The sequence below is a fragment of the Monodelphis domestica genome, chromosome 3 (assembly GCF_027887165.1).
Source record: "Monodelphis domestica isolate mMonDom1 chromosome 3, mMonDom1.pri, whole genome shotgun sequence".
NCBI classification, from domain to species: domain Eukaryota; kingdom Metazoa; phylum Chordata; class Mammalia; order Didelphimorphia; family Didelphidae; genus Monodelphis; species Monodelphis domestica.
In genome coordinates this window covers 301,070,365-301,142,453 of record NC_077229.1, presented here as the reverse complement: position 1 = coordinate 301,142,453, position 72,089 = coordinate 301,070,365, and the positions used below count along the sequence as shown (strand labels likewise).

Sequence of the window (72,089 nt, the reverse complement as noted above, 5' to 3'; positions counted from 1 at the left end):
AGAACCCCCTGCTTCTAACGAACTCACCCCTCCCCCTGCCCCCTCAGCCTCAGAAAACCCACCCACTCCTCCCACTGCTCATGCTTCCTACCCAACACAATCAACTCTAAGTTCACACCCCACCCATACTTCTGATACTGATTCCTCCAATCCAAACACCTCTGTATCCTTTCACACTTCTTCCTTGGCTCCTTCTTCTCATCCTACACAATCCACTTTAAGTTCACATTCCAACCTAAATTCACACCATACCCCTGATTTTTTTGGCACTATGGGACAACAACAAACCCTTCCTTTTAATGTGCCCAACTCTTCTATTTCTCAGACTTACCCAATTGAAAATGGAGCAAGAAGCCTAGAAACGGGAATACCAAATAAGTTAGATAGCTTATTTCCTTTAAGGGAAGTACCCACTTTTAATAAGAATGGAAACTTGGTATCTGTAAGACATCATACACCTTTTACCCCTGAGGATTTAAAAAAATTGAAGGAAGATATGCTATCATTTGAGGACGAACCAATATTAATTATAAAAAAATTAGAGAACATATTCAGAACTTTTGACCCCACTTGGTTGGATGTTGAGAATTTATTAGAAGCATTATTGACAAAGAGAGAAAAATAATATCATCTCTCCGGCTAATCAAAAACGAGGTAGAAGAGGACATTATTGGCCAACTGAAGATCCACATTGGAACCCCAATGTTGAACTAGATTACACAAAACTAAATCAGGCCAGAGAAGCATCATTGACAGCCATGAGAACTTGCTCTGATAAACCTGAAAAATGGTCAAAATTTGGAAAAACCCGACAACATATTGATGAAACACCCTCCCAGTTTATGGACAGACTTATTGACGTAGGGAATACATATATGGACCTTGATTTATCCAGAGAAAGAAACATTAGACAAATATGTAGGCAATTTGTTAAGAATTATTGTTCAGTGGTAAAAGACTACTTTAGAACTAGCTGTCCTAATTGGGACTCTATGGACCTCGATGAACTAAGGAGAGTAGCAACCTATGTTTATAAAGGTCGTGTAAAAAGACCTGAGGAAGACAATATATCAGTGGAAGATTTAAAGAAAGAAATTGAAATGTTAAAGAGACAATTGAAAAATAAGGGAGAGACTATAGCCCCTTTGCGGGAATTCACAAATAAATCAATAACTTGCCACTTCTGTGAGAAGAAGGACCACAAAATGATGGAATGTAGAACCTTTCTTAAGATGATTGGAAGGAATATACACAGTTTAATAATAGCTTTAGAAATAACTATAGAAATGATGATAATGGTCATAGAAACCAGAATTTTAGAAATTCTAGAAATTATAATGATGATTATGGAAATAATTATAATGAACATAGAAATAAGAACTTTAGAAACCAGAATTATAGAAATAGGAACTGGGAAAATAATGACAATGCTCCAAATGAAGAAAATGATAATACCCAACAACAAAATATAAGAAATGGAGCTTGTCCAAAAAATAGTCGAGGTGCCCTTCAGGGGGGTGCCCAAGGAATATCCCAAACACAATGATGGCGTCTGGGGGGGGGGCTGGGGCACAGGAATCAGAGGATACAACCTTTGATTTCCCAGACCCTGATGTCCTACTACCTGTTGTCCCTATCCACTGCCCTCCCCATACTAATGAACCCCATGTTACCTTAAAGGTGGGTAACACTTATTATGATTGTCAATTAGACACTGGAGCAACCAGGTCTGTACTGAAGAATATACCAGATTTAAATTGTTATTCCATTGATTCACAAAGTGTAATGGGAGTATCAGGAATACCCCAAAGAGTTGAAAAACTTGCCCCTAAAATGGTGTCTGTAGGACCCCTAGAGGTACAACATTTTTTTCTTTTAATGCCTGACTCCCCTTTAAATTTGCTGGGGAGAGACCTTCTATGCAAACTCAGAGCCACAATAACTTGTTCACCAGATGGTTCTTTATCATTGGAAGTACTAGAGGAATTTTTAAATTTACTCCCTGTACTTCTCTCGGAAAACCAGGAGGCAAAAGAGCCTTCCACTTTTGAAATACCTAAGGATATATCAGAGTCTCTTTGGGCCACATCTTCTTCCGATGTAGGCTTACTTAAATCTGCTGTTCCTGTGCAGATAAAAACTAAATCTAGCCCACCTCCTTCCATCCCTCAGTATCCCCTCTCAAAGGAGGCAATTGAGGGTATTACACCAGTTATTAACTCTTTAATAGAACAGGGAATAATAATCCCTTGAAAATCTGAATACAACACACCCATCCTGCCAGTTAAAAAACCAAAAAGAGGGCCCGATGGCAAGCACCTCTATAGATTCGTAGAGGATCTGAGGGCAGTGAATAATCACGTTATAAAGAGACACTCCGTAGTTTCTAACATAAATACTATTATTTTCTCTATTCCTAGCACAGCTACATACTTTACAGTAGTAGACTTGTGTTCAGCTTTCTTTTCCATACCTATACATGAGAACTCCAGGCATATTTTTGCTTTTACCTGGAAGGGCTCACAATATTCATGGAGTCGGCTGCCACAGGGTTATGTGGAAAGTCTGAGTTTATTTGAGCAAATTTTGCACCAAGACACAGACAATATAACATTTAAAAATAGTAAATTAATCAAATATGTAGATGATCTACTCTTGGCTTCAACAGACGCAAAAACATGTCAAGAAGATAGCAAACACCTTCTTTTGGAATTATACAAATGAGGACATAAAATCTCGAAGGATAAAGTTCAGTGGTATCTCCCTAAAGTAGAATGTTTGGGATTCATCTTGTCTGTGGGTGCTCGTTATATTTCTCCAAAACGAATTGAGAATATTCAAAATTTAAGTGCTCCTACTACTAAGAAACAGTTGAGAGCAATTTTAGGAGCAACAGGGTTTTTCAGACAATGGATTCCTTGCTATGGGGAAATTACTAAACCCCTTATAGCATTAACAAAGGATTTGGTTCCTGAACCCCTCAAATTAGAGCCTGAACACTTGTCAGCTCTAACAGATCTAAAAAAGGCTATCATGTCTGCCCCTGCTCTAGGCATCCCAGATTACAACAAGCCATTTACTGTGTATGTGCATGAGCGAAGAGGAGTAGCCTCTGGTGTGTTAACTCAGACTTTGGGACCTTCTCAGCGCCCAATTGCTTATTATTCTGCCCAACTAGACCCAGTAGCAGCAGGAGCACCACCATGCCTTAGAGGAGTAGCTGCTACAGCCTTACTAGTAACAAAAACCGTTGATTTAGTATTGGGATGTCCATTAACAATAATGTGCCCACATGAGATAGAAGCATTATTGATAAAACATAGAACACAGGCATTCTCGGATCAGAGAATTACAAGGTATGAAATAACCTTATTAAATAGTGAAAATATTACCTTGAAACGCTGTTCAACTCTTAACCCTGCCACCTTGCTTCCATATTTACCTACTTCAGGAGAACCATTACATAACTGTGAAACATTAGTGTCCATGGCAGAAAAGCCTCGAGATAATCTCTTGGACACTCCCTTAGACAATGCAGATCTGATTTTATTTACCGATGGTTCCTCTTTTATGAGGGATGGCATACGTTACACTGGAGCTGCCATAGTCTCAGAATTTGCCACTGAATGGTCAGCTTCACTACCTTCTAACATTAGCTCTCAAGGAGCAGAACTCATAGCTCTGAAGCAAGCTTGTATAATTGCCAAGGATAAAAAGGCAACAATTTATACGGATTCTAGATATGCTTTTGGTATTTGTCACTCAGTCGGAATGCTATGGCTCCAGAGAGGATTCTTAACCTCAGCTGGAAAATCTATAGCTAATGCAGAAATTATTAATGAAGTTCTTTCTGCTCTCCAGCTTCCTGAAGCCCTAGCTATAGTTCATTGTTCTGCCCATACAGGTGGCACTGACCCTGTCTCTAGAGGACATGATCAAGCAGATGCTGCTGCAAAGCTAGCAGCCATAGAAGGGCCTGAATTAATTTTAACATTAACAACTACTAATGATTTAAATTTACCACTTTCCTATAAGGAAAAGGAAGTGGAAAAATGGAAACAAAAATTCAAAGCAAAACAGATTAATGGAGTGTGGGTGTCATCTGAAGGATGTAAACCTCAAAATTTCTTAGACTTATAAATGTTGGAAATTTCACCATTGGGAAATTTCATACTTGAAAAATTTCCTATTGATAGTGGGTCTTGACTATTGGAATGTGAACCCCATTGGCATGGGAGGTTCCTTCTCCTCCCTTCTTAAGATTACTTTAGGACAGAAACCTTTTGCTGAACAATGGAAAGGACTTTGACCTATGCTTAAGCATAGAACAGGAATTTCTTTGAGTCATGATTGATTTTATAATTGATACAATGGAGATACTTGGAATCAATCTCCACCCTATTCAGTCCTAACAGGATTGAGTAAGGGCTGCAGCCTAGATCAAAATTTAATTATTCCAATCTCTACCCTACTCAGGTTAAACAGGATTTAGAAAGGGCTGTAGCAAAGGATCAAAGATTTAATTATTTGAAAATATGACCTTCAACAGACATGTGCCAAGCCAGAGACCTCTGGGCGGTCCTGGGTTAAGCTAGAGCCTCCATTGGCACAGGGAAATTGATGGACAGGTGATTGGTAGATGTGAGGACTGAGGGGAGGGAACTTGGATGGTTTCCTTAAGGATAGGGGGGTCTGAAGACTCGAGGGGGTTGAGGAGTTTGCCGGAGTGGTTGCAGTGTGCTCTGAGAAGCTTGCGCTGAAGGAAGCTGAAGGTGGGGGCCCCGGGGACTGTTTCTCCATTTTTGGTCACGTGAGTAATAGGGACTGATCTCCTTTCATTGCCCCAGCTATCTAAGGGCTTGGGCCTTTTGGCCCAGCCTAAACAGAAGGGGTATTTAAGCCCTATTCCCTTCTCTCCCTTTTCTCTCTCTCTATCTCTAATTCCTTTCTTCCTCCTATTGTAATTAAACTCCATAAAAGATTGACTGCTGACTTGAGTTTTCATTTAGGAATTACATAGCTGAATTCCTTGGCGACCTTAAATTAATATATATCAGTCTTTTAAAGTGATTTCCTTGTCACAAGGAAAACCCCTGCTCCCTAGAAGTTTCTATAACCAAATTTGCCAATCTATTCATAAAAATGGTCATTTTGGCACCCAGGGCATTGTGGACTCTGTTAAGAGAGTATGGATAGCCCCTGGTATAACTACCATAGCCTCTAAAGTGTGTTCAGCCTGTTCTACCTGCGAGGCATATAACCAACATGCATTTCGTGGAAAAGCCTTTGGTGGACATCCTCTGGCTTACACACCTTTTGAACATCTACAGATAGATTTCATAACGATGCCAAAGGCTGGACGTTATAAATTTTGTCTAGTAATTGTAGATCAACTAACCAGATGGCCGGAAGCATTTTCTGCAACCCGAGCCATGGCAGAATTTTTTAAAAAGATACTTTTAAAGGAAATTATTCCTCGTTTTGGCTTGCCAGCATGTATTGATTCCGATAGGGGGAGTCATTTTACTGATTCTGTTCTAAATCAGATATATTCTTGCTTGGGAATAACTCCCAAATTTCATGTTCCATATCATCCCCAGAGCTCAGGCCAAGTAGAGAGGATGAACAAAGAACTTAAAACTATGATTGGCAAATTATGCACTGAGACCCATTTAAAATGGCCTGAAATTCTCTCTGGCCCTATTTTATCTTAGAAGCAGGCCTAGAGGAGACTTACATATTTCACCATTTGAGATATTTTTTGGACATCCGCCTATACAGGCTAAGCCTTTCTCCCCAGCATATACCTCACTATTAGGGGAAGATATTACTATTGCTTCCTATATACAGGAGTTACAGCACAAACTACGTGAACTTCATGAATCTGGAGCTGCAGTACAAGTTGGACCACTAGACTTTTCTCTGCATGACCTGAATCCAGGAGATAAAGTTTATATTAAGAATTTCAAGCAAACTGGAGCAACTCAACCTTCATGGGAAGGACCATTCCAAATATTGTTAACTACTCCAACATCTATAAAGATTGGAGAAAAGGACTCTTGGATTCACTGCTCACATGTGAAGAAAGCATCTTCTGTTGAGACTGATTGACTGTATCCTATCATATGAATTGGAGATAATAATCCATAGACAAATGGATGCTGTTTTTTGAGAACACATTGAATTACTGATTTTTTCCTTATTTTTATTATTGCTTTTCTTTTATTTTTAATTAGAATATTTGATTTTTTTCATTTCTTGTACTAAAGGTACACATAAATAATATTATTTTTTCTGCAGTAATACAAGTTAATATATATATTCTTGATATAATATCAATATATACCTAAGAGCTTTAAACTATGGGAACCTGCCATTTATTGATAAAATATTATCGGACTATGATTAATGTTTGCATCTGATTCCAGAAAATGGAATAAAAAACAAGGAGCACAGACTTAACCTGAATAGTGCCAAAAAGAGCACACATGAAATACTAATGTGAGACTCGAGGTTGCGATGCTTGACATATGTTAAGTCGTAGGACTTCCTTGCATCTACACTCTTTACGAAGTACTCATACAAGTACAAATTTTGACTATCATTCTGGCTCCCTATATCCCTGAGAATGACAAAAAAATCAGACGAGGGAATGACGCTTCCCTATCAAAATAGAATTCTAATTCTTTTCTTCTCATATTATGGCAACTTCCTGTAGTCTTGGCTGCAAATGGCTAAATGACATATTACTGCATTCTGTCCTACAGACTTGTGGGATAGAAATTACTTTATATTGGACCTATACAAGGGCCTATTTTGAATTTTTCCTTATGTTTTTGATTATTTTTCTCTTCTTTTGATAATTGACTCATACACTCCCATAACTCAACATTGCATTCTGAGTTGAACTGAATGTTTTTTAACACCTACTTCAGGGAGGATTGTATTTTAATTTAAAATCTATGAATTTTCGAATTTTGAATTTTTTGTTTGAGATTGTATTTTTATAAAAATCCAAGAATTTTGATTTTTTGTTTAAGATTGTACTTTTATAAAAATTCAAGATTTTGATTTTGTTCAAGAAAAGATCTTCAAGAAAGAAGCTTGAAACTTTTATATCCAGAGAATGAACTGTTGCAGAAAAGATGCCGGAAAACCTACACTTCATCAAGATCAAGAATGAACTTTGGATATGATTGACTGAACTGAACTTTGATTGAACATTTATTGTAAATGTACACATTTATGCCAAAAGGGACTGCCCCTAATTTGGCTTTCTGCCAATGTGCCTAACAAAACATTGGTTTTGCTTTCTTTTCTTTTCTTTTTCCTCCCTCACTATTCTAATTCCTCTTAGAAATTTGAATATTGTGTATATCTATAGTTAGAAGTGCATTTAGGATTACAAATTGATTATGTTAAATGATCAATGGGGAGACTAGTCTCCCAATGATCATCAGGTAGGATTGTAAATCTTGAAATTTCTCAGACTTGTGAATGTTAAAAATTTCCACATTGAGGAATCCTTCATTGGAACAAATTTCCTACTGGGAAACATTCCCCATTTTGATGTGAGAACTCACCAGGATCAGAAATGGGAGGACCTCTACTCCACCCGTACTTAAGACTACTTTAGGGGAGAAAACTCCTTGCTAAACAATGAAAGTACTTGGACCCATGCTTATAATAAGGTAAGGAGTTCTTTGAGCCATGCCTGTTTTTTCGAATTGATACAATGAGATGCTAGGTACCTAAAAGGGTCGGGCAAGTTTTCTCTTAATGAGATTAGTTGACTCAGCTGTGTTTTCACTGGTTCAGACTTACTGAGGAGCTTAGTCGACACAGCAGCATTTTTTCTGGTTCAGACTTACTGAGGAGATTTATCGACTTAGCAGGAATTCAGATGGGCAGTCCTTTGGAAAACATCTACAGTGATTGGTAGATGTAAGGACTTAGGGGAGGTGACATAGGAGAAAAACCCCTATATAAGAAAAAGCAGAATCTTTTGAGAAAAAAATCCTTTTGGAGGATCTCTGATGAGGATCGCTTGGGAAGAATCTCTTGAGAGAGGCTCTGGAGAAGGGAAGCTCTTGGAGGACAATCTCTAAGGAGGTCTCGCTGGAGCTCCTCTGAGGGGACTCTGTCCCTCTGGAGGCTCTGGAGAGAGGCCCTTTGGAACAGTCTCTGGCTGGAACTCTCTCTAGTGAAGTCAGCTGAGATGGAACTGGCCTGGTGTTACTAGAATCCTTGCTTAGACAGACCTTGTGGTGAATGTTAAAAGACTGACTGACTGATCTCTCTCTCTGAAGACTCAGGTCTAGGCCATGTTGGCTTAAGGCCCTTCATACTTATTTCCTTTTTCTCTCTTTTTCTCTTTTCTTTAATTCCACATTTGTATTAATTAAAATCTCTATAAAACCCAGTTGACTTGGGTATTTGAATAATTGGGAATATTTCCCTGGTGACCACCTTATATTTGATTTAAAAACCAAGACGCTGTAGTGAAACATATTTTCTGGGGTCAAATTTACTCACCCTCTCTTATATCTATCACAATTTATATCTTCCACCATTATAACTTACTACAGTTTACAACATCACTCTTTTAACTGTTACAGTTAATCTACAGCCTTCAACCATTTTAAATCTAACAGATTTCACCAGAGTTCCGGGTAACAGCTGTCCCACCTCGTCCCCAAAGGTTAAATCAGCTCTCATTCAGGCTCTTTTTTCTCAACAAATCAAGAGTAATCTGGAAAGGAAATGCACTGAGTGAGAAGAAGGAGTGCTGATTTGGCGAATGCTATCTATTTCTGACAGTTTAAAACACAAGTTGCCTTGAAGAAAGAAAGCCCCATAAGGAATGTGTGGAGGAAAATTCTGCAGTTTAATGCAGAGATCTTGTGACTCTGATAGCTGTGGTTAACAATTTTATGTATGTATCTAGGTTGATATGGAAGCCAGAGATTTTTCTCCGAATAATAGGGTGGTGGTGTTTTTTTTTTAATTGTGGGAGGATTTATCGCAGTTTACAAATATAAATTAATTTTGTTGGTGAGAACTTCCTTTTCTCTGTTTTCAGTAACTGTGATCCTAGCTCCCTCTGAAGCAGTTGCCAGGCCATATCTCCAAATGTGTTGCTTCCTGGGATGATAGTTATTGGGACTTACTGCAATCAGGACCAGTGTATTGCCACTGGAGCAGTTGCCACTTCTGGAGACTTCAAGCTTTATTGCTGGTATTTGGTTAGAAGTTTGTATTGGTGGTCGTGAACAAGTGATTGCTCCCTTCAGTAATATCTATGGGCTTCAGCATGGAGGCAGAGCTAGTGAGGAGCTTTGCTACTTCAAGTACCCCTTTATTCAGGGTCCCAAAGCTATTTCCATATGGGATCTGAGAGTAGGTGATGGGAAAAGTATTTTCGGTTTGACTTTCTTGGCACATGCTATTTCTCTCCCTCAGGGTATCTTGCTGTTTCAGTTTGTGTGGCTTGTTTGCCCCATAAATGGCAGTTTGTTGGCAGCCCTTTCCTAGACTAGTTTCTCTGAATCAGAGTACATTTGAGTACAAATACATTTGACTATTTAAGAACAAACACATAACCAAGTAGTCAATATGTATATAGACTCAGATATTTTCTTAGAAATAAGTCATTAATTCATTTTATGATTTTGGGGAAAATTTCAAAATCATTTTATATTAGTGTAAAATAGTCAATGTTCAATTTACAAATTTATAAAATGGATCTGTAGAACATTTTACAAATTTTGAATTAACCTGTTTTGGTTTTGAATATTTGTTTCCTTTTTTAAAGATAATTTTTATTATGAACTTGACAATCATCAGCAGACAGGAAGTATAAGTATAGAAACAATATTTTATATGAAACGAAGTCTATTTTATAGTTTTTGTAATAGGTTATAAAATTTAGTGTTGTAGTACCATCTCTGCCTTTGTGTCCTCTTATCAACTTCCTTCTGTCCTTTTGTATTTAAAAAAAATTACACTGATACTTTTAAATCTTTTATTTTTATGTCACTATCAGTACCTTTCACTCTGCAAATAAAAACTCACTTGTTTAATAACAAATATAGTCAAGTAAAGCAGATTTGTGCTGTACTGTTTATACTGGACAATATATAACTTATTTTGCAACTTCCTGTCAATCAGTGGGAAGCATGTGCCTCATCAGTCTTTTGAAACTATGATTTGTCATTTAATTGATCATAGTTTTTAAGTTTTTCAAAAGTGATGACTTTTAGTCATTGTGTTAATCCTTTCTATAGAACGTTGTATATGTGGTACACTCTCATTGGAAGATTAGAGAGTGGAGCAAAAAACTTCTCCCAAAGACTACCTTTAAAGACTCAGAACTTCCAACTGATGCATTTCCCACCAGCTGCTCTATTTAATTTACACTCCATGGGTCAGATATCCTCTGGCATCCATTTCTACCTCATTTTTGGCTTCCTTTTATGTACAGTCTTCCCCCATTAGATTTTAAGCTACTTGAGGAACAGATACTGTCTTTTTTTCCTATTTTTAACCCTAGCACTTAGCACAATGCTTGGCACATAGTAGATACTTAATGTTTATCAATTATTGACTAATAGATGAATGTTTATTGAATATTACCTATAATGTGGCCAAGACTGTGCTGAGTGTTTTAAAAGGTGATTTTAAAAAGTATAAGCAGTGATTCCCATTCTCATGAACTTATTGTCTGGTTAAGGCAATAAGACATAAAATGAAGAAAAAAGTGCCAAAAATCATGGTAGTGATTATGAATTTAAATAAGTTTAAGAGGAAGAGATTACTTGAGGTATTAAAGTCAGGGAATTCTTGCTTATAGGACTTGAAGTGGGTGTTGAAGGATGGGTAAGAGGAGGGAGGAATGCATTTCAGACAGGGCATATATAATATGCACAAAGTCAGGGAAGAAAAAATGAACATAGATAGCAAAAACAGTAATGTAAGTCAGCAAAGAATGGGTGAGGTAGATCATCCACATGTAGTATGACTATGTCTTATAGTCCAGACCTGAATCGGGCTGTTTCAGTGGTTTATGTTTAGGATTATAATGAATGAAGCCCCATTTTAGTTTTCCCATTTATTACCTGTGGGTTGTGTGTGATAAATTAATCTTTTTGATCCTCAATTTCCTCATTTATAAAACAAGGGAACTGGATTAAACGGATTTCATGGTCTCTTCTAGGAGAGAGTAGGTGAGTCAGAGCTGAACACTAGCATCGGTATGATAGTCACTAGCATCATTCTGCTCCATTCCCCACAAATGGGGTTAATTTTATATTAATTATATCCATTTTCTCATTTTACAGATGAGGAAACAAGAGCCAGCCAGAAAGAAAATGACACTTGCTCAAGACAAATAGTAAGTGGAAGGGCAGGGACACAAAACAAGGACCCCTATCTAAATCAATCTAAATCTAAAATCTAATCTAAAAATAAAAAAATCTAAATCAATCAACAGGAATTTATTGAGTTCTTACTATATGTCAGAGTTTGTGATAGACTTTGGGGAAACTTGGAAAAATGAAAACAGACCCTGCTCTCAACAACACATTCAGATGGAGGGAGATAAAACATATAGAAGATAAATGTCAATTTATTTTGGGGGGTAGGGAGATTTTCTAGCAGTTAGGGGAAATCAGGAAAAATTTCATACAGGAGGTGGAGTTCTAAATAAGCTTCAAAGAAAAGTAGTGATTTAAAGGGACTGAAGTAAGAAGGGAGGCTCCAAATGTTCTCTAAAAACTCAATATCAATTAGCATTTATTGAAAAGGGATCAACAACGGAAAGGAGGAAAAAAGCTCTGTTTTGAAGCACTGTGACATTTTGAACAGTTAGATGAAAGATGAAAAAGTTAAATGAACTTAGTTCTAAGCATTTATATGCTGCTTTGTATTTTGTATTTTATATATGCTTTATCAATTCATTATCTACGAATGTTGATAGTTATCACCTTAGAGAACTTATAAAGGAATGTTGACTTTCAACTTCTATTCCATTGCAACTTGTAATATTTAAATTAGTTGTGGGGCTTAAATTGTTATAGATAAAAGAGTGGGAGCCATAAACTGTGAGATTTAAAATGGTTGAGGTCTTAAACTGTAGTGGTTAAAATAGTGGAAGATATAAATTGTGATAGATATAAGAGAGGGTGAGTAAGTTTGACCGCAGAAATATGTTTCACTACAGTGTCTTGAGTTTAAAATCAAATATAAGGTGGTCGCCAGGGAAATATTCCCAATTATTCAAATACCCAAGTCAATTGGGTTTTATAGAGATTTTAATTAACAATACAATGAGTAATCAAAGAAAGAGAGAGAGAGAGTAAGAAAGGAATAAGTATGAAGGGCCTCAAGCCAATATGGCCTAGACCTGAGTCTTAAAAGAGAAATCAGTCAGTTTTTTTACACTCACCACAAGGTCTGACTAAACAAGGATTCTAGTAACACCAGGCCAGCGTCCTTCCTCAAAGAGTCTTCCAGCCAGAGATTGTTTCAAAGGGCCTCTCTCAAGAGCCTCCAGAGCTCCTACCCCAGAGGGACAGAGCCCCCAGAGGAGCTCCTCAAGGAGCTCTTCTCCAGAATGAGAGTCAGAAATGGAGATCCCTTGCTCTTCTCCGAGCCCTTATTTTTAAGGGCAAAATCTCCTCTGTCACCTCCCCTAAGTCCTTACATCTACCAATCACTGTAGATGTTTCTAAAGGACCGCCCATTTTGAATTCACAGCTGAGTAGTTTTAATCTCTTTAGTAAGTCAGGAAAAAAATGCTGCTGTGTCACAAATTTCATTAAGAAAAAACCTCTGAATAAGTTATCACCCTTTTAGGTTTAAGTAGTTTACAAGTTGCCCCACCTTTATAGGTACTTAGTATCCCATTGTATCAATTCTAAAACAGTCATGACTCAAAGAACTTCCTGTCCCTTCCATAAGCATGGATCAAAGTACTTTTCATTGTTCTCAAGGAGCTCTCTGTCCTAAAGCAGTCCTAAGTAGGGTGGAGTAGGGATATTCCCAAGGCAAGGAGCCCCCACACTCAAGTAGAGTTCTCACCATCTGCTAGGGAATTTTTTAAAGTAGAAGATTCCCCAATGGGGGAAATCCCTAACATTCATAAGTCTGAGAAATTTTGAGGTTTACAAACTCTAACAAAAATCTGTCTTCCTTTCTTCTTGGAGTATCAGCTCCTAGAAGATTGTCCAAATGTGTTTACCAGCTACACTTGACCTACCCTGTGGAAACTGGATAAATACTCGGTCACTGAACCTCTTCCATTACTTCCCAAGTTTCTTCATTAAAGGTACTTAGATGTCTGACTCATAAGGGGCAGAAAACAATCTGGCTTTAAAGTCAGTCAATAAACAGTAAGGACCTCTATGCCAGGCATATAAATAAAGACAAAATACAGTCATTGCCTTCTAGGAGCTCACAATCTAATGAAGGTTGAGAACAAACAACTATATACAAATATGGCATAGAGAAATAGAAGATACTCAACAAAGAGGGAAGGCACTAGAATTAAGAGGTATTAGGAAAGACTTCCTGTAGCAGGTAGGATTTTAGGATATGAAGGAAAACATAGAAGCCAGGGCATAGAGTTGAGCAGGAAGAGCATTCCATGGGCAGCAAGGTGGCTCAGTGGATTGAGAGCCAGGCAAATTTAGTCCCAGACACTTCCTAGCTGTGTGACACTGAGCAAGTCCCTTAACCACCACTGCCTAGCCCTTACAGCTCTTTTGCCTTAGTACCAACACACAGTATTGATTCTAAGACAGAAGGTAAGGTTTTTGTTTGTTTGTTTGTTTTTTAAAGGAAGATCATTCCAGATATGAGCGACAGTCAAATGAAAATGCTTGTCTTGAGATGAGTATCTTGAGGAACAGCAAAGAAGGCATGTATCACTGGGTCACTGGAAAGCAGAGTATGTGGGGAAGAGGGGAGAACTCTAAGATGACTAGAAAGGAGTGTGTTTGTTTATGAAGGGCTTTGAATACCAAACAGAAGATTTTATTTTTGATGGTTGTCATAGGGAACTACTGGAGTTTATTGGGTGGGGGGAGGCCCCTAAAGGTGACATGGTCAGAGTGCTTGAGAAAGATCACTTTGACAGCTTTGAATTGAGGATGATAAGATGCTTAGATTGTGAGTGGAGGATGGACTGGAGTAGAGAGAGACTTGAGACAGTCAGACCAACAGCAAGTTTTTGTAATAATCTAGGCATGAAGTGATGAGGGCTTGCACCAAGGTGGTGACAGTGTTGGAGGAAAGAAGGGGGGCATATTTTGAGGGTAAAATTGAGAGACTTATAGGGGTGAAAATAAGGATGACATCTAGATTTCAAATTGGGGGGTTGAGAAAATGGTGGTATCACAACAATAATAAGGAAGTTTGGAAGGGGGTAGGAAAGGAAAGAATGAGTTTAGTTTTGGAAATGTTGAAATTAAGATGTCTGCAGGACTTTCAGTTCAAGATGTCTAATAGGAAGGTAGAGATAAAAGATTAAAGGTCAGCAGGGAGTTTAGGACTAGATAAGTTGATCTGAATACTGAATTCGTAGCATAGTGTAAACCTTAAAATTTCTTAGACTTATAAATGTTGGAAATTTCACCATTGGGAAATTTCATGCTTGTAGGGAATTTCATACTGATAGTGGGAACTCTATTGGAATGTGAACCCCATTGGCAAGGGAGGTTCCTCCTCCTCCCTTCTTAAGATTACTTTAGGACAGAAACCTTTTGCTGAACAATGGAAAGGGCTGCAGCATAGATCAAAATTTAATTATTCCAATCTCCACCCTACTCAGGGTAACAGGATTTAGGAAGGGCTGCAGCAAAGGATCAAGATTTAATTATTTGAGAATATGACCTTCAACAGACATGTGCAAAGCCACAGACCTCTGGGCGGTCCTGGGTTAAGGTAGAGCCACCATTGGCACAGGGAAGACATGGACAGTGATTGGTAGATGTGAGAACTGAGGGGAGGGAACTTGGATGGTGTCCTTAAAGATAGTGGGGTCTGAGGACTAGAGGGTGGTTGGTTGGAGAGGTTGTGCTCTGAGAAGCTTGCTCTGAAGGAAGCTGGAGGTGGAGGCCCCTGAGACTGTTTCTCCATTTTGGTCACGTGAGTGATAGGGACTGATCTCTTTTCTTTGCCTCAACTATCTAAGGGCTTGGGCCTTTTGGCCCAGCCTAAACAGAAGGGGTATTTAAGCCCTATTCCCTTCTCTCCCCTTTCTCTCTCTCTCTCTCTATCTCTAATACCTTTCTTCCTCCTGTTTGTAATTAAACTCCATAAAAGGTTGACTGCTGACTTGAGTTTTCATTTAGGAATTACATAGCTGAATTCCTTGGCGACCTTAAATTAATATATATCAGTCTTTTAAAGTGATTTCCTTGTCACAATAGAGATAATAATTGAATTCACAAGACCTGATGAGATCATCAAATAAAATAGTGCTCTAGAGGGAGAAGAGAAGAGAGCCCTAACCAAGCCTTTGTGGAATACATATCCACGATTAGCAGGCATTAACTGGATGAAGATTCAGCAAAAGAAATGGAAAAGGACACAGATGACCAAGCTGGGGAAAGGAAGAGAGTGTAGCTTGTGCTAGTGTAGTCATAGGAGAGAACTGAGGAGTCAAGGTCAAAAGGGAATGTGACTAGATGGTAACAGAAAAGGGAATTTCAGAATTTATGAATGAAAGGTGTTCATTTGTGGATGATGACCGTTTTTGTGTGTGGTAAGGTGTTATAGACGAGTAAATCATGGGAACTGAGGAAGTTGAGACTGGGATATCTAAGGGAAACTCAGTATATATATTGAAGCCCCCTAGTATGACAGCAAGAGCTTCGAGAATTTGAAAGATTCTTGAACCAGGTACTGAATTGATTGAGATATAGGAATGTCCTGGAGGTCTGAGGACAACAGCTGTCAGAATTTTGATTAGGTGGATGAATCAAGTGGATTTCTAAGAAGAAAAGGTTCTTCTTAGACTCATGGTGGTAGAGGAGAGAACTTGGAAGTGTCAAGTATTACAAACTCCTCCACTAGAACCAGTGAGAGAATGGGGGCAAAATGACTGAAAGGGAGGTCCGGGAGGCTGTCATCCGGAGGGAGCCAAATCTCAATAACCAGATGGAAGGAGTGAGAAAGGAAATGATTTAAGGTGAAAGGAAGCTCTTAGTGTGGGGGCTTTAGTTGCACGTTCTCCCTATTATCATATCTCAAAACTATCCTGTCTCATGACAATAATATCGTACCTCAAAACACCAAAACGAAGGGTGAGGCTCATGATCCGGGCAACCACCTTTCAGTTGAACACAATCATTCAGGTATAGCTCCTGACTCAGGTCGGAGAATCAACCCAGGGCAACACCTATTACCCCTTCTCCTCCCAACGACCTGTTTCCTTTGTAATTCCGGGGTCCCTGGTCCCAATCAAAAGGACTGTTCTCAAGGCGTCCCCCCACCCCCCGCGTCCCTCACCCCTACCCCAACCCTGGCATTCAGTTTTCTACCCTATAGAAGGCCCTCAGCGTCAACAGGCTTCCATGGAGACAGGGAGAGGGATACACTAGTGCAGTGGAGGTCAGTACAATAGAAGAGGTGTCCCTAAGTACCCTGTCAGACGTGGCTTACTTACTCCTAGCTACAGCAACACCTTTACAGCCAGCCTTTAAGAACCATACCTCCGCCACACTAGTGCCCGTCTTTGCGCTCTCCCATAGAGCATGCGCGCGGGTCTTGGACGCCCTGGTTTTTCAGGGTATGGGGGTGGGGGGTGAGCGCGGGGAGGAGGTCTTGGAACTGAGAGGGTGTACGCGCGGGCACTGCCGCCCGCTCTTGGCCTCAGTTGTCCTCAGCCAATCAGGGGACAAGAAAGGAGAGGGAGCTATTATGACCTGAGAGGTGGGATAGTCTGACAGAGGGGGATGAAGGCGGGGTGTAGGAGGGAAATGGGCGTCCCTCACTACCTCAGAGCGCGCGCGATGGACCTGCCGGAAGGGGGGGCTACCGCCACCGCCCCTGTCCCTGCCGCCGCGGCCGCCGGCGCCGCGCGCTCTCGATCCTGGGCGCGCGCGCCTGGTCGAGGGAGGGTCCGGGAAACGATCCTTGCATGCCCTCTGTAACAAGGCCGCCCTCCCCCTTTCCCTTCCGGTTCCGAAGCTGGTTGTCGGTTGAACCCGGTGTATGTGTGGTAACAACATGTCGGCGCCGCTCCCTGCCATAGTCCCTGCAGCTAGGAAGGCAACTGCAGCAGTAAGCGTCTGGGGGGCGGGGAGGAGGGATAGGGGAGAAGTGGGGGGAGTGAGGTGTGCGGCGCCAGGGCGGCGGCGAGGAATTGGGAGCTACCGATCCGGGGTCCCATCCTTGGCCAGGTCTTGGGGAGACGCTTCTCCTGGGGCGCCCCGGCCGCCGGACTCGGCCCCTTCGGACGGAGGCTGGCTCCAACCCCTGGTGTCTTCTGCATTGCGGAGGCAGGAGGGACTCGGCCCCCCCCCCCCCCCCCTTCCAACTAGCTTTGCTGCCCCATCCACCCCGCTCTTATTTTCTCGGGTTCTCTAGGCGTGGGTGGCGGGGAAAGGGATTTTATTGATTTCTCATTTAATTGAACTCCCGTGGGCTTCTTCGAGTGGACTCTGGAGTGCAGTTTGTTCCCAGAACAAAGTCTCCCTCCCCTCTCCTCTGAGATTTCACCAAAGTTCCGGGTAATAGCTGTCCCACCTTGTCCCCAAAGGATAAATCAGCCCTCATTCAGGCTCTTCTTTCTCAACAAATCAAGAGTAATCTGGAAAGGAAATGCACTGAGTGAGACGAAGGAGCGCCGATTTGGCGAATGCTATCTTTCTGAGAGTTTAAAACGCAACTTGCCTTGAAGAAAGAAAGCCCCATAAGGAATGTGTGGAGGAAAATTCTGCAGTTTAATGCAGAGGTCTTGTGACTCTGATAACTGTGGTTAATATTTTATGTATGTATCTAGGTTGATATGGAAGCCAGAGATTTTTCTCCGAATAATAGGGTGGTGGTGTTTTTTTTTTATTGTGGGAGGATTTATCGCAGTTTACAAACATAAATTAATTCTTAGTACTCCAGGGAATGAAGTAGACAGGAAGTATTAAGGGCATTTTAGAATGAGGCCCATGGAGCTTAATTAATTTGCTGAAGATAATACAGAAAATTTTCACGGGAGCTGGGAATAGGATTTGCAAGTCCTGGTTTTTTATTCTAATCTTTAAAACAAAAAGAAAATGTGTTGTAACGATTCTTTGTAGTTTATTTAGGTGGTGCTTAATTTTAATTTTTGCTGTTTTGGTCTAGGTTATTTTTCTTCATGGATTAGGAGACACGGGGTAAGTACTAAGGAATTAAATAATGAATGTATAGGAAGTCTCAATATTCAGTGATTGTGATATCATATAGAATTTGTTGCAGACCTTTTAAATGAGTAAAATAACACAAAAATATTTCTTTGAAGCTGTTGGTGGTGGAGTGGATAGTGCTGAACCTGGAATCAGCGAGACCAGTTCAAATGTGGCCCCAGACACTAACTAGATGTGTGACCCTGTCACTTAAACTATGTTTGCCTGAGTTTCCTCACCCCTGAAATGAAGAGAATAATGGCACCTATCTGGGGTTCTGAGGATAAAATGGGATAGAGTTTGTAAAGCTCTTTGCACTGTGCTTGGAACATTGAAAGCATTTAATAAATGCTTATTTCCTTCCTGTCCCTTTCCTTTGTTAGTAATCATTCAATTCAGCAAACATTCATTAAATCCTTGAGGTAAAAGCACATAGGAGCCGTTCAGACACTTGTCTCCAGAAGTTTGTAATTTAGTGTAAAGAAGGGGCAAGCACATAAAATAAGCCATGGAGAAGAGGGATGGAAGTACAGGATAAAAGTTCTATTAGAAATTTGATTAGGGAGCAATCCCTTGAAAGAAAGCATTATTGAGATTTGAAGGAAGAGACATTAAAGGATTGGTGGTGGTAGTTTCGTGCCTTTTGCTTGCATGAGAACTTGTGCTTAGAAGAAAAAAGGACAGAAGCTAGTCCAGTTAGGCTGGAATGTAGTTTATGTAAAGGGAAGATGAGATAAGACTGAACCAGATTGAGGAATGTCTTAAATGCTAAAATCAGGAGTTCATTAGGAAAATGGGAAAGCTTCTTAACATTTCTAGTAGAGAAGTGGCATGGTGTTGATACATTTAACAAGGTTACTAAGGTTATTTTAGTGTGTATGGTGAAAGGGAAAGACTTAGAGGTAAGGAGACCAACTAGGAGACAATAAAAATTTTAAGTGAAAGTTGAGAGCATTAACTACAGTGGTTACAGTGGGTAGGGAGAAAGGGGGCTGAACATGTGAGTTCACAAAGGTCGAAAGGAATGAATTTGCAACTAACTGGATCTTTAGGATGAGAGAGATAGAAAAGGGTAAGATGAATCTAAGGTTACCAACTGAGTAAGCATGAAAGTGCCATTAAAAGAAATGGGGGGAGAGGAGAATGTGGCCAGATAGTAGTTTACTTTTAGACATTTGAGGTACCTGTGGGAAATCCATGTAGAAATATATAGCAGCTAGTTGGAAATGGGGGGTATTCAAATTCTGGGGAAGAGGTTGGGATTTGGGAGTCATCTCTACCAGAGGTGGTGATTAAAACCAGGATAATAATTTATAAACTCAATAAAAAGAAGTGTAAAAGATATACAAGTAGGGGCCTAGGATAGAACCTTGGTGATATTTCTATACATAAAAAGCAGGATAAAGAGTAGTCAGAAAAAAACCTTGAGACTACAGTGTCATGGAAGCCAAGGGAAGAGAGTATTAAAAAAGGAGAGGGGTGGTTTACTGTTAGTACTTCAGACAGATTAAGAGACTAGAAAAGAGTCTCTTGGATTTCATGATACAAGGTTATAAGTGACTTCTAAGATAATTTTTTCAGTAGACAGATATGGAGAGAAGACAGGTTGGAGCATTTATTCTCCAGCTGCATGTTTAACTTTTCATTCTTTTTTTCTATGAGGCATTCAGACTTTGAAAAAATTATTTTCCTGAAAGGAAAGACTTTCGAAGTAGTATTTAGAAGAAAAGGCAGCTCTGATCCTGCATAGTTGAATTTCTGAGCAGATAAGAATGAAGGTAGTTACTATAATGGTATGGGTTGAAGAAGATAAAGGTTAGTAGGTTTGGAGAAGGAAAGGTTAGAGACTATGTGTGACCCAGGATGATCTAGAGATATTAGAAATAATGTTCTGATCTCAGGAAACAAAGTAAATAGGGTTGTTTCGTTTTAAAGAGTAGGAGAGGCAAACTCCAAATGTTATAAAGCTTTAACATTATTGAGACAAAATTTCAGAGGTAGGAAGGATAAGACTACCTGTGTATTGTAGTACAATCTTATTTTACAAATCAGGAAACACTATGAAAATAACTTACTTGAGGCCCACACAATCCATTGAGTCTTAACTAACTACTACTTTTGTCATTATTTGGATTTTCTGTTGTTGCTTAATTTATAACAGGTAGCAGTTATGCATAACCATTAACAATTGCAGAAGAATTAACATTATTTTATTAGATCCTTCTTACATCAGCTCTGTGGAAATATGTGATTATTATATCCATTTTACAGATGAGGAAACTGAGGCTGTGAGAGGTTAAGAGCTAGTACATGGAACCACATGAAGAATAAACCAAGGATAAGACTAACAAAATTGCAATTATAGAACAAAACCATAGAAGAAGAAAAAATTAATAAAATTTGAAACAAAACAACTCCTTAATCTTAATAATTAATAACTAAAGTGAATGGATTGAACTTTGTAACCTTTAAGGACCTTTCCAGGTTGAAAAACTTGAGAGTTTCCAAATATTTTGATGTAGCTACCAGAGTTAGGATTTACATAACCTTTAAATTTTCCTTTGCTTTGTTTTAGTAAAAGGGCTGCCAGCTTTCTCCCAGGAGCCAAGGTACTGTTGTGAAAGTGACAGGCTGCTTTTGCCAGAGAAGACCTCATGAAAAAAACTAGCATAACTAAACTTCTATAATCAAAACCACAGGGTTTTTTTTTTTAAACCCTTACCTTCCATCTTAGAATCAGTACTGTGTATTGGTTCCAAGGCAGAAGAGTGGTAAGGGCTAGGCAATGGGGGTTAATTGACTTTCCCAGGGCTACACAGTGAAGAAGTGTCTGAGACCAGATTTTGAATCTAGGACCTCCCATCTCTAGGCTTGGCTCTCAATCCACTGAGCCACCCAGCTGCCCCTGAAACCACAGGGGTTTTAAAAAATGGAAGAAATTTGTGATGAAAGAACAAGATTTGGTAACTAATCAGATTTGTTGGATAAAGGGGGAGAGTCAAAGATGATTCCAAGGTTATAGTCCGAGGTAAGGATGATGGTGTTATTAATAGAACTAGGGGGAATTCAAATTTTTAGACCTTATGCATTGCTTTAAAGCAACTTTAAGACCAATCTTAGTGAACAGGAGAAGCAAGAACCCCTTCTAAACTGCTAACAATTGATTGAACAAGATTTAGTTAGTGGCATATACAAGTTGGAAAAATAAGATTAGTTTACCTTTGGATAAAACTAGTTTGTTTCAGTGTCATGTGGTAAGACAGGATCCTGCCAACCCCCTTTCTTTGCTATTACTAGAGCAAAGCAGAGGGCAGAGGAAAGTGTATGTAGCCAGATACTGAAAAGGAAATAGTGAACTGTTAGTGTTTTTTTTTAAGTCTCTCACTAATTCTATAATCTAAATATAACCTAGTGATTTTGGAAGAGGCATCAGGTGTTCAAATTAGAAAAGGCCAGGCCCAGCAATTTTGTTAAGTCTGAAACAAAATATTCATGTTGACTTAATATACTATAACTTCATTTATTAGACTAAGTGGTACTGGTGGACCTATTCTTGCTTATATTTAATGTAAGATTTTAGGGAATTCATAGTTTAAAATGTTAAATATATGTAGTATATCTTATTATATCAAATCTTTAAAATGAGGCATATTTTTAAAGATAACAATTAACTTCACATGGACTTTATATGTACCTGATTATTCGTACATGTAAAAAGGAGGATAATTATAGCACTCTACCTTCCAAGGTTATTTTGAGAATGAAATTAGATAATTGAAAGGCGCTTTGAAAACTTTAAAGTGCTGTATAAAATACTATTATTATTAAGCCTAGAGACATTTTCAGAAACTAAAGCTTATCCATGGAATCGATTAGAATTAAATCTTAACAAAAATCCTAGTATCATCACAGTCTGTTATCAATAAAGCAAACTTTTCTGGAGGTCATAAGAGACCAGGCTTAGTTGATGGTAATGCTAAATAAAAATAATACTAGCCAGCATTTGTATAGTTCTGTAAGGTTTGAACATAACTTTACAAATGTCTTGTTTTATCTTATAATGACCCTGGGAGTTATATGTAATCCTCACTTTTTATAGATGAGGAAACTTAAGGTTTAGGTAAACATGTTAAGTGACTTGCCCAGGGACAAAGGGGAAGTGTGTATGAGCTGGGATTTGCATTTGGGTCTTAACTCTGAATCTAGACTGCTCCCTAATAATACACATATAGTTAATGCTGTACCAGCTCTTGTTTATTTTGTTTATTTTGAAAAAAAAATATTTTCCAAGCTAAATCTTCAGTACTGTGCCAGATACACAATTTCTATTTTCAGGAGTTATGCAATGTGTTATGAATGGTGAAATTGTTAGTTATGTTTGATCAGCAGGGTAAGGCAAAATATTTGAAGGAAAAAGGCAGCAGATAGTTCAGTATTTAAGTATAGTAATTAAAGTACAGTTAACTGAGCTAAAAAAATTAACTCATTTAGAATATTTTTCCATGGTTCCATGATTCATGCATAATCTTTCCAACTCCTTTTCCCTTTCCTCCTCCTGGAGCTAACAAGCAATTCCACTGGGTTGTACATGTATCATTGTTTAAAACCTACTTAACATATTATTCATATTTGCAGTAAAGTGCTCATTTAAAGCCAAAACCCCAATCATATCCCTATTGAACTATGTGATCAACCATATGTTTTTCTTCTTCGTATCTATTCCCACAGTTCAAATGTTGAATGTAGATTTGAATCTCATAAATTCCTCTGGATTGTCCTGGATAATTGCATTGCTGCTAGTAGAGAAGTTTGTTACATTTGATTATGCCAAAATGTTTCATTTTCTGTATATAATGTTCTCCTGGTTCTGCTTCTTTTGCTCTGCATCAATTTGTGGAGGTCTTTCCTGGAGTTCACATAGAAATCCTCCAGTTCATCTTTCTTTTCAGCATAATAATATTCCATCACCATTAGATTCCACAATTTATTCAGCTATTCCCCAATTGAGGGACACTCCCTCATTTTCCAGTTTTTTGCCACTACAAAGAGCATGGCTATAAATATTTTTGTACAACCGTTGTTTTTTTTTTAATCTCTTTGGGGCACAAACCCAGCAGTAGTATTGCTGGATCAAAGGCAGGCATTCTTTTAAAACCCTTTAGGCATAATTCCAAATTGCCTTTCAGAATGTTTGAATCAATTGACAAATCTACCAGCATTAATGTCCTAATTTTGCCACATTCCCTCCAACATTTATTACTTTCCTTTGCTGTCATATTGGCCAGTCTGCTAGAGGTGAAGTATCTCAGTTGTTGTTGTTTTTTATTTATTTTTTTAATTTGGTCAATTTCAAACATTATTCTTTGGTTACAAAAATCATATTCTATTCTTCCCTCCCCTCCCCTCCCCCTTCCCATAACAACGTGTAATTCCACTGGGTATTACTTGTGTCCTTGATCAGAACCCATTTAAGTGTTGTTGGTGTTTGCACTAGGATGTTCATTTAGAGTCTACATCCCCAATCATATCCCCCTCGACCCATGTAATCAAGTAGTTTTTCTTCTGTGTTTTTACTCCCACGGTTTCTCCTCTGAATGTGGATAGCGTTCTTTCTCATAGATCCCTCCAAGTTGTTCAGGATCACTGCATTGCCACTAATAGAGAAGTCCATTACATTCGGTTGTACCACAGTGTATCAGTCTCTTGTGTACAGTGTTCTCCTGGTTCTGCTCCTCTCACTCTGCATCACTTCCTGGAGGTCGTTCCAGTTCACATGGAATTCCTCCACTTTATTATTCCTTTGAGCACAATAGTATTCCATCACCAACATATACCACAATTTGTTCAGCCATTCCCCAATTGAAGAGCATCCCTCCATTTTCCAGTTTTTGGCCACCACAAAGAGCGCAGCTATGAATATTCTTGTACAAGTCTTTTTCCTTTTTATCTCTTTGGGGTATAAGCCCAGCAGTGCTGTGGCTGGATCAAAGGGCAGACAGTCTTTTATGGCCCTTTGGGCATAGTTCCAGATTTCCCTCCAGAATGGTTGGATCAGTTCAGAACTCCACCAGCAATGAATTAATGTCCTGACTTTGCCACATCCCCTCCAGCATTCATTACTTTCCGTTGCTGTCCTGTTAGCCAATCTGCTAGGTGTGAGGTGATATGTCAGAGTTGTTTTGATTTGCATCTCTGATTATAAGAGATTTAGAACACTTTTTCATGTGCTTATTAATAGTTTTGGTTTCTGTGACTGAAAATTGCCTATTCATGTCCTTTGCCCATTTATCAATTGGAGAATGGCTTGATTTTTTTGTACAATTGATTTAGCACTTTGTAAATTTGAGTAATTAGACCTTTGTCAGAGTTTTTTGTTATGAAGATTGTTTCCCAATTTGTTACTTCCCTTCTAATTTTGGTTACATTGGTTTTGTTTGTACAAAACCTTTGTAATTTGATATAATCAAAATTATTTATTGTACATTTTGTGATTTTTTTTCTAAGTCTTGCTTGGTTTTAAAATCTTTCCTTTCCCAAAGGTCTGACATGTATACTATTACCTAATTTACTTATAGTTTCCTTCTTTATGTTCAAGTCATTCACCCATTCTGAGTTTATCTTGGTGTAGGGTGTGAGATGTTGATCCAAACCTAATCTCTCCCACACCATCTTCCAATTTCCCCAGCAGTTTTTATCAAATAGTAGATTTTTGTCCCAAAAGCTGGGACATATCATAGACTCTCTTGCTAGGTCACTTACTCCAAGTCTATTCCACTGATCCTCCTTTCTGTCTCTTAGCCAGTACCATATTGTTTTGATGACCACTGCTTTATTGTATAGTTTGAGATTTGGTACTGCAAGGCCACCTTCCTTCAAATTTTTTTTCGAGTTGTTTTGACTTGCATTTCTCTAATCAGGAGGGATTTAGGACACTTATTTTATGTGATTATTGATAGTGGTGATATCTTCATCTGAAAATTGCCTATTCATATCCCTTGACCATTTATTGATTGGAGAATGACTTGATTTTTTTGTACATTTGACTTAACTGAGATGTTTTAAGGAATAGTTTGTTACAGATAATTGAATATTCTGATTCATTTGGAGCTTACCAGATAAAACTTTATTTTAACCCATTTTGTTGCAAATATTTCTGTAAAGTATTAGTTACTATAGTTTGTATAATACCACAAAGTATTAGTTATATCGTAGTTAATATAAATGACCCTTCTGTGCTTTTGAAGATGAATACTTGTATGAAGCTATAGAATGAGAAGAATTAGGAGTTTTTACTTGATATCTACTGACACTGTGCTCTCTTCCATAGCATATGCACTTGAGATTGACTAAATACTCAAAGTGAATTCATTTTCTTAATGTTTCTTTTTCCTAGAAGGGAAGTGAGATAAAATTTTTGGATAGCAAGGAACCTTTTTTTTGTTTGTTTGTTTGGGTTTCAGTGTTTTAAATATCCTGCATTTCTATATTAAGCAGTTACTAAGAGCCATAAGTGAACCATGTTTTGCCTATATGGTTGACATGCTATATTTAGACATTCAGAATGAGAAGCCAAGTACCATTTAATTAAATCTTGCAGACAACTCATGCTAAATTCAGAGCTTGTAGTTAATATTAACTTGTTTATGGTCCATGGGTAGCATAGTATAGTAGAAAGAAGACTGGATTTATAATCTGAGGATCTGAGTTGAACCCCTTCTCTATATTACTATCTCTGGGAACTTGATTAAATTGTATTACCTAGGCCTATTTCCTCATCTGTAAAATGAGGAGTTTGGAGTGGATGATCTCTTAAGATTTATTGTAACTCAGAATCTTATGATCATAACATTAATGTTTGTTATTGTGACTAGAGTCTAGAAAGATTTGCTATCTGATATGTAACATTTGAGTTACTGTTATATAACATTTTTTGTGTTATTTTGATGCAGTAGAGTTCTTAAGTTGACTTTAGATTGCTTCCACATTTATAATATGTGAAGACAGAGCTATAGAATTGACCTCCCCCCCAATGATTAAGGTGATATAGTTGACCACAGGAATCAAAAATTTGACTAAATTTTTTTTAGTTTAAGTTGGTGGTACATATTTACATTGCAACTTTTTCAAATGAATGATAACTGTTAGGAGAAGTGTTAGGGTTTCTTATGAAGACTTAACAGAAGATACTGAGATGATTCAAAGACTAACTTTTTAGACTTTTGTTTGGGTTTAATAAGAGGCGTTTCCTATTAGTAATTTGGTAATGAGAAACTATATCTTAATGTACATCTTCAGAGTTCATTTGAGATATCAAAGTAGGTTTAAGTTGCCCATGTTTAATAATAATATTGCATTGGGGTGAAGGGCAAGAGAAAAAGAAAGGAATATTTTTATATAGTACCTAATATGTGTGAGGCACTGTGTTAAGTATTTTTAACAGATATCTCTCATTTGATCCTCACATCAACCTTCAAAGTAGATCCTATTATTGTCCTCATTTTACATTTGAGGAAACAAAGACAAACAGATTTAAGTGATTTGCTCAGATTTATACAGCTAGTAAGTATCTGAAGATACATTTGAACTCAAGTCTTCATGATTGCAGGCCCAGGAATCTATTCCCTATTGCCATCAGCTAGCTCTATAAGAATATGCTAGAATACTTTTAATCAGGGCTAGAGGAAATTTAGGTCGGTAGAGAATATTTTGTTAGTATTAAAAGTTGTACATACAATAGAGAAGAAAGTTTAAGAATTACTTAGATAATACAAATAGGTTTAATTTTCAACTGAAATAATACTTAAGTTCAACTAGTATACTATAATTGTATCTAGCATTTAATATTGGGCTTTAAAGATTACAAAGCATATACTTTACATATTATCTGATTTGATCTTTGCAACAACACAATGAAGTGGTTATTATCATCATCTCCATTTTATAGATGAGGAAACAGGTCAGGAGAGGTTAAAAGACTTAGCACTGTCACACAGTAAATGTCTGAACTCATGTTTTCTTGATTCCAAGTCTAGCACTTTCTTGGACTTTGACATTTAGCTGCATAATAATTTTAGAACATTTAAAAAATAGCCAAACTTTCTTCATATCCTTAGAGTGAACCATCTAAAAGATCCTGTGCTATTTCTGGATAAGTTGGTGATTCTGGTGTCTCTTCTGATCTGTAAAATACATGAATTAGAATCTTAAGAGTTGAAGGGATTTCACAGCCCATCTAGCTCTGCCTGAAAAAGAATTCCCTTTGGGGAATTTTATAACTGGTTATCTGACCTTTACTTGAAGATCTCCAGTAAAGGGAAAGTTTCATTTTTGGATAGCTATGATTGTTAGCACATTTTTCTTTAAGCCTAAATTAGCCTCTTTGCAATTTCTGCCCACTTTTCCTGGTTCTGCTTTCCATAATCAAGCAAAATAAGTCACATCTGTCTTCAGTGTTACAGTCCATCAAATACTTGAAGACATTTATTTTGATTCTCCTGTCTCCTTTTTTCCAGGCTAAAGGTCCCCTGTTCTTTCAGCTTCCTCTCATCTTAAAGCCTTTTCCTATATTATGGTTTTGTTCTTCAGATTATCAATTCATTCCTAAAATATGATGCCCAGATGATATAAAGTTCCAGTTCTTTAACTCTGTTAATTTCATTTTGGATAAAATTTGGAGCAAGACAAAAATTCTGACTTGAAACCTCTTATTTCTAACTCTTTGGAGTTTTGGAGTTTTAAATTGAAGTTTGACTTCAATTTAAAAATTTTTCTGCTGAAGAGCTGTTAGCTTATACAAAAAAGAACAAGTGCTTTTATGGAAGGAAATCTGTGAAAGGGAAACACATGGTTGATGGTTAAAAATGGGAACAGTAGTTAAAATAAATTGGGCATAATCAGATTAGGATAGGAGGTCAGAAAGGAGTGAAAGATATAAATGGATTTGGGGTCTGTTTATATGAGTAATATGTTTATGAGAAATTCATCTTCTTAACCATGTGATGGAATATTGGTAAATATTTTAATTGACTAGTCATTGAGAAAGAAAAGAGTTTACATTTAGAGATAAAAGAAAAAATAGATATATTCATCAACCAATATGTTTTTCTTTTTTAATATTGTGCCTCTTCTCTCAATCTTTCGAATTAGCACAGTGCTAATAGTTTATTATAATTTAACAAATGCTCTATCTTTGTTGAACTCTTTGTAGTGAAACAATTAGTCATGGTGAAATTTAGTTTCTGTAATTTACTACTATTTTTATGTGATTTTTTTCCCCCCATATTTTTTTTTCCTGAAATACTTTTTCCTTTCTTGAAAATTATTGAACTGAAAGTAGCTTAAACTTGGAAATATTACAGTGCTGTTAGATATTTTATGACACTATAATCTTGCTTTGTAACAGAGGTTATACTTTTAATAGTACTACTGCAACAAATGAAGATTATAGGTGAAACAGAAAATATGATAATTTGGAAGGAAAACGATAGAATTTTTAACATTGATTTTTCCTTTTCTCTAGTATGGACAGAGACATGCACCCATGTGCGTGCATACACACACACACATACACACATTCTCTTTTCATTCTTCTATTCCCATCCCTGGTAACACAATAGCCCACTAACCTGACCAGAATTGTGTCTTACCTACATATTTAGTCTTTTACTTCTTTGCCAGAAGATGGCATGGCTCCTTTGGAATTATGGTTAATCATTGCATTGATCACAATTCTTGGATAGTTATTCACTTTTATAGTGGTGGTGTGGTTATAGTATAAATTGCTCTGGTTCTGCTCATTTCACTCCACATCAATTGATGTAAGTTTTTCAAGATAGCTCTGAGAACCATACCTTTCATTATTTCTCATGACATAGTTGTGTCCTTTATATTCATAATTTGTTCAACTATTTTCCAGTAGTTTGGCACCTTCTTAATTTCTAGTTCTTTGCCACTACAAAGAAGTAGTGGTATCACTGGATCAAAGGATCTGCACAATTTAGTAATTTTTTTGGAAAAGTTTCCAATTGCTTTCCAAATTTTCTTTTGCTTGTGACTATATTCAGTTGTTTCTCTTCATTATCAGTAAATTAATAAAAAATAAACATAATGTTTAAAGGTTTGTAAAATGTTCTGCAAATATTATCTATTCTGTTCAACACATTTTGAAAATCACTAATGTGCTTTGAAATGAAACTCATTGGGTTTCTCAGGGACTAGATAAGAGGTGAATAATGAGTAATTTATCAGTGGTGTAACTAAAGATGGTGGCATTAAAGTAGATATTCAGTTTGGATATGGGTGAGTATAAACATGAAGGATTGAGAAGAGATGAATGCCTTTTAAGGTGAAAGATGAAACTGAAGTAAATAATGTATAGTGATGTTGAAAGGGTAAGGGATGAGTTTAGAAAGTCTGTATTTCTTCAAATGGTGGAGCTCTAAGATAACCTTGAAGTCCTGACTATAGCAAAAGAATTAATTTGGGACTTCCACTATACATAGTATGCCAAGAAACACCTCAGTGTTTGTTAGCTTTGGTTGTGTAGTTAGAAAAATAAATAGGTCAGATTCTTGCTTTGTGTAAATACCATGTTAAATTAAAAAAAACCCAACAAACCCTTACCTTCCATCTTAGAGTCAATACTATATATTTGTTCTAAGGCAGAAGAGTGATAAGGGCTAGGCAGTGCCAGGGTTACACAGAGCTAGTAAGTGTCTTGAGGTCAGAGTTGAACCCGGGACCTTCCATCTCCTGGCCTGGCTCTCTATTCAATGAAGTACCTAGGTATCCCTCACTTTAACTTTTAAGGAAACATTCTTGCTTTATTTATTTAGTAAAACATGTTTATAGAATACCTGTTATATTCATTATATGGTGATTTTAATGAAACCTTTAGGACACTTCTAAAATGCTATTTATAAGACTTGGAGACCAATAGTTTGACCATGACATACTTGTATTTGCCACTTGAAATTGTACCTACAAACTTTTTATAGTATATTAAGTAAAATGAATAACTCATAATTCAGAGATCCAAAGCATATCAACTAACATTTATCAGGTGTCTAATATGTGTCAGATATTATGCTAAACTATGGGGATACAAAGAAAGACAACAGTCCCTAGCCTTGGAGCCCAAATCACAGAATTTCAGTGAAACAAGATCTACCAAGTCGTGTAGTTTAACCCATAATTTAAAAAGGATCCTTTGTGTAGGCAGGACAGCTATTCACCTTTACTCAAGAGGCCTCTTCTGAGAAGAAACTAGTCTCCTAAAATAGCCCATTCAACTTTCTGATGACTTTGAGTAGTTAGGAACTTTCCCCTGCCATTAATCCCCAAATGTTTCTCTTTGCAGCTTCTTCTGGGGACAAGTAGAGATGAAGTTTCATTCCTTTTCCACATGATAACCTTTCAAATTCAATTAGCACAGCTTTCCTGTTTTCCCTAAGATCCAAGTCTTTTCTCTTTCAGACTCGATATCCAAAAACTCAAAGACCATGTAGTGAAAATGAAAACCCTTATAATTTCATATATCATTTTAAAAGCTTTTTATGAAACCTTGAATATCTGCCATTCAGAATCATTATGTAAGAGTTGATCTAGATAAGCTGAGGATTTTTACCCTTTAAATAGTTTTCTTAACCTTTTTTGTATCAGATTGTTTTGTCAGTCGGTAAAACCTATAGATCTCTAATCAGAATAATTTTAAAAAATTTCAGACAGAAGTTAGTGAAAATTTTATTTTTTTCTATCCAAGTTCTTGGACATTCTGAAATTTATCCATGTATTTATTGCCTCAGGTTAAGAATTACTACTTTAGTAGCAACTAGGTGACTGATGCAAAGAGAATCAGACCTGGATACACAAGGTCCTAGGCTCAAATCTGGTCTCAATACTTCATAGTTTTGTAATACTAGAGTCACTTAATCCCAATTGCCTTGCCCTTACCACCACTCTTCTCCCCTGGAAACAGGTACTTACTATTGATTCTAAAACAGAAGGTAAGGTTTAAAAAAAAAAAGAGAGAATCACTATAAATTTACAGTTTGTCCAGGAGAGGTAAGGAGTAGAGGATGTTCTTTTAAATACAAAGGAGAAAGGGGTAGCAAAGTGGTTGACAGAATGCCAGGCCTGAAGACAAGAGAATCATAGATTCAAAATGACTTTAGATACTTTGTGAATTCTGGGCAAGGTTACCCCCCCCCCCCCCCATTGCCTAGCCATTACTACTCTTCTGCCTTAGAACCAATACTTAGTATTGATTCTAAGACAGAAGGTAGGGGTTTAGAAAACAGAGAGAAGGGTTTTTATCTGAATTATGTAAAATACTGTTAAATGAATTGTACTCAGGTTTTCCCTTGATAGAGAGAGATCACATGAGGTGAAATATTTATAGTGAGAGAATATTAGATTTGGCAAGTTAAACTCTTTGAGCCTCATTTTTCTAAAATGAGTAATAATTTTTTTTTCTTAACCCTTATTTAAGTAGGTTACTGAGAGTGAAATATTCTTCTGCATCCTTTAGGTTGCCCTCTGCTGTTCTAGCTTTAACTATAAACTTCTATGCCTGGCTCTTTATAATCTGGTTCCAACCTACCTTGCCAGTCTTCTTTTATATTATTCCCTTTTATGAACTTTACCACCTAGCCAGACTATAATAATAATTATTCCCTAAGATCACATTGACTTATTTTGAGTTCTTGCATTTGCACAAAATTATCTTCCATGCTTGGAAAATACTTTTTCTTCATTTCTTCTTTTCAGAGTCTTATGTTTCACTAATTTCAAGAAACCAGGTTTTGACTCACTCCTCCCAGTAATGCTAATGATATTTTTCCTAAAGTTACCTTGTATTAAAAGTTGTATTTCCTAGTTAGAATATAATCTCTTTGGAGATTGTTACATTTTTGTTTTGTCTTTCTAATGCATAGCATGATGCTGTACATGTAAATTTTTGTTTGAATGGAATTGAATTGAATCTATGTGAATATGTTTTGGGAAATGGTAAAGCTGTAAGAATGTAAGGCATTGTACATAATGATGTTTTGTATGCTATAATCCTCTTAAAGTGTTCTATTGCTTTACCAAAAAAAAAAAAAGACTCATAGTGTATAATCCTTTTGGTGATAGGCATTGTGATGCAGGGATTAAGAGATGCCTTTAGTCAGAAAGACTTGAGATGGTGTTTCCCCTGACTGACAAAGTTGGCTAGGTAACTGTACAAGTCATTTAACTTCTCCATGAGCCAAGCATCTTTATGACTAGAAACAACACTGGTTTCCTCATTGGGAGTTCCACTTCTCAATAGAGTTATATAAATTTGGGTAAACAAAATCTTTATAATTCTTACAGTAGCGAACTTGTTTTTAAAGCTGAAAATTTATTTTAGTTTTGAAAGTTTTTTTAAGTTAAAAGTATATTTTGAAAGCTTTTTTAAAAGAATAAACACTTGTTCTTAAGACTTTTTAAAAGTATTGTTCTTGACATTTAACATAAAACATTGTTTATCAAATGGCTTTCAAATAATTTAAAATTTTCTCCATTAGGCATGGTTGGGCAGAAGCTTTTGCAGGTATCAGAAGTTCACACGTCAAATATATTTGTCCTCATGCGTAAGTATTTTTATTTAAGGTTTTTTTTTGTTAATAAGTATGGGAAAGTTTGGAATTGTTTGACCAGGGAAAAAAAAACCCAAATCTAGAGCGTTTTCTCTATCATTACCCTGAGACTTCAGATTCATCTCAGTGCCAGAATCAAAGGTTGAACTGTGATGAAAGTGGTACTTTTCCAAAAATATATTTTGAAGCAGTATTTTATATCTCTTAATATCTTTATAAAGTTTTATTATTGAGAGAATGTTTTGAAAACTGAAATGATACTGCTTTCTTAATATGAATTGAAAAACCCTCATTAGATTGGAAAAAAAAGTCAGCAGTGACCTCTGGCTCACAATTGAGAATTCATTAGTAATACTATCTAGATTGTAAGTTTCATGCTGGCAGGGAGAGTGTAATAATTATCTTTATATCTTTTCCTCCTGTTGGCATTTTAGGATTGAATATGCAGAAGTTAAAAGATATCCCCAACTCTTTTTTTTTTAACCCTTACTTTCCATCTTAGAATCAATGCTGTTTATTAGTTCCAAGGCAGAGGAGTGGTAAGAGGTAGGAAAATGAGGGTAAAGTGACTTGCTTAGGGTCACACAGATGGAAATTGTCTGAGACCAGATTTGAGCCCAGGACCTCCAGTAGTGTCTAGGTCTGACTCTGCTGAGCCACCCTACTTGCCCTTACAGTTCTTCTTGACCTGATTTACAAAGTTAAGTTTCTTACAATAAAAGTGTATCTATAAAAGATTATTGTAAGGATCATCTACATATTTAAAATAATCCAACCAAAGAATTTATACATTTCCATAGTGTCTCAATATAATTAGATTTGAAATGTACAAGAAAGAAAACCTGATCATCTGACTATTTGGAAGAAAGGCAAATTTGAATTTCTAAATCAAAAGAGGTAGCATGGTATAGAGGAAAGTTTAAAGATAGAGGAACTGGGTTCAAATTCTAGCTCTTTAATTTACTGCTTGTGTGATCCTGTGTAGTCATTTCACCAAATCTTGGCTTCCTCATGTATAGATTACATAGATTCCTTTTAGCTCTCCATCTATACCCCTATTAATTTTTGTGATTTTTATTTCATTGAAATATATATAGTAATTATTAGGGTGTTAACATATTTTTGCTTAGTATAAGTCCTTAGTACAAGTCCTCTTTATTAGCCTTCAGGATTTGCTGTAGAAAATAAAGAAGAATGATTTGCAGCTATTGAATCATTGTAAGCTGCATGAAAATTTATTCTGAACTATATTAAACACTTCCTATAATTGTTTACATTTTTATTACATTAGGCAAACTATAAATTTAGTTTATCTTTCATTTGAATTATCTCAGATTTAGGATTAATGGAGATGGAATCAATCAACTTTTAACTATATTTTGTGTATATTTAAAAGATATTTGTTGAGTGAAGGATGCTTTGTTCATTAATTGGTTTCTATGGTAATCCTAGTTCTTAGAGATATCTAAAAATAAAAATTCCCTCACATTTCTGCTAAAATAATTTCCCTTTTTACAAGACATTTTATTAATATTTAGTGATGGTGCTTATGCAGTTTTGAGCCTTTTTTGAAACAGGTATACTTTTAAAGCCAAGATTCTCAACTTTGTGTCATGGATCCATTTGCAGTCTTGTGAGACTTATAACCTCAGAATAATGTTTTTAACCTCAGAATAGTCAGAAAATAAAGTTCATTAGTTCACACGTGTAATAGATTCCTTGAATCCTATCTCTGGAGCTTCAGGTTATGTATCTTTGTGATAGAGCAATACCATTCAAGAGGTTTTGAGCACTGTGATTAAATGAACAAGTGAAAAAATTTTATTAAACACTGAGTGCCATGCGGGGTACAAAGTAGTGATCTTAATATTGTATCCTTAGTATCTTACTGCTTTTGTAATCAGATACTGTGCCATGAATGAGAATCCAGAATCTTTTTGTTTAGTAATTTGACACAGATTTCCTGTTGTGTTGAAGAACTTTTCTATACTTTTTAGAATTAATGGTTTCTTATTCTATACTAACAAATGTTGATACTGTTTACAAATTAAACTTTTATTGTTCATTTGATCATTTTATTTTATTTTTCAATTCAGTAATAGCCTCTACCTCATTAAAAAACAACCCTTGTAAATAAGCCTAATCAAGCAAAACAGATTCTCACATTGTCTATGCCCCCAAATATATATCTCATTTGTCGTCTTGAATTAATTACTTCTCTTTTAAAAAGAGTAGCATTGGTTTATCATCACTTATTTGGAATCATAGTTGTTCATTGCAATACTCAGAGTTTTAAGTCTTTCAAAGTTGTTTATCTTTACAATGTTATCATTTACTGAATTATTATCCTTATTCTGTTTTATTTCATTTTTCATCAGTTCATACAAACTTTCCTAGATTTCTTTAGAATTCATTTTTTAAAGCATTATTACAACTAGTGTACAAATAGACTTTGCCAAAAAGTATTATTTGAAAAAAGAAAAAAAGAGTGTGGGGGCAGCTGGTTAGCTCAGTGGATTGAAAGCCAGGCCTAGAGATGGGAAGTCCTAGGTTCAAATCTGGCCTCATATACTTCTCAGCTGTGTGACCCTGGGCAAGTTACTTAACCCCCATTGCCTAGCCCATACCATACTTCTGCCTTGGAACCAATATTTGATATTGATTCTAAGGTGGAAGGTAAGGGTTAAAAAAAAAGAAAGAAAAAAAGAGTGTTATAGTTCTTTCCTATAATCACAACAGTTAGGGAGGCTGAGGCTGATGAGATCAGATCTCATCTCTGTGGTAGCACCTTCTGCCTATTGAGTGTTCACAAAAAGTTTAAGCATTAATGTGGTGATTAGTGTTTAAGGGAGGGGGTGGGGGAGACCAGGTTTTCTAAGGAGAGGAGAACCAACTCAGGTTGTTTGCTCCTGTATTGATCAGTAGTCAATAGTAGGATCTGGAACCTGTGACACCCCCCACCCCCACCCCCGTTCCAACCTAGCAGACCTGGAAAGATCCAACCTTCAAAAAAAAAAATTTTTTTTTAAAGTGCCTTTCAGAAGTATCAGAGAAAATGTAAATTAATAATTATGTTTCTTATTGTACAGAATAGACATTAAGTAATTCGTTATAATTGATAAAAATTCATAGTTCTTGCTTTAATATTGAAATTCCTGTTCTAATGATTTATTTTTTCTTCTTCCTTTCCCCACCCCCCATTAAAGACCAGTCATGCCTGTTACCTTGAATATGAAAATGGCTATGCCTTCTTGGTAAGTATATTATTTAATGATAACCTTGGCTTATTATTTAGATAGCATGACATAGTGGACTGGCAACTTGATGACCTGAATTCAAGTTCCACCTCCTATAACCTATTACTGGCTGTATGACCTTGACCTTACACTATGGATAGAATTATAAGATGGGGCAAAAAGAATATGTAGGGAATGTTCTATCAGAAGAATTGATGGATGGCTTTGTTTTGAATAGTTATCTATATAAAATTTTTTTCAATTCTTTAATATAAATTTGGAAAGTTTTATGCTTTGGACTCAAACTTAAGAAGTAGTATCAAAATAGCTCCAGAAATAGATAGCTGAGTGCAGTGCCATGGAAATTGTTTTAATTATAAGTTACAACATAGATTGAATACTTATAAGAAACAGTATTGGAAATTCTGGTTGGGTGTTGTGCTATTTGAGTATAGTTAAAGAAGAAATAAGAGCAGCTAGGTGGCTCAGTGAAAGCTGGGCCCAGAGATGGGAAGGCCTTAGTTCAAGTCTGTCTTCAGACATACTTCTTAGTTATGTGTCCCTGGGCAAGTCACTTAACCCCCATTGCTTAGCCCTTGCCTTTCTTCTGTCTTGGAGCAAATACACAGGACTGATATTAAGACAGAAGGTAAGAGTTTATCTTTTTTTAAAGTGGAAATGGTTGACTACTTGTTAAGTACAAGTTAAGCTTGAAAGATATGGGAATGATGAGGTTTAAAAGTAGATTTTCCTGAGGATCACACATCTGTAACCTAAGAAAAGATGAACAGACCTAGGTAGTTCATCTGGTGACTTGGGGAAGGAGGAAGCTATTCAACCTAGAACTATGAACACCAAGCACTATTGCAGTGACCATCATTTTATTTTATGTTTCTATTCTGCCTGTGGTAGTCACTAATTTGTCTTGCAAATTTAAGTGGATTTTCTTGTTGGAAAATGGTAATAGAATTGAAAAGAAGAAAATGAAGGGGCTTGAGGAATATCACTATCTGTTCTGACTTAGAAAAGAGGAAGAATTCTTTGAGAAGAAAAAATTCATAAAAGAAACCAGAAATTAAAAGTTCCTGAGGGAATAAAAATGTCTTGATTTTTTTTTAGCTATTCTCTCCAATCATTGCGTACTTATTTTGTTTCTTAAACTTTTTGTTAAAACAAATAAAACTGATTTTTATATATATGTGGGGTTTTTCTTATCAGTAGCCTTCATGGATTTCAGAAATGGAATTTTATGGTAAAAGAACAGTGTGGCAATTTGTTTTGCATAATTCCAGATTGTTTTCCAGAGCTATTGAACCAATTCAAAATGCCACCACAGGTAGTTCCATCTTTGCTAGTGTGATATGTTTGAGGTGAATTTCTTAAGGGTTAATTTGTATTCATCTGATAGGGATTTTGAACATTTTTGAGAGTTTGTATTTTTTCTCTTGAAAACTACCATTTGCCTGAGAAATGGCTCTCACATGTATACATGTATGTACGTATATAAATGCTTGTACTAGATTTTTGTATATTCAGATGACATATTGTGATGTTTAGTACTGAAATATTTTTTGTTCTTAATATCTCCTTCTGATTTTACTTGGATTTGTTATGTAGAAGCTTTTTAACTTTATATTGTAATACCTGTTTTGACCAGGTAGTTGTAGGACACACTGGAGTCTCAAAAAAGTCTCAAAGTCAGGACAGAAAATTTCTAGTACATTTTGATTCAAGGACTAAAGGGACTGTGACTGTGTTTGAGAGCTCAGTCACCCTTTCTTTAGGGAGAGCGGAAACATCGTAAGCTATAAGAATTGAGCAAGGGCACTTTGAGGAGAACATGAGATCTTGCAGCATTGTGCTAGGATGTTTTTGCTGACCTTTTAATGCCACTGAGAGAGTGTGTGCAGAGCCAAAATATTGTAGGGAAACACAGAAATGTCATTTATTCTAGCCATAATATTCAAGGAATTTCAGTTGTTGTAAGGAGTTAGGTTAGAATCATGCTATCTCATTTTATTACATTATTAGGACTGATAACCAAGACTGAGTTTAAGTCCAACAGAATGAGGCAAGATGCTATACCTATTGTTCTGTAGATAGACCCTATTGAATTCCACACTCTCAACCGTTATTGACATTATCCTTCTACCCTCTTGTGGGCAGATGAATCTTTTACCAGTCCTTATTGCTTAGTTGTCTGTTTTCTTTCTACTTGCTTTAAATAATTCAGTTTTTTGTTAAGACTGCTTTGTTATTAGTGTACTCATTTGAGTATGGGTGAGTCTTCTAGGATTTAAATACTGCTAAGACAGATGGGGAGTGGGGATAGAGAGAGACAGAGGCAGGGAGGGATTTTTTGAAGTACTCCCAGCTTGGAGACTTGAAACTAGATAGGAAAGAGCATTTATTGATCCATAACATAACTCCCTCAAAGGGGAGAAAGATCAAGTGAGTTGCAACCAGAAGAAATTCAAACACAACTGAGTGTTATAGGAATACCTGTGGTAGAAGTATGGTGGTTAGCTCTGATGGCGATCTATTGATTTAGGTACTAGTCTCTTTCCCCACTTCAGTTTATTAAATGTCTACTATTGTTCCAGTGGATATACAGTGACAAAAGTAAAATAGCCCCTGAGCTCCAAGAGTTAACAAATATGGAAATAAGAGAAAACAATATATAGAAAGATAATATTTTTGGTGGAGGGAGAGAGCAAGGATATACTAGCAGCTAGGTGATCAAAGGCTTCATATAGAAGTTGGTGATTGCTGACCCTTGAAAGTAAGTGTTTTAGAGACAGAGGTGAGAAAGAGTTTGTGTTTTGTGCATGCCATGGGTATAACCATTGCAAAATCATCATGGAGATCGAAGAGTAAGGAGGTTAATTTGGCTACATTCCAATGTACTTATTCAATTTAGGGCCAGGTCATGAAATGTCAGAGGAAGCCATTGGAGTTAAAATTGGGGAATAATATGGTTGAACCTGTTTTTTAAGAAACTCAGAGGAGAATCTTGAGTTGCAAAGATCATTTGTAAATCTATTGTACTAGTCTAGGCTTTGGATACTTAAAGCCTGAACTGGGTTGTAGTCATGTAAGTAGAAATAAAAGGTACAATGTCAAACTTAAAAATCCATTTAACTGGAAGGATTGTAGTGTCCATAAATTTTTCTCTACATATAATTGTGAAATAACATAACCTTATAGTCTCTTTAATTTTTCCTTATAGATTATTTAGTCTTTTAGGATTTATTTTGGTATTTGACACTTCTGTATAGACACTATTGCAGTAAAATGTCCTATCCATACATTAAAATTATTCCGGATCCCTAGAAGATAACATAAATAACACTATTGAGCAACTCTCTAATACTAGTTACCAGCTGAGTCGTAGAGCTAGGAGATACATACTTGCCAATCACCTCAAACATATCACACTAGCAAAGATGGCCACTACCTGTGGTGGCATTGTGAATTGGTTCAATAGCTCTGGAAAACAATCAAGACAGAGTCCAGGTCAAAGAGGATGGAGGAATCATCTGAGTATTCTTGTTTGACATTGTGCTGTTCCCATATAGCCCTAGAACTCTGCAAATTCTCTTGAAAGAGATTTGTAATCACTCAAAGAAATTTAACCTGACCACCTCCAGAAGAAAGATAAAAAAAAGTCTTTGCTCATACAACACATATTAACAACCTATAGAGCTTGTCCATCAGTGTCTGTATGTGGGGATATTTATGTCAGAGAGTAGTTAAGGGCAGGGAGGTGACAGTGGATTGACTGGATCACGAGTCAGGAAGACACAAGTTAAAATCCAGCCCTAGACACTAGCTTTGCCACCCTGATCAATTCACTTAACCTCTGTTTTTGTCGGCTTCCTTTTCTGTAAAAAGGAAGATAACAGCACCTGCCTCCCAAGATTGTTATAAGGATTAAATGAGGCAATATTTGTAAAGCGCTTAGCCACTTTGGCACATTTTAAGTGCCATGTAAATGTTAACTATGATTATTGTTGTTATTACTAGGACACATAGTGCAGATGGACAAGTTAGGCCCAGAATTAAATAAGTGAGGTGGATTGCTTTGGAGAGTTGATACATCTCCTTTACCGACTCCTTAAATAATCATAACATTCTACCACTCCACTGCATCAAATGAGATATGAACTATAACTCTTTTTAAAGGAGTATTGTACAGATGCAACCCAGAGGTACATGGTTAGGTAGGAGTGTGTTCAACTTACGTATAAGGAGTGAGAAATTTTACATAAGAATAAGAGAAACCCCTCAAGGAATTGTCCAGTGGAAAGAGAAGGTGGCCAATCAAATGGCAAGAAAAAGGGATGACTATTGGGCAATGAGAGGGTGCTCTTACAGTGTTGGGAGAAATTGAAGAAGACCTCCAACACATAGGGTGCTCCCTACTACCCCTAAGTCATAAACTTATAGGAAGATATGAACAGGAGTCACATAGGATGGGCATACATGAAAGGTCCCATCAGTGGAAGGAACTGCCATGACAAAGATGAGATAATTTAGATTGTGACTTTTTCTGTTTGGTGGAAACTAGCCTGGGAGATTATTTATTGTTATTATTTGTATATATAATAAATACATTATTATATATATAAATAACCTAGTTATTTAGGTCATGCTTTATTTCTTGATGCAGCTAGGTGGTTCAGTGGATAAAAGTGCTGGACCTCAGACACTTCCTAGCTGTGTGACCCTGAGGAAGCCATTTAATAGCTTATTGCCTGACAGAAGAATCCACTGGATCCACTAGGGAATGAAATGGCAAACCATTCCAATATCCTTGCCAAGAGACCCCAGGGATAGAAAAGTCAGACATGGCCGAATGACCGAACAATTATTTGTATAAAAAGTTTTGTATTTTTATTCATATGGTCCTATGTGTGTTTTGGTAGATTAATCAGATATTTGTGATATTTATTGGAATATTATCTTACCTTTTTCTGGGTATTGTTAGAAGTAAAGAGAAAAACGAGTGATTTTTTTCTTTTATATTTTTCTAGATAGTCAAAACTATTAGTTCTTTTTTCCCCCCCATTGACTGGGTTTTTATTTTTTAAAAAAGTATATATATATATTTTCATATATATATGAAATATATTATAATATATAATTATTCATATGAATAATTCTAGACTTCTCTTTCTTTATACTTGGTCTCTTTCTATTTCTTGGCCAATCACTTAAAACTCACTTTCCTGAATTTAAGCAACTCTTGAATTGCAAAGGAACTACTTTTTATTTTTTTTTTTTTCTTTTTTTTTTTTTTTAAATATATTTTATTTGGTCATTTCCAAGCATTATTCGTTAAAGACATAGATCATTTTCTTTTCCTCCCCCCCCCCAACCCCCCATAGCCGACGCGTAAGTCCACTGGGCATTAGATGTTTTCTTGATTTGAACCCATTGCTTTGTTGATAGTATTTGCATTAGAGTGTTCATTTAGAGTCTATCCTCTGTCATGTCCCCTCAATCTTTGTATTCAGGCAGTTGCTTTTTCTCGGTGTTTCCACTCCCATAGTTTATCCTTTGCTTATGAATGGTGTTTTTTTCTCCTGGGTCCCTGCAAGTTGTTCAGGGACATTACACCACCACTAATGGAGAAGTCCATTACGTTCGATGATACCACAGTGTGTTTGTCTCTGTGTACAATGTTCTCCTGGTTCTGCTCCTCTCGCTCTGCATCACTTCCTGGAGGTTGTTCCAGTCTCCATGGAACTTCTCCACTTTATTATTCCTTTTAGCGCAATAGTACTCCATCACCAACATATACCACAGTTTGTTCAGCCATTCCCCAATTGATGGAACTACTTTTTATTGGAGGTGGAAGGTTTGTCATCTGGGTGATTCCTATGCGAGTGAAATCACAGTTCTAATCCATATAGCCATCCTAGTATAGCTAACCTTTCTGTCCCTATGTTAAATAATTGTGGGGGCATTGGAGATCCTTGTTTTTCTCATGATCTTTTTGAGAAAAACTTTATGTTTGACTATTACAAATAATGATATTTTTTGATTCAAATAGATTCTTTTAGTAAATCTTTGTCTTTCTATACTTACATTTTAAAAATCATCAAGAAATGTTAATATTTTGATAAGCCTTTTATTCTATCTAGTGACAGACTTAGAATCCTTTATCTATTTTTTTTTTAGAACAATATGTACATATATCCAAGGGATTCTTGTTGACTATATAAAGAGAAGAAACAAGCTTTTACTAATGAAATGCTACAGTAGACCATCTGTTTATAGTTGAATGAAAAGTCCAGAAAATAAAAAATCTTGATCTGAATATTAACATGGCTATAAAAAAATCATATTACCCGGTAACTCAAAATTCAATTTGAAGGCTTTCCTCCAACAGTGTTTTTCAGCTTACCAATTATACAAGATTGCTTTTAAGATGTAATAATAGAAAAAATGATTTTATTAATATAAAGTGAGTTACATGCTTGTCTAGAAGAGAATATTACATTCCAATTTTTCCTGTAAAAATAGTATTATTTACTTTTACTTTTTCCTCTCAGTTAAAAGCTTCTGGACTTAAAATCCCATTCATGTTAATTTGTTTAGTTTAATGATGAAATATTTTATTAGTGGAAATAAAGTAACATAGAATTCCTATAATTATCTCTTTTCAAATTGGGCATATAAGGGATTAGATTAGAAAAATTGCTAGAGTCCTTTTCATTGGGCTAGGCAGTCAGCAAAGACTGTGTATTTTGGAAGTGGATGAAAGAATTTTGAATTAAAGAGTTTGGTAACCTCTTGAGTCTAGTCTATGATGTGCCACTAACTGGCAGTTTTACCTTGAACAAATTACTTAATCTGTTAAGGACATTTTAATCATCTACAAAATAAGGAGTTGAACTAAATGAGTATCTTTTAAGGCCACTTCAGGTTCCAAAGATCTGTGTTTCTTTATTGCCAGACATATCTTTAGCATCTAAGATGTAGATCATGTCTCTACTTTGTTTCTGTCCACCACAAGTTTAGTATAGTATACTTCATGAGTATAGTTCCTAAAATCTAATAATAGCTTTATACTTATTAACATTAAATACTATTTTTTAGGTTTGATATTATTGGACTCTCTCCTGACTCACAGGAGGATGAACAGGGAATAAAACAAGCGGCAGAAAATAGTAAGTTGACAAATGTATCAGTTTAAATATGAACATTAAATGTGCTAGGCTCTGGGAATACAAATATAAAATTCAAATAATTCTCAAGCAGCTCCCATTCTACTAGAGAGATGCACAATATGTTTACAGAAAAAGAAATGCAGGTCATATGTATATTTTTAAAAAATAACCAACCAACCCAGTGATTTGTAGTTATCACAAATAATTGAGTGAATCAGGAAAGCCCTGAATTCAGTTCGCCAACCTTTTTTTGTGTTACCTGTTAGCTATTTGGTGAATCTTATGTATCCCTTCTCAGAATGATGTTTTTAAATGCATAAAATAAAATAAAATACAAAGAATTACAAAGGGGGAAGCCAATTATGTTGAATTATAGTTATGAAAAATTTTTTTTAATTTATGGGCTTTAGGTTAAAACATCCTTTTTTTTTTTAAGAAAGCAGTAGCAATGGATTTTCAGATGTCTTAAATTTAGTAGCTGAGTTTTCAATAATAAAAATTATATGAGTTACTTGGGCTTAAAATGGAAATGGTGCTCCTTCCATTTGATGCAAGCTTTATGCTCAAATCTATTGTACTTCCAACAATACCTTTAGTCTTAGACACCATGATAGTGCATTCATTATACTTTGAGGAGGAGGAAATTGTAATTTTAAAAAGAAAACAGTGATACCTCCTGAGATTTAGAAAAAATGACCTAATAAAATCCTTTACATCATTGACCCATGAGAAAGGATGTTGGATACTTTGCTGTGTTAACTTGCGACACTTTAGAAAGATTTATCAGAAATTTATTTTGAAGCTCAAATCCAAAAGTTAGAGCTATTCCTCTAAAAAATGTTAGCATATTTAACATTAAATTGTTGAATGATGAGATTACATGCCAAAATTATTCATTTTTTAAATTGGTGACATAGTTTACCTAGCCTTTTGGGGTCATAAAGACTTGATCTTTAGGAGACTAGAACAGATTGATTGTGTGAAATAAAATAGAAAATTTTCTTCTCTGGGTATAAATTGATTTTGATTGTTAACTTTGTAATTAATAGTTATTGCATTGACAGTCCTTAAGATAAGATATGCTTCCATGATTATACTTTCTCAGATCTGAATGCTTTTGTCCAGTTCAAAATTAATTGAAATACTAGTACTTGAGAATATGGAAAAAATCCATTAGACATTAGAGATGGTTCCACATAATATAGTGGATAAAGGGGTGGCCTCAGAATCATGAAGACACAGGTTCTAATAATTATGATGTGATCTGTATGACCATGAGTAAGTCATTTAACTCCTCATTGGCTCCAGTTAACTCTCTGAAACCAAAAGTTCTAAAACAATTATTGATATGGTAGAAGGAGTTTCATATACTGATGAAATAACATCTCTGCACCTCCCTTTTCCCCCATCAGAAAAACTAGTTAGGCTATTTTGTAGAACAGATTATCTCACACTTAATCCTGAAGTATAGAGATTGGAATTCTTTCCTGAATCTTTACTAGACCACATATTGAACTCATTTTGAACTCTGGCTGTGGCAACTATCTTGAATCTTTTCACTTAGGTAGTAGGATTGTCAAGATGAAATCGAGGCTCTGATACTATAGGAAAAACATAAATGCAAAGAAATTAATTCTTGCTTAGCTGGATGCTACTCTGTTCTTCACAGCTCACCCAGACCCCAGCCAAGTGGCTAAGCCATTTTAAGTGCTTTGAGGACAAGAATTTATCATAGTCCTTTGCACATAGTATATATTTACTAAATATCTGTTAAATTGATTTGACTTGGACCTGCTGCTTGGTGCTTTCCTTCCACCAGGGATTTGCTGTCTCCTAACTCAGACACTTTTTGCTATATGTGGCCCACTGATAGATTGCTACTTGACCCTGATTATTGTGCCCATGGTTCTTGCCATTGTATGTAAGAAATAAAATTGTATTGAAAAATTAAAAAAATCTTATTAGGATACATGGCATAGAAGTAAACTTTCCTCCACTTTCTTAAAAAGAAAAAGATGACTAGTTTGATTTAGGGGGAAAAAAATTAAACTGGACAATTTGAACTCAAATCTTCCTGATTCTAAGCTAGCATTCATATCTACTGAACCACCTAGCTACTCCCAAAGACTTGACTATAGTAGAAATAAAAACTTTTGGTTTAAAAACTAAATTTAAAAACTTTTTTTTTAAGACTTCCATATACTTTATTGGTATGATTGGTTCTCAAGCATAATTAAGTTATTTGGTCAGAGGTTTTATACTCCTACATGTAGTATTGAAATTTACTGCCTTTTTTAAAAATTAAAAACTTTTTGATAATTTTAGAAATATGTAAATTATTATATTTTTAAAGTATAGGCAGCAAGCTACCAATTTGATTATTTGAAAATGTTTTTAAAATTTACTTTAATCCAAGAAGTATTTATTACAAGCCTATCACATGCACAATTTTTGAGAATGCAAAGACAAATTGGAGACTGTTGTTAAGTCTGGAGGGAGCAGCTTATATTCTATAATGTAGAAATGATAATTTAAAATAGAGAGTAATTAGGTTCTGAGGTCAACTGATTAAACAATTTAGTTCTTAATATACCTGGAGTACTATGAAGCCTAACCATTCTTATATAGCAGGTCTTCTAAGGGAGAATATGGAATTCCAAGTTGGGATTCTAGGTACAAGCAGTTCTGCTATAACATGATATATCTTTCCAAAAAGCACTGTGCTATACAAAATTTTTTAATGGAAACCACAGTTTATGGGGAAAATGGGATTGGGGCTTATCACTTAAAAACTTAATCAGTGACCCATTTTTTAAAAGATAGAAACATAATAAAAATGGTAGCATGGTTATATATACATGTGTACAATAGTTAAGAAACACATAAATAAGTATTATAATACTGTAATCCAGGGCTGCTACATGGAAGCTCTGGCTACAGGAGCAGGTTGGACAGGCGTGGTACAAATGATGAGGACCAGAAGATATACAATAAATATGACACTTGACCATGACAAAGACCTGAAGTTTGTGAAAGTGGGCATTAGAAGGATATTACTCAAAATGTTTCCTAATATATCAACCCCATTGGAACAAATAGAATTTTTAAACATGAATTCTAGCAGATCTGACATGTGTACATCTTCCTACTTAATCTTTTCCCCTTGTGTCCCATTCCCTTTCATCCCAAACTTGATATTAAGGGTTTCCTTTTCCTCTTCCTTTCCTCCCACTTTCTGGCCAGTGGGAGTGGTAGCATTGTGTCTAAAAGGAAACTTAGTGGGGGTTCTAGTGGTATCTAGAAAGTTCAGAGAAACTGAGAAGGTATCAGAAGGTTTGGGATTCGAGGTGATTAAACTAAGGAGAACCACAGAACATCCCTTCTGTTTTCTCTCCAACAAAAAATACTCCAAGGGGAGATTCAGAGATGAGTTATGGGATGGTGGGAGTATGTTCTAGTTTTAGAAAGGGAGACCATAAATTGTGTTATTTGTGAGGGAAAGGGAATTTCTGTGGCTGTTAGGTCATTGCACTAGTACACCTAGTATAATACGCATAGCTAGAGATAGCAAATGTTAAAACCAAACAAAACTTTACAGAAATGAAAACAGATTCCAACCAGTAGCTAGGCCATCTCACGTGCTTTGAGGACAGGAATCTGCCGCATTTGCCAACTGGGAGAAATATTTTAATTTCTTTATATTTATTTACAGGGGTCTGTACTGGTGGGGTCTGTTTTTTTTTTTTTAATTAATGCTTGATTTTTATAGAAATCATTTTTGTAGGAGGAATGTTACTTGGTATTATTTTTAATTAATAAAGATCAACATATATAAATCACAAGAAAACTAGCACCTGAGAAATTATCAGTTTGAAAATGCCTTTCCCTGAAATTTTAGGTGCTTGAGTTTCAGAGAATAGAAATAGGAACCTTTGTGCATCATCTGTAAAGAACTAATAGAAATTTTATCAGTTTTTATATAACTAACTTTAAAATATCATTGATTTTATTGTTGTGGGACCTCAGTTGCAGCTTATTTATTATAATTATTAGTCTTTGTGCTTTTTTGTTTAATTATTTTTCCATGATTGAAAAGTCACATGCCACCTAGTTTTCAATACCTATTTATTAGCTGTTATAAACTTAATTAGGGTGAGATTCATTATATGACAAACATACTAATGCGTAAGTTATCTTAAAAAATCTAGTTTATCTCCATAACAAGAAGAGATATTAGATGTAAGACTTTTAGCAGTAGTAAAAGATGATCCCTTGTTTTAAATTATGTAATATTTGGTAGTTGTGCCCCAATTTAGTTTTTGTCGTTAAAATATTGCATTTGAAAGAAACTTAAAATAAATTTTGTCACTCATTAATATTTCTAATGGGCCCTTAAGACAACAATTAAAACAAGCATTTTGGGGAAGAACCCAACTCTCACTTTGCCAATATTATCAGTGCTAAATTATAGTAGAATTAAATTTTTGGTGATCTTGCTGATTAACTCTTACTTTTATTTACAGTTAAGGCTTTGATAGAACAAGAAGTAAAGAATGGAATTCCATCTCATAGAATTATTTTGGGAGGATTTTCTCAGGTAAGATATAAATTGGCAAGGGCCTTTACTTTACATGAGAACCTGTGGGTCTAATGCTTGTTGAATTTATTTCTTAATCTTTATTCAGATGTCATAGTATCTTAGTTAACAGTCTATTTTTAATCCTCTTTTGGACTTTGAAGAAACTGGGAAGGTTAATTTTCTGTTTGTTTTATTGATACCTTTGTGTTTTTACACTATATTCATTTACTGATATAAAATTTTAAAGGCTTTGAAGTTTACATGTTAGGAATAAAGGGGTAAAATTCTTGCTAGTCGTGGTTCTGAGTTCAGTCATCTTTGAAGCTTTTTCTTAGTTGGCTTCTACTTGACTTTCTATTTTAGGAAATATGGAATAGAAAACAGCTATTTATTTTTTTAAATGTTGTATAAATTAACACCCTTGTAAACCCACCATAGAACCCCCTCTCCCCATAACAAAGAACAATAGTTAAAACCAAACAAGATTGCTATTTGACAACATACATAATTATCAACTTAACTACCTTTCTTTTTTAAAAATACATTATCACTAATATCTTTAGTTTTTGCATTATCTATGTTAATGTGTCCTTCCTCTTGTTCTTTCCAAGAATAGTAAATAATAAATAAAAAATAAAAAGTAAAAAATAGTAAAGAATAAAAGTTGAGAAAAACAAAACAAATTTCAACAAGCCTAACATATTCAAGAAGTCTGATATCATATGCAGTGCTCCATTTTCATGGTCTGTTTCCTCTCCAAAGATACAGGAGGAGGCATCTTCATGGCTTTCTTTTGGGATAACTGGTCATCATTTTTAGCATTTTCTTGATTTTTTTGTTTTCCATTTATGTTGTTACTATTTTGCATATTTTCCTAGTTCTGCTTACTTTACTTTGCCTCAATTCATGTTAACTTCCATGTTCCTCCTCATTCATTGTCAAGTAAACAGGCATTTATTAAGTGTTTACCTTTTGCTAAGTGCTTTGTTAAGTGCTATGCATATAAACACAAGCAGAAAGAAAGATTTCTGCCCTCAAGGAGTTTACATGCTCATGGAGAAAGTTTCAGGAAAGTGAGCTCACCAAGCAAGGCTGGATAGAAAGGTATGAATGAAGTCCTGATAGTGAAGGGTAGTTATCTTCCTTAAAGTAGAGATTCCTAGAAGAACCCATCAATGGGAGAAAATTACTGCTGTGAGTCTTAAAATTTCTCAGACTCTACCTTGGAACATTATCTTAAGGTTATGGTTAAGGTTGTTCCCCATTTAAACAATGGAGGTACTCGATCAGGAATATACTGGGAACTTCAAAATTACTCCACCCATACTTAGGCATACTTTAGGGGAAGATAAAGTTGTAAAACTCCTTAGTGAACAATGAAGGTACTTAACTCATACTTATAGTGATCAAAAACCCTTAAGCTAGGTCTATTTTTAGATCTAATACAAAAGGGTGCTAAGTACCTATGGAGGTCAAATTAATCACTAAAAGGTTAGGCAACTTGTAAGGGGCAAGCTTAACAAAGAGGTGTGAAGTACTCAGAAGATACAATCTACCCAGAGAAGGTGAGAACTAAAAACTAAGAATGTGCTGTCCTAGGGAAAGCCTCTAACAGTAGACATGAAAAATTTCTATGTTTTCGTTAGTCATTTTTATAGCTTAGGTATCAGATCTTCATTGGAGAGTTATAAAAAATATGTCTCCCTATTGACAGGGCTTCATTATTCTAGTTGTTTTGGATATAAAAACTTATAAAAAATATATAAGTGAAATTGTCCATATTATCTTTTGTAATTACCAATACCCTTCAACTGATGAGCAGTTCACTCTCTAGCCATAGCTTAAAAAGGTAAAGGTAGACTTCTAAATTTTTTGTTATGTCATAAATGTTCCTATTGGTATCCATTTTGAATTTATGAGCCATAGTTAATGTAATTGGTTTAAATCTAATTTCCACCTAAATCTAAAAACAGATTTCCATCTTCCTCAGGAATTCTTGTCAGCTAGAGAATTCTTTCCTTCATAATTAAAATTTTTGGATTTATTGAACATTAGATTCTTGTGTTGTGTGGATGTTCCACATGATTCTGTCTTGAATGCTCTTCTATATTTCACTTGATTTCATTGGCTTCTGTGATGATTTTCAGATCTAATTATCTAGCCCTAATCTTTCTATTGATCTCTGGAATTACATCTCCAACCACTTATTAGACATTTCAAATTGGGTTATCCAGTCTTAAACTAAGCAAGTATAAAACAATTCATTATCTTCTCCCATCCATATGTCCCTCCCAAACTTCCTTAGTACTGTTGAGGGCACTACTATCTTTCTAGTCCTCTAGATAGCAACCTAGGTGTTGTCATCTTCAGTCTCTCACTATCTCCATCTAGTCAATCTGTTGCTTGTCAATTTCATCTTTTTTCTGCATTTCTTGTATATCCTCATCTCAGCTCAGAACCTATCTCCCTCCCTGTACTGCCACCACTCTTCTGATGTAGGCCCTTATCTCCTCACATTTCAGCTACTGCAGTAGCCTCCTTAGTGAGCTGCCTAACCCAAGTCTTTTTCCACTCCATTCCAGTCTCTCCATTCAGCTTTGAGTTTTTTATTTGGCATTCAAATCTCTTCATAAATTAGGTCCCCTTACTCTTATAATTTAGAGTTCCAGCATACACTTTGATCCAGACACTGGCTTCCTTGTTGTTCCTCAGACATTCCACCTCCAGACTCCGGGCATTTTCTCTGGATATTTCTCTCATACCTGGAATACTTTCTTCATTTCCATCTTTATGACTTCCTTGGCTTCTGTAAAGATCTGGCTAAAAACTCAGCTTCTAAAGGACACCTTTTCTAAATCCCTATTAACCCTAATGCCTTCTCTCTATTGATTATTTCCTATTTATCCTGTATATAGCTTATTTGTATATAGTTATATGTGTGCTATCTCCATTAGATTGTGAACTCCTTAAGGGCAAGAGCAAGGGCTTTTCATTTTATCACTAGCACTTAACATACTAGCACATTTTTAGTATAATTAATGCTTGCAGACTGATTGATCAGTCCCTCAGATCCCTCACAATTTTAATCACCTCCAGCATGGGTCTCCTCTATATGTACTTAATCCAATCTGGCTACTTTTTCTAGTTTTCTTCTCTTTATTGACATTTCTCCTTTCTCTATAAACACTTCTGGAACTGTAAATGGTCCAAATGAGATGGTTTCATAATAGGATCTTATATCCTTTGCAACTATGTGAGTAAAAAGCTTTTTTATTACCTTTCTCATATCCTCATCTGGATATGGAGCATTCTGAGATTTCATAGGATGTAGTGAAGCAAGTAAATGGACAAGAAGCTGCTAATAACTTTTTGATGGCTTTTATCCTTATTAATAGAAGCATTTCCCAATAAATATAGGAGTAAAACAAGAATCTCCTCCTCTCATTGTTAACTGACAGTTCTAGAAATGGTAACAAGAATAAAAGAAAGAAATTCACTGCAAAAGTATAAGCAGAGAGGAAATAAAACTATTTCTGTCTGCTAACAGCATGCCAGTTTATGGAAGAAACCCTAGGAAAAAACAAAATAATTGAGATAATTAATAGATTCAGTAAAGTTGTAGACAACAAAATAGATCCACAAAGAATAAAAGGATTTTTATTTGACAGCAAATTCCGAGAGATAACAGAAAGTGATATTGTCATTCAATATATTATATTCAACATATTAAAAATGCTTAAAAGTATCTGCCAAAGCAATCTACCAAAGCAAAACTCAACATCTGTATAATATAATAAAAAACAATCCTTAACAAAGCAAGGAATAACTTAAATAACTAAAGGAATATTCAGTGTTATTTACTCTGAATATTTTTAGCCGGGTTTATATAATTAAAATGACAGTTCTACTAAAGTTAATTTGTAAATTTAGCACTATGACATTAAAACTACCAAATGGAAAATCTATATTGAGACATAATAAAAACAATTCATTTGGTGTAGACTAAAAGATTTAAAATATTAAAAATAATGATTTTTAAAATATAGGAATAAAGGAGTAATACCATTTATAGATCTCAAACTATATTAATAATAATAAAACTGTAGTCATCAAAACTATTTGGTACTGGTTAAAAAGCTTTAAAAAACACAAATAGGCTCCATAAAGAAAAATCTAAAATAGGCTATTGCAGTAGTTAAAGGGTGAGGAGATAAGGGCCTGTACCAGAAGAGTGGTGGCAGTACGGGGAGGGAGATAGGTTCTGAGCTGGGATGAGGTTATGCAAGAGATGCAGGAAAATGAAATTGACAAGCAACAGATTGGCTAGATGGAATAGTGAGAGACTGAAGATGACACCTAGGTTGCTGTAGAGGGGACTAGGAAGATAGCAGGTAAGGATTGAGAAAAACCCATGTAAAAGATCATTGGTAACTTGGAGAGAGCAATTTTAATTGAATGACACAAGCCAGATTATAGAGAGTAAAGAAAAGAGCCCAGAGGTGGCTCCATAGAGGAAGAGCCAGGCCTGGAGATGGGATATGCTGGGTTCAAATCTTGCCTCAGACACTTCCTAAGTATGTGACCCTGGGCAAGTCACTTTACTCCAATTACCCAGCTCCTTCCCCATTTCTGCCTTGGAACCAGTACTTAGTATTGATTCTAAGGCAGAAGATAAAGGTTTAAGAAAAGAAGAAAGGAATTGAAAACATCTATTTTAGACAGCCTTCTCAAGGAGTCCAGACATAATAGAGAGTATAGATATCAGATAACATACTGGGAACTGAGGGATCAGGTGAGACTGAGGAAGACCTGGTCGTTGTTTGTGGCCAGATGGGAAGCGACTGATGAGTGTCCAGTAGATATCTTAAACTCAACATCTACAAAACTCTGAATTATCTTATTATTTTTTCCCATACCCTACCCTCTTTCAAACTTCTTTATTACTGGCAAGAGTACTATCGTCCTCCTATGTTCCCCTAGATGGCAGTAGGGAAGCAGCCAGTGAAAGCTTCTCAGGTCATGGGGTAATTGAAAATAAGAGAATAGATATGATGGAGGGAGCAGTTTGCTGTAGGAGAGGGAATGTAATATGTTTATTAAGCAATTATTAAAACAGTTAAGCCTGGTGGTACAGTGCAGAGAGCACCAGGCCTGGAGTCAGAAGACTTGAGTTCCAATCTGGCCATAGGCACTTAACCAACTGTGTGCCTCTGGGCAAGTCACTTAACCCTATTTGCCTCAGTTTCCTCATATGTACTAGGCTTCAGGATAAACAAAAATAAATAAGGAAAATTCTTGAAAGGAACTTTCTAATGGGGAGAAAACAAGTACATGTAAAAATATGCAAAGCATCAATAAAAGTTAATAAATATAAATATTTGCAATGTAGTTGAGTATAAAGTAGAGAGGTTAGAATACAGTGAGGCTGATATTGTGCTGGATCTAGAGTTATGAAGACCCAACCTCAGAGACTTGTTTTGTGATCCTACTGTAAAATTTAAAATTATATTTCAAATAATAAAAATATCATTTTAATTTAGGAGGTTTATTAAAGATAATTTAGAAATCAAGGAATAAAGAGGATACAAAATAAAAACCATGTGCCCATTACTGATTAGCCATTTCAAAATCCCCACTTTACCACCATCACTGCCCAAAGAAAGAGAGGAAGAGCCTCAATGCCCACTCCCTTTATCCTCTGTCTACAGGAAGCACATAATGACAAGAAGTCAGTGGGCTCTCGGGATATGTAGTTCTTTTTTAGGGTAACAGATTTTCAATTATACACTGGATATATTGCATGTATACATTATAGATAAGTGATGGCGAACCTTTTTAGAGACAGTGCCAGGCCTTGCCCCCATCCCTCCCAGAATGAGTGCCATGCCCCTCCCCCCCTTTTACTTCACACGAGTGGGAGAAAGTGCTCCCATTGGGCTGCTGGGTGGAGGGGTGGGTGAAGTGAGGAATGTCCTTAGTTATTGTAGAAAGGGGGAGGGGAGTGGCCCAAACCTCTGCTCCCTCCAGTTCTGCTGCCTTTGAACTTCCCACATGACCCACTGAGTGCTCCCATTAGGCTGCTGGGTAGAGGGTGGGAGGTCTGATAAAATGTCATAAGGCCCAGTGGAGGGGAGAGGGGAGCAGCTCTCCCTTAGTCCCTCTGCTTTTCTAGTAACAAACTGGGGAGTGGGTAGAGGTGGGGTACATATGCCCACAGAGAACCCTCTGTGTGCCATCTTTGGCCCCCCTGCCATAGGTTCACCATCACTGTTACAGATTATATAGGTACTGCTTTGCCCAAAGACCCACTGAGTTGTGATATCAAGGTGTAAAGAGGGATGCACATACTCATTTTATGTGTTTCACGTGGCATTAAAGCTACTCTATATGGAGTTCAGATTTTTAAAAAATTGCATCCTCTATTGATGTGGAATTTTTCCAAATGCTCCTAATTTTAGATGGCATGATATTTACTTTGAGACTGGCCTAAACATTCACACTAGAAAAAATGGAGCAATTTAGTTATTGATTTGTATTATCTTGAACATTGAACCAGGGTCAAAGATTCCACTTTTGGAGAGTTCCAGTGGTTATAAGTCCCTCAGAATTGTCCTGGATCATTTCATTGCTTTTATTAATAAAGTATATTACATTTGATCATCCTACAGTGTTTTAGTTACTGTGTATAATATTCTCCTGGTTCTGTTCATTTCACTCCACATCAGTTCTTGTAGGCTGTTTCAGCTCTTATAGAAATCCATTGATTTCATCATTCCTTATAGCACAATAGTATTCCATCACCATCATATACCACAGTTTGTTTAGCCATTCCCCAATCAAGGGACCCCTAACCCTAACTCTCCCCCCATTTTCCTTTTTTTTTTGCCAACACAAAAAGCTTAGCTATATAAAGATTTTTGTACAAACAGATCCTTTTCCATTTAAAAAAAAAATCTATTTGGGATACGAATATCAGGTAGTGGTATTTCTGGATGAGAGGACATGCGTTCTTTTAAAGTTCTTTGGGCATAGTTCCAAATTGCCTTCCAGAATTGTTGGATCAATTCACAACTCCACCAGCAATGCATTAGTGTCCCAATTTTGCCACATCTCCCCAGCATTTATTATTTTCCCTTACTGTCATATTGGCTACTTTGCTAGGTGTAAGGTGGTACCTCAGAGATGTTTTGATTTGCATTTCTCTAATCAGGAGGGGTTTAGGAAATTTTTTGATATGATTATTAATAGTTTGATCTCTTCATCTGTAAACTGCCCAGTCATATATCCCTTGGTCATTTGTCAATAGGGAAATGATTTGATTTCTTATAAATTTTACTTCAGTTCTATATATATTTTAGAAATATTCTTTTGTTAAGAAGAACAAAACAAGTAATGCTGTAAAATAAATGTTTTATTTTCTCAGTTACTTGTAGTAATACTTTTTGACATTTTTAAATTCAGATTTTCTCTCTACCTTTCCCTGAGGTTATGAATAGTCTGATATAAGTTATACTATACCAGTACTGTCATGTACATATTTACATATTGCTCATGTCATGATAGAAGACACTTCACACATACAGTAGAACTCTCATGAAGGAAATATAGTGGAAGATGATATTCTTTGATCAATATTCTAGATTGCAACAGTTCTTTCTTTTGACTTTCTTTGACAGCCTTTTTTTTTATTATGAGTCCCTTGTGATTATCTTGGAGGTTTGCTTTGCTGATAATGGTTTAGTTGATCATTGTATAATATTTCGGTTGCTGTATATATTGTTGTACTGGTTCTGCTCACTTTGCATCAGTTCATATATATAATTCCAAGTTTTTCTGAATCCTATTGATCTGATCTGATCTGATCTGATCTGATCCTATTGATCGTTCCGTATTATAACCACGTACCACAACTTGTTCATCCATTCCCCAAGTGATAGACAGCTTCTCAGTTTTCAGTTCTTTGCCACTACAAAAAGCTGCTAAAAATATTTTGATATAGGTAGTTAGTTCCCTTTCCCCTTATCTCTGATTTCTTTGGGATACAGACCCTGGAAAAGAGTAATAATCAGTCAACTTTCAACTAATCTTTATGTGTCATGTATTCCTTTCTAGTGGACACTTTATAGCTTATCAATGTACTTTTAAAAAATAAGATGTTCAGTCATTCCCCAGTTGGTAAACGGTCAAAGGAGATGAACAGGTGGTTTTTAGTTGAAGAAATCAAATGTGTATATATACATGTATACACACACACACACACACACATATATAGTCAGTCATAAAATTGTTCTAAATCAGCAGTTCACAACCTCTCAATTTGTAGCAATGAGAATACATAATGCATATCAGGTATTTACATTCCGGATCATAACTGTAGCAAAATTACCATTTTGAAGTAGCTACCAAAATAATTTTTTGGTTTGGGGTCACTGCAACATGAGGAACTGTATTGCGGGGTCACGGCATTAGAAAGGTTGAGAACCACTACTCTAAATCATTAATGATTAGAAGATGCATATCATTCTAAAATATTTCACACCTATCAGGTTAAAATTATAAAAGGGGGAAATGACAAATGTTGCAGAGGATGTGGAAAAATGGGAACACACATACTATTGGTGGAATTGTGAACTGATCCAACCACTTAGGAAAACAATCTAGAATTATGCCCAAAGATTTATAAAATTATTATACACTTTGATCATCTAGCAATACCACTATTTTCCCAAGGCGATTGGGAAAAAGGAAAAGAACATACATGTTCTTTGTGGTGGCAAAGAACTGGAAGTTAAGGGGATGCCCATCAATTGGGGAATGACTGAACAAGCTGTGGCATATAATTGTGATGGGAATAATACTTCACGGTAAGAAAAGATGAGTATGAGACGTCTTGGTGGCTCAGTGGATCATCTGCTTTGGAAACTATAACTTGTATCGATTCTGAGACAGAAGGTAGTGTTGAAAGAAAGAGAAAAAATAAAGATGATGCAGTCAATTTACAAGAAACATGGAAAGGCTTGCATGAAATTATGAAGAATAAAATAAGCATAATCAAGAGAATGTTATATACAACAGCAGAAATGTTACTTGAAGGTTAACTACAAATGACCACCTCTAGAGAAGGAACTTATAAATACAAGCATGCCTCACCTGGTTTTACATATACTTTTTTTTTTTTGTCAAATGATAAGCATTTCTAGTGTGAGGGTGGAAATTAGGATGGAGAGAGACACATTGTAACATTAATGTAACAATAACAAAAATTTTTTAATTAAATCCATATGTAATCTGAACAGAACAGAAAATGCAGGGGATCTTCATCTCAATGTGTTGTAAGATTTCATTAACCTTTTTGGCCTCCATATTATAATATTGAGTTATACTTCCTGTCTTTATATTATCTGCAAATTGGATCAGTATACATACAATCCATGCTTTTGTTGAAGTTATTAATTAAAATATTAAACTGCACATGACCAAATATAAATCTCTGAAGCCCTCAGAACTGATATGACTTTTATTGATACTCTTTCTTTGGTATGGGCATTCAATCAGTTTTAAAACCCCCAACTATACTATTGTCTAGGCTTCATCTCTCCATTTTGTTCACATTTAGCATGAGAGATTTAGTGAAATGTTTTACTAAAATTAGAGAAGCTATGTTTACAGCATTCTCCTGATCTACCAATCTACTAACTGTCAAAAACACCAAAAAAAAACCTCAAGGGAAATCAGGTTAATCTAACAAGATTTGTTTTTGATATTTGAGCTCTTTGTGATGACTGCTTCCTTTTATTATATGCTCCATAACTATCTTTCTAATAAAGAATTCTAGATATTAATTAGAAACAAAAGTCAAATTCACAGAATTATAGGCTATAGCCTCTATTCTCCCATTTTGAGAAAATTGGGGTAACATTTACCCTTCATTCCTATAATTCCATATTCTTCACGGTCTTTCAGAGATCACAGTGGCTCAGTAGTTACATCTGTTAAGTATACAATGCAATAGGTCACTTTCCTGTTGATGAGCTATAGCTTGTCAATGTCCCCTAAAATATAGGTAGTTCTCAGGCTGTAATCCAGTACCACAGATATGGTTTGACTCATATTCTGCTATAAAACTTTCATCATTCCAGATTTTGTCATTTCTCATTCTGTTGAAATGGTTTAAGATTACATTAGCTTTTTGGATGACTTAACTGGCAGAACCAAGAAAATAGTGATTAAACTTCACTTAAAAAATGATCATTTCTTTTGATAAAACTTTCTTTTGAAAAACATAACTTAGATTTAAGTTTTCATTGATGTTTGTATAAGAAGCCAACTTTTAACTTCTAAGACATTGGGTAGAATTTAGTATGAGTATATGTGTTCATATGTACATATATGAACATATATGTATATTTATGTTGAGACTGTAGCAATTTAATGGTAAGACTAGTACGAATTATTGAATATCTTTCCATGACTTTTTTTCCCCTTTTTTAAAAAATTCTTACCTCCCATCTTATAAATCAGTATTTTGTATTAGTTCTAAGACAGAAGAGTGGTAATAACTAGGTAATAGGAATTCAGTGACTTGCTTAGGGTCCCATAACTAGGAAGCATCTGAAGTCAAATTTGAACCCAGGATCATCCTATCTTTAGGCCTGACTCTCAATTCACTGAGCCACCCAGCTACCCCCAATATTTTTCAGTACATTATATAATATAACCAGGTACAAATGGGTAATAATGTAAATTTATTAGAATTTATAGAACTTCAATACAGTGGTACCTTGTCACAAGTTTAATTCATTCTATTGCCAAGTTCGTAACTCAATTTGCTCATGTGTCAAATGGAATTTCCCCATTTAAATGAATGGAAACACAGTTAATCCATTCTGGCCCCAAAAAAACCACATGAATTTGTTTTGTATGCTTTTAAATATGAAAATGTACTTTAAATATATTCATAGATAATAAGAAATATAGAATAGAACATAATAATAGATAATAGAAAGAATAGAAAGGAATAAACTTGCTTATAAAATATTCTTTACCTTCAAGGCCAGGCAGAGATCCTGGTGGAGAAGGCTTTCATTTCATGTGCTTATTGCTTAACATAATTTACTCTCTATACACATAATGCTGCATTTAAATGCAAAATTGACTTTAACCATTACTTTATGATATGTAACTTTATTGCTAAACTTAATTGCTATTTTTTACTTTACTTAATTATTATAATTTTCTTCATTGAATTTTGACTGTTTTGCCACACTTTCCTTGATTTCACTTAGAGGCAGTTTCAACCAAAACCTTTCCATGAGAGTTTTCTTACTTTCTCCCTTTCAGAACATTTCGATAATGTGTGAAACAAGTGTCATTACACACCTCCATTGCATGACCTGTTGCAACTTTTTCTGCATGTGTCTTTTCTATAAACTGTTCAATTTTTTCCCAAATCTTCAACATTTCCATAATCTTGCTTGTACTGATTTCCTAATCCATCTTGGACTCCTCCCCACTAATTTCCTGCAAAACCTCCATATGCTGCTGCTGCTGCAATTTAACAACAACAAAAAAAAAACCTATTAAAGATAAATGTAAAGAAGAAAGCAAAAGCAATTCAACACAGTTGCTTACGTGGCTAGATAAATACTGAACTAAACAAGACAGCCTTGTGTAACTTGTGAAACCAAATGTTCGACAGGCTACCTAGTGGAGGGTGGCAGAACCTCATGGTTCAAATATACACTTGTAATTTAAAGTAAAAATTCCAATCATGACTGCTCATATCTCAAATTGTTTGTGACTTAAGGTGCTCCATTAGCAAGGCACCACTGTGTATGTAATCCCATGTCATAAAATTAATTGCTAGAGGGTATCTAGATAGCACAGTAGATAGAGCACCATGCCTGGAGTTGAGGAGGACCTGAGTTCAAATATGACCTCAGATACTTCCCAGCTTTGTTACTGTGGGTAAGTCACTTTGCCATCTCTTAGTCCTTATGACTCTTCTGCCTTATCAATTCTAATGGAAGATAAAGATTAAAATTGTTTTTAATTGTTAGACATTGAAGACAACCCTTAATGAATCCTTTTATTTTTTGAGTACTGTCTTTCAAAAGTTAATTATCTTTTTTATTATTTTTTGAAAAAATATTTCTCTATTAAACTACATTCCTTATCCATGAGTAAAAGATAATTGGAAATTTTCAGAAAAGTGAATAACTTTCAACTTTTACTCAATGAAAATCATACATACTGTTTCTAAATCCATAGGTTCAGTATTAACGTTTGAGTTGGTGAGATTTTACTCTATTAGAACTTTTTAATCAAATACTTGACTGGTGAAGAATTTCATTATAACAATAATTATTAACTAGTATTTTATGTTACTTTGTGAAAGGACAACATATTTTTTAGAAGTATAGTATGTGTACTGCTGTACTTGCAGTTTTGATTACATTGAGGAAATCAGTTATTTGGCATTGAATAGGGAGAGACATAGCTTATAAAGAGAAGCTGATAGTCAGCAGAACTTATGTTTAACTTGCATTAATTTTGACATCTCCTTTTGTATAGGGAGGAGCTTTGTCTTTGTATACTGCTCTTACAACACAGCAGAAATTGGCCGGTGTTATAGCTCTCAGCTGTTGGCTTCCACTTCGATCTTCATTTCCACAGGTAGTGTATTTAAATGTAACTGACAAAATGAAATAATCAAGGATATAATGCTGGTAAGAAGGTCACTAATATCCTTCAAGATTTTCCTCTAATTTTGCATTTATTACTAGCATTTAAGAGTACATTGTGGTAGAACACCATACTTTGGTTTTGGGATTATCTGTAGCATGCCATTTTACTAGAATAAAGTATATTCCCTGTCTTGAAGAAGCTTCTCTTCTTTAACCTAAAAATGAAAATTGGTAATTGTCAATAAGATAAAAATATATACCCAAGAATAAGCAATAGCCATATTTGAAAAGATAAACTCTGAATCACAGAATTTGAGAATTAAAAAGGTCCTCAGTGACCATCTAATCAAAAATTGGCAAACTATGTTATTCTACCGCTTGTTTTTGTATGGTCAGTGAGCTAATAATGGTTTTTTACATTTTTAATATAATAAAACTTTATTTAAAATAAAATCTTAAATGTAATAAAATTTTTTTAATGTACATATATACACAAAAGCCATTTTTGTGTTTATAGCTAGCTATATAAAAGATAAGTTGGAAGTAGAGAGAAATTGGAAGCCTAAAGAATGGTTAGGATAATAGCAAGAGTCATGATTATAATGATTATATGGGAAAGAACAAGGAGTAATAGAGGTTTGTTTTGGCTAACTAAAAATAATAGTGTTTGCTATATTTATTCTAAAACTGTAACTACTTGATTCCTGACAAAAGAATGACTTGTGTCTGTATTTGCTTTGCTTCTAAATTTAATTGTTAATTTAAAAAGCATTTTTGGTAAAGATTTCATTTAAGTATGTTTGAATATTGCCACTTCCTACTGACTTTTGCCTTCCTTGCCTCACATCAGTATGTATAGTCAAACAAATCAACACATTGGCCATTTCTAAAATCGTATGCTTTTTTCACATCTAATGCACCACTTTTTTGCTGAGAGGTGGGAGGGAATGCTTCATTAATTCTTTTGAAGCTCTGATTCACTGCTTTTATAAAATTTCTGAAATCTCTTTTCCTTTTTTAAAAATAAATTTGTATTAATATTTTTGACCTCATGTATCCCTTCCTTTAATTCTCCCAGACTGCTATCCTTCGAAGCAAAAACTGAAAAAGAGAATAAAAATAGTTCAGCAAAACTAGTCAGCATATCAAAATCCTTTGACATCTATGTAAGAAGAGAAGTGATACTTTCCCTTATCTTTTCTTTGAGGCCAAACCTCATCATTAATTTTGTGGTATTTGATTTCAGTTGTTTGTGTTCTTTCCATTTATATTGTATTTATTTATATTTACATATTATATATAGCTCTCTCTATACACACACAAATATGTGTATATATGTACTTTCTTTTCTAGTTCTGCTTATGTTCCATCAGGTTAAAGATTCTTTCTATCCTCTATATACACCATATTCATTGTTTCTGTACCACAAATTGTGTAGCCATTCTCCCACTGATAGACATCTACTTTGTTTCCACTTCCTTTGGCTTTACAAAAAGTGCTACTATAAATATATTGGTGCATATGGCCTTGCTTTTTATCATTGACCTCTTTTATGTATGTGACTAACAATTGATTCTTTGAGGGAGAGAGTATGGACATTTTAGTTACTTTCTTCAAATAATTTCAAATTGGTTTCTGGAGTGGTTGGACCAAATTACAACTCCAGCCATTTATTAATGTGCCTGCCTGTATGTAATCCTTCCAACATTTACGCTTCCTGTCTGTTGACATATGTGCTAAATTACTAGGCATGAAGTAAAATAAGAGCTGTTTTGATTTGTATTTCTCTTACATTAGTGATTTTGAAACATTCTTTCATATGGTTGTAAAATTTTATACTACTTTTGAAGTCTATTTTGTTAATATCTTTTGACCCTTTGGGTTTTGTTTTGTTTTGTTTTTTTAACCCTTACCTTCCACCTTAGAATCAATACACTATGTGTTGGTTCCAAGGCAGAAGAGTGGTAAAGACTAGTTAGAGGGTGTTAAGTGACTTGCCCAGGGTCACACAGCTGACCCTTTGAGTTTTTAAAAAAACTCATTTGCGTAGAGCTTTTAAAGAGGAGAATAGCCATTGGGATAGGAATATAAGAAAACTATAAGAATAAATAGCTTAAGTATCATCTGAACTATGTGGACATGAACTGGTTTAGTTTAAGCATGATAATGTATACAAAATAATATTTTCAATTCATTTCTTTGCCATATAGTCCATAAAATACTTAATACTTATTTATCTTAAAGTTAGCTGAAATGTGATATATATCTGAACATTTAATGAATCAAATTACATTTTTTTTTAATCTTTTTACAGGGCCCCATTGGTGGGGTTAATAAAGATATTTCTATTCTTCAGTGTCATGGAGATTCTGACCCTTTGGTTCCCCATATGTTTGGTTCTCTCACTGTTGAAAAGCTGAAAACATTGGTAAATCCATGTAATGTAAGCTTCAGTACCTATGATGGCATGATGCACGGTTCATGTAACCAGGTAAATGTTTGATTTTACTCCTCTGTGAACCATTTATTTTTTCTCTGACATGATTATTTTTTTCTAAACCCTTACCTTCCTTCTTGGAGTCAATACTGTGTATTGATTCCAAGGCAGAAGAGTGGTAAGGGCTAGGCAATGGGGGTCAAGTGATTTGCCCAGGGTCAAACAGCTGGGAAGTGTCTGAGGTCAGATTTGAACATAGGACCTCCCATCTCTAGTCCTGGATCTCAATTCACTGAGCTACCCAGCTTTCCCCTGAGGTGATTATTTTAAAGAAGAGAAGACTAAATGGCTCCTGATGCTTATTTTCATGTGACTTTTATAGAGGTGGAAAAGCTTCAGTGAGTTTATGTTAAATCAAAAGTTACCTAAACTTTATTCTTCATTAGTGTTTTCTATATATTATTAAAAACATATATCTTTCATTAATATCCTAGTCAGTTGCCCATTGAATATGAAAGCATAAATTCTGATAATTCTTACTAAGCAGAAAAGAGGCTTCAAGTGTGGCAGCAAAATATAAAATGGTGTCCCAATAGATGGAAATGAAAGAATTTGAATATATTTTATGGGGAAACTTCATATGATACCAGGAAAACTAGACATTCACCATAACCACTTAAAACAGTATGAATTTTTTTCCCCAAGGCTACTGGTGGTATTTCATGAATATTTTTTAACTAGAACGTTTTCTAAAATTTATGTACTTGTTTGATTAATAATTAATTTTGTTCTCAACAGGAAATGTTGGATGTTAAGAACTTCATTGATAAAATCCTACCTCCAGTTGACTGACATCATTTTAGAGGCCTTCTTTAGAAGTACACCAGCATCATTATAGTCGAGTATAAACTTTTTCACATGCCCAGTCCTGAAACGTTAATTCTACTATAGCAGTGTTACTACCAATTTGCAAATACATGCCAGTGATACAGATGAAATAATGTCTCTTCTTGGGAAAATTATGGTCTTTCAAGTTTCTATACATATATTTGTATGATATATGTTATAAAGTACACAAGTATTATAATAAATGAGGCAGCTGGGTTTTCTCCAAATGTAATTCAGCATACTAAGATAAAACACTGCAGTCTGACTTTTTGATTAAATCATTAAAAAAAGTGTTAGTATGCTTAATGAAAATTTGTTCAGGTATAAATGAGCAGTTAAAATATAATCAATTTATGCATGCTGTGACTTAGTATAAGGATTTGCTCCAAAATTGCTTTGTCACCATGCATCTTCTGTATTTTTATATATGTATTCATATATATGTGTGTAATCCATAATAGGAATGAGGTGGTATTACATTATCCTTGAAAATATGGGATAATAATTTTTAGTGTCAATGTGTAAGTAATATTGTGCTCTTCCATCTTAATGGCCCTTGTGTTTAGGGACCAGGCTCTGTTACTTTTTTCCAAAAAATCATTTCTGTCTCATTATTCTTCTCTAATCATGAAACTCATTCTTCTTTTATTATCCCTCCTATCAGACCAAATATTTCCTTCATACCATGGCTATTTGGTAATATATTGCTATGAATTGATACCCTGAATCAGACATATGGGTTTATTATACAGTATAGTCAATAGGAAGAAAGGAGACATCACTCTTACCTTTCAAAATTGCTTATTTCTTAAATTGTTTATTAATGCAAACTAAGATCTGTTTAGTGCAACAAATTTTACAGGTTGGTTAATGAGTAATTTCAAGATGTATTTTGCTGTAATCAACTGGAAAATATGTTGTTATTCTATGTCAGATAGTTTAAATATTTTCTGAATTTTCATACTAAAGGGGTTCCTTTACTTTGTTAATTTGAGACTATAATAGAGTGGGAATAGTTTCCTTTGCAAAAGGTAAGATAATGGTTTGCTTTGTGAGAGCAAGTTTCTTATATATCTGAGGAGTATACCTTTCAGGAAACTTGATAGAGAAAAATTACTGAGGACCTTTTATTTAGATCTAATTGTCCCATCACATTCAGCATTAATTTTCAAATCTGAAGATGACTGACCTTCAAATTGATGACTCAAGTTTATGATGCACATGAGCAAATTATTTAATTTCAGCTATCTTCCTATCTGTCATGGATATAGGAATGCTGGTTTCAGTAGATTAATGGATTTGGTTTTGAGGGTACTTTTTTAAAATTGATATATTCTAAACCAAGCACTGTGGAAAATTCATTAGCCATCACCAGAATTTGCTTTACTTTTTTCTGTCAGTTGAACAATGTGAGATTCTGACTTTTCAAATGCCTTTTTAGAATTAATTTTTGTGCAAACATAAAAGATATAATTGATTTTTATACAGACAGAAGTCTCAGATCACTGGGAAAATTATTGGGAGGCAAATTTGTTAATGTACAAATAGGGTTGTTTGTAACTAATCAGAACCCTATAAGTAAGCATTCTGTTATTAGAATACTTTTAAGCTATAGCAGAAAAGTATGCTTGGGGTGATAGAACTGTTAGTAATTGTTATACTGTATTGCTATGTTATCAATGCATCTTTATTAAAATAGGTGCTAATTGACACCTAGTGGATATAATTTAGCAATGTACTGTATAGAATATACTGTATAGGGTTTAAAATTTTTAAACAATCATTTACTGAATCACCTTTATTTTGAAGAACATAAACTGTTTTAGTTGTTATGAAAATCAGCAAGATATTACTACTTTATTTATGGTAAGAAATCTCTTATATTCCGTTGAAATGTTTTCCTGTAGATGAGAAGATGTACATCTTTTTCACAGTTTCTATCAATGTGAAATAAAATTTAAAGCTGAATTTTTGTGAATGCTTTTAAAAGTCTTTTCCTTTCACACACTGTCTTTTAACATTTCTGTTCACATTTTGATGGGTCCCTGACAAAGAGAGGGAAAATAACATAACAATCACGGGGAGGAATTTATCATCAAAAATTATTGTTTGTATTTTTTACTGTTTTAGACAATGGATACAGATGGGCCAGGGTATTAGAATGTCTTATTCCCTAACTCATAGACTTGTTTATTGTTTTGCTTGCTCTTTTTCTTTTAAGAACAACAGCAAAAGAATTTCATTTTGTTTACATTCCCTGGGGATTTTAGACATTTTTTAAGCATTAGGAGTTTTTTGATTCTTGTTTATTCAAATCTTTACAGTTTTTTCTCATACTCCTTATATCATTAACATCGTGGGTTATCCAGAAACACCTTTTATTTTCAGTCTTTAGTTTGGTATTATTTAATCTTTTTTGGAAGAGACATCTGTGACTATTAAACCAAATCATTAATAACTGATCAGTTAGCACCTAGTAACAGAGACCCCTTCCAGAAAATTTATGATACTATAGACAACTTGAGTACTTAGATTAATGGAAAGCTCACTATTTTACTATTTCATTCCATTGTTTAATAGTTGTGGGTATTTTTTTTGGTATTGATTTGTAATGTGCCTTCCTCTGCTTTCCACTCATCATTATTATGTCCTCTGAAGCAAACATGAAAGAATGGTTTTTTTTTTAAGCTCTTTCTGTCTAATACCAATTATAATGCTAATCCCATGTAGAATTTGTGGTCACATAAAAATCCCTCCAAGTTTATTGTAGAATTGATTTGACTTTAACATAGTTATCGTTAATGTTTTCTTGTTAGTTTGGACCTATCATAATGTAAGAAAATTTGGGACATTATTTTTTGCTTTCTTCATATTAGCTACCTTTCCCAGATTTGTTTAATCAGGAGATTTGATTTGATAACCATGCCTTCTATAACTTCATCTAAATCAGGGATTTTCAACCTCTCAATTTGTAGCAATGAGAATACATAATGCATCATGGGTTATCCAGAAACACCTTTTATTTTCAGTCTTTAGTTTGTAGCAAAATTACAGTTTTGAAATAGCCACCAAAATAATTTTTTGGTTTGGGGTCACTGCAACATGAAGAACTGTATTGTGGGGTCACAGCATTAGAAAGGTTGAGAACCACTGATCTAAATGATTGTTAAAAATATTCTGCAGAACAGGACCAGGTAAAGAGCATTGCTGTCTGTCACCTCCTCCTACATTGTCATTGGTCCACTGACAAAGGACTCTTTATAGAGTTGTTTAGTTGTCTGTGAATCCTCATCTTATCCATAAGGATTTGAGAAAAAATGTTAAATTCTTTACTTGAAATCAACCTATATTATACTTTATTATTTTTTCTGCTTCTATCTAGAAATACTATATTTTTAAAAAATTGGCTAATCCATCATTATTTTGGTTCCTAGTTAGTTCGACAAGCCAAGTTTAATAATTCACTCTGGAATTTTAGAAGTATCTACATTTTTGTAATCTATCTTGTTTGTTTTCCTACTTTGTCAATGATGAGCAGGATGGGTCTAGCCTTGGAAACAGGAAGTTTGCATTTAATTTCTGCCTCTCATGCATACTGGTTGACTACTATCAGTCCTCTAGGCAACTTAAGAATTTAAGTTGTGTATCTAAATTGGTAGAGGAAATTCTTCATCTGGAGCTCCTTACATCTATGAAATCATAGATCCAGTCCTTATTACTATATAAGTTTTGTTGGATCACTAAATTTTTTGCTAAATCATGTTGCTGCTCTGCAAAAATATTTTTTATCTTTTTTTAGGTCTTGAAGGTTTGGGTTTTGAAGAAGCACAAACTGATTCTGTATGTGCATAGTAAATCAAATTACAAAATACCTTTGACATTTAAACAAAATATAAATATGTATATACATACACATACACACACTTTTAATATTTTCACCCCTTTTCAGAACTCTTCTTCAATGTTACTATGACTTTTAAAACAAATGCAAAGGAGAAGATAAAATTATTTTCTTCCTGCATATTTGTTGGAGGTTTCAGAGATTCACAGTCTATCATATGGAATGATTTTCCTCAAACAGTCCTCTCCCCATGTTTTGTCATAAAATATTTTTGAGGAGGAAAAAGGGTTGGAAAGAATTGTTATTGTTATTGAGCTCATGGCCAAGATTTTTTTAAATCAGTAATTATTCATGGATTCCTGAAATTTTTTGCAGAGAGCTATTTATTGACATCAATGGTTAGTGAAAAAGATGATGCTATAGACATGGCTATTAATTAGAACACTTTGTATTTGGAGCCAGAAGACATGGGTTTCCATCTCCACTCAGCTATCTCTATTACTCTGGACAAGTTGCTTCATTTTCCTTGACTGTAGCATCCCAAGCATATTCACATCTATGAAATATAGATGACTGTATTATTACTGTGTCTCCAAGCATGAGGCTTTATCGATAAGGTTTGTGAAGGTAACCTTGACCTGATCACGAGACCTATTGCCCAACACAAGTCCATTAACATGTTCGGAGACTTGCCCGGGGGAAAGCGTGGTTATGTCCTACACGCCCAAAAGGTGTTCCCTCCATTGTACCACCCAATCATGATTGTCTAAGATATGTGATGTAATTGTTACGTGATTAGAGGCATTCCTCTGCCTCCTCATCAATAAAAGCAAGGCAACCCCTGGAATTCTCTCTCTTTTTAGGAAGGTTCTTTACCTAGATAGGATTACCATTTCTCTCTCTCTTTCTCCTCCAAGTCCTTTCCTTCCCCGAGGCTGTGACCATCTCGGCCTGCATTCTCTATCTTGATCTCCTCAACCACCTTGTGTTCCATTATCCTCATTTTCCGCCTTAAGGAAAATCATAGGGGTTGCCTGCCCTATCCAATCACTGATTTGTCAGGTGTCTTTCATTTCCACCCTGGTTCTCGGTTCCTACCTCTCCTCGGGTCCCATCACAAAGGTGAGCCCCTTCCCTTGTGGGACCCTGCTGGTCAGGGAAGTCCATTAAGGAAAACCCCACATTGACTCCACTTTTCCTCAGCTATATATATGTGACCAACCCTTCTAGCTTTAAAATTTTTTCAGTCTGGCTGCTGCTTTTAGCTTGTATTCCTCTACTGATAATCCCAGGAAAGCATGGAGGAAGTGGAGAAAGATGCAGACATGGGACCAAATGCTTAAGGCAAAGAATTAGGAAACATATTTACTGAAACCATCAAAGCAGAGAATGTAGTAATGAAAGTTTTTCTTGATATACATGGGTGAAGTCTTGTCATTTGTTAATTGACGCCTACAAATTAACTGTTAGTCTTTGGCCCAGACTATTTCGCTATTAACAGAATCACAGAATTGGATAGAAGATCTTTAAGGCCCTTTACATTTCTAAAATTAAGTGAAACTGAATCAAGTTTAAAAAGGTAGGTGAAGGCAGTTGAGATTTTATTGATAAACTTAATGACATTTCTAATTACTTCCCTTCTGAGATTTCCTAGACAACGTGATAACATCAATTTTCTTTACTGTATTCTTGTGGGGAATTAAAGGACCAGATTGATGTTTTGAATATTTCATTAATGTGTCTTTTACATACAAAAAGTCTATCCACATTCAGAGAAACTCAGTGGGCTACCAAATTTCAAAACTTTCTAGAATGTATACTGAGTAATTCTTGTGAGTAGGGGGGAAAGAAGCAAATTAATTACTTCTTCCAAGTAGCAACCATTTATTGGTACGTTATATTTTAAAAGATACTTCTTTATTCTGAAGAGTACTTCTGCAAAGCCATTTTTACCCTCATCTGAACTTAGAGCATCAGGACTTGGGCATTGTCAGGGATACAGATTCAGTAGCAAGTATTTCAAAAGATAAAGCCTCTTCCCTCAAGAAGTTTATAGTTTAGTATAGGGTAGAGGTTTCATAAGACAAATAACACAAATACCAACTGTAGTCCAAGGTAGGCAAGTATTATAGGAGAGGTACAGTCTTGTTTGGGTTTGGCAGATGAAGTGAGAATATATATTTTGGTGTATTGGATCAAGAAAGGTGAAAATGTTGTATTTGAGTTAGGCCTCTTAGGATGTCAGATTTTCAGTTGGAGATGCTGGGAGAGGACTTTCAGGCAAGTGGAACAGCATAAAGTAAAGATTTGGAGGACACTGTAGTGACCTGAGAATAAATAATAAATCAAGGCTAGAAAGATAGGTTGGGGTTATTTTGAAAGGCCATAAGTATTGGGATGGAATGTTTAGACTTTAGCCAATTAAGTATTGTTTTAGTAGGGGAATACCAATGCTTTTTCAATTCAACTAAGAAATGTGGTATGTGTAGATAACATGGTTCCTTGTTCTTTGGGACCTTACAGGCCAGGGGACATGACAAATAATGCAAAACAATACAAAGTATATATGAAGTTTAAAATACCTTGCATTAATAATCCCTAACATTTATATAGCACTATGTGCTAGATATTGTTTTAAGCACTTTGTAATTTTTGATTTAATCTTCACAACACTCTGGGAGATAGGTGCTATTATTTCCATTTTACAGTTGAGGAAATTTGAATTAGAGGTTAAGTGACTTGCCTAGGGTCACACATGTAGCATCTGAGGCCGATGTTGAATTCAGATTTTCCTGACCTCGGGCCCAATGCACTAACCACTGTTCCACCTCACTGCCTTCTATGGTCAGAGTAGATTGGAAGAATCAAGGCTTCAGTTGAGGCGCTATTGGAGCTATGTTTTAAAACATTTTGTAAGATAGGATCTCAAAAGGCAGGAGAGGAGTGCTAGGAAATTTGAACCATGTTCTCCATGAATAAAAAAGTACAGGGAGGTTTAAAGCATCAGATCAGGAAGGATACTGAAAGAGAAGTTTAGATTGAGAAAGCTAAAAAAGTCCATATACCTTGCCAAATTATTAAGACCTTGAAGGCACGCTAAAGAATTAAAGCAACAACATTATTATACTTCATGTAAAGAAGATTGAGGTGACTGGAATAGACAGGTGAGCCATTATAGGAGACAACTGCTATAGTTTAGGTAAGCTGGTAATTAATGCCTCAACTTGATTGGCAGCAAGGGAATAGGAAGATAGATTGTCAGATAATTTTGGAGGTTTAATAATGGATTTGGTACCAGATTGTTGAGTGGAGGGACAGTAAAGAGTAGATGATTTTGAGTTAGCAGAGATTGGATGAAAGATGGTGCTAACGGGAAAAATGTTTCAGTCATTTTAAGAGCAGAGGAAGCTGGTATAGTGCTGTGTACTTGATGGCTTCAGAGTTGGTGAGATCTAGGTTCAAGTTCTTGAAATATAATGGCTGTGCAATACTGGGATATCAGGTAATGATTCTTTAAAATTTTAGCTAAATTCTGTATTAGTAAAAGGAATTTTCTCACAAAGATGTGCCATACACCATCAAATCATAAGTCTTGACAATAAAGCCAAGGTATTAAGGGTAAAATTATGAAAAACACCCCTCTGCCCTTGAGTTTACATACTGCCATGACACTGTACACATGGTTAAAAAAATATTTTGAAGAAGAGAGCAGGAAGTAAAGGAAAAAGGCTTTTTTTTTTTTTAAACACCTGAGCTGAATTTGGTCATTTTACACTGGCTAATTGTGGGAAAGAGTCTGGACCTTTGTACTCTTGACCTCATCCTCCCATGAATTTATCTCTATTGATCCACCCCTAGCTTCTTAAACTCTTATTTTTCTTGAACCTTTACTTTCTGTCTTAAAATTGACACTGTATATTTTGGTTCTAAGGCAGAATATTAGCAAGGGCTAGGTAATGGCGGTTAAGTGATTTGTCCAGGGTCACACAGCTAGAAAAATGTCTGACTCCAATTTTGAACCCAGGACTAAACATTTCTAGTCCTGGCCATCAATCCACTAGCTGCCTCTGTAAACTCCAATTCTTTATCACCAACTGCCAGTAGGCCATTTCAAACTCAGCTATAGGCTTCTCAAATTCAGTGAGTCCAAAATAGAACTATCTTTTCTCCAAAATTCACCCTCTATTATTATCCTTTTACATTTAAAACTGGTGTCATTCTCAAAACCCCACATATC

The 72,089-nt window shown here is 35.5% G+C and overlaps 1 protein-coding gene across 2 annotated transcripts; it reads left to right on the top strand.

Moving 5' to 3' along the window:
* Positions 1-16,907: 16,907 nt before the first annotated feature.
* Positions 16,908-65,979, top strand: LYPLA1 (lysophospholipase 1). Of its 2 annotated transcripts, XM_001368621.5 has the most exons (9): positions 16,908-17,286; positions 18,346-18,377; positions 32,936-33,001; positions 36,214-36,261; positions 43,351-43,421; positions 47,945-48,018; positions 60,574-60,675; positions 63,001-63,177; positions 63,922-65,979. In XM_001368621.5, exons 1-9 carry the CDS (start codon positions 17,218-17,220, stop codon positions 63,973-63,975), a joined length of 693 nt encoding a protein of 230 aa, XP_001368658.1. In that variant the 5' UTR covers positions 16,908-17,217; the 3' UTR covers positions 63,976-65,979. The 2 variants fall into 2 exon arrangements, with proteins under 2 accessions (XP_001368658.1, XP_056679899.1); XM_056823921.1 differs by lacking the exon at positions 32,936-33,001 and having other exon boundaries at positions 17,014-17,286.
* The last annotated feature ends 6,110 nt before the right edge of the window (positions 65,980-72,089 follow it).

Excerpts from the sequence above, each read along its gene's own strand:
- LYPLA1 (XM_001368621.5), top strand. The coding sequence starts at position 17,218 with ATGTGTGGTAACAACATGTCGGCGCCGCTCCCTGCCATAGTCCCTGCA. Across the intron at positions 36,262-43,350 it reads AAAATGGCTATGCCTTCTTG|GTTTGATATTATTGGACTCT; the intron begins GTAAGTATATTA and ends ACTATTTTTTAG. Across the intron at positions 60,676-63,000 it reads TTCGATCTTCATTTCCACAG|GGCCCCATTGGTGGGGTTAA; the intron begins GTAGTGTATTTA and ends ATCTTTTTACAG.